The 72,089-nt window shown below is 42.7% G+C and overlaps 1 protein-coding gene across 2 annotated transcripts; it reads left to right on the top strand.

Moving 5' to 3' along the window:
* Window positions 1–45,888: 45,888 nt before the first annotated feature.
* SRD5A3 (steroid 5 alpha-reductase 3) lies at window positions 45,889–61,892 on the top strand (the record flags this gene model as incomplete). Of its 2 annotated transcripts, XM_080697120.1 has the most annotated exons (5): window positions 45,889–46,109; window positions 52,305–52,447; window positions 55,570–55,767; window positions 60,112–60,246; window positions 61,633–61,892. In XM_080697120.1, 5 exons carry the CDS (start codon window positions 45,889–45,891, stop codon window positions 61,890–61,892), a joined length of 957 nt encoding a protein of 318 aa, XP_080553246.1. The 2 variants fall into 2 exon arrangements, with proteins under 2 accessions (XP_080553246.1, XP_080553247.1); XM_080697121.1 differs by lacking the exon at window positions 60,112–60,246.
* Window positions 61,893–72,089: the final 10,197 nt, after the last annotated feature.

Below are 72,089 nucleotides of genomic sequence, written 5' to 3'. Positions count from 1 at the left end.
CTACCTCTGAGCTATACCACCAGACCTATTTTTTAATTTTTTTGTGTGGTACTGGGGTTCCTGGAAACCCTTCTACCTTGGGGCTACACTCCCAGACCTATTTTATAATTTTTTATTTGGAAACAGGGTCTCTTAAACCAGCGCGGCTGGCTTCGAACCTGTGCGATCCTCCTGTCTCCGCCTCCCAAGCGCGGGGAATACAAGCGTGCCACGCTCAGCTAATCTTTTTTTTTTTTTTTTTTTTTTGAAATAGGGTCTCACTGAGTTGCTAAGGGCCTCGTTAAGTAGCTGAGGCTGTCCATGAACTGCGACCCTCCGGTCTCCACTTCACAAATGCTGAGATTACAAGAGTGCGCCACCATGCCCAGCCTGTTTTCATCTTCTTTAATAATACCTTCTACTTAGATTTTTGTGTTATAATGAGTGGTGAAATCCCTCCACTGGATTCCTGGGCTCCCAGAAAGATATTCTAATACACGAATTGTTGTCAAAATTAGTGTGTGGGGCGGGACGTGGTGGCGCACGCTTGTAGTCCCCACGCTTGGGAGGCGGAGACAGGAGGATCACGCAGGTTCAAAGCCAGGCTCGCTGACTTAAGAGACCCTGTTTCCAAATTTTAAAAGTATAAAAATAGGTCTGGGAATGTATCCTGGAGGTAGAAGGGTTTCCAGGAACCCCACTACCACCAAAAAAAAAAAAAATTACTGTGTGGGAAAGGGGGGATGAGAGCTGAAAACTCCTATTCCTATCTTGTTTATATAACCTTAAAGCCTTCAAGTTTCAGAAAGAAGTTTGTTTTTGGTTTTTTTTGGTTTTTTTTTTTTTGCAGATCTGGGAATGGAACCCAGAGGCATTTGACCTCCAAGCTACACCCCCTGCCCAATTTTTTATTCTTTATTTTGAAACAGGGTCTCACTGAGTTACAAAGGGCCTCACCAAGTAGCTGAGGCTGTCCATGAACCGCGATCCTCCTGTCTCAGCCTCCCGAATGCTGGGATTACAAGCGTGCGCCATCACGCCTGGCCAGAAAGAAGATAATTTTAATGTAGAATTTGGTCAACCAAGTGAATACAAAAGAAATATAAAAATCATATTCACTTTTCTAATGATACATCAAAAGAAAAATACATGCCATTAAGAAGTTACATGAGGACATACTTCAGCAAGAAAGGGAACACAAAAGAAATGAAGGTTTAAATTTGTTTTTTAAGTTGAATATTAAGACATAACTATATTGAGAGGAAAAGAATCATGGCTAAGGTAAAGATGTAAGTGAACTAAATTGATGTTGACATCAATAAAAATTTTCTAAATTGGATAAGTTAAGAACTTTTCTACAAGAACATTTTCTAGGTTAAAACAGGTCCCTCAAAGAACCTGAAATAGAAACTGTCCAAAGTGATTTCTTCTGGGAACAGAATATTGAATATGAAGCAGTGGATGCAAAAAACCGTGTCTTTTTATCTTAAGCCCCTTGTTCTACTTTATTCATTTTTTTAGAATTAAAAAATTAAATTATTAATTTATTAAATTATTTTTGCATTAAATTAAGTCCTATTTTTACAGGATTTAAATGATGACTCAAATTATAAAATTACTTATCAATTTGTTGATAAATGGTTCAAGTACAAATTAATAAGTCATTCACTGCTCTCTAGAGTGAAGATATTATTACCAACATTGTGGGGGCCATTATGATCATGTATAAATCATAATCAACATGATGCTGGATACATCAGCAGCTCTCTGTGAATGGTAGCTATTGTTCCTGGAAGATAGAATACAGAGTCATTGGTTCCAATTCTTACTCCTGCCACTTAATTCAAGCTGTGCAGGTTTAGAAAATCTTATTTTCAGCTAGGCATAATTTCAGCATTTGGGAGGCTGAGACAATAGGACCATAGTTCGAGAACAGCCTCAGCTACTTAGTGAAGCCCTTTGCAACTCAATGAGAACCTGTTTCAAAACAAAAAAATAAAATAGCTCGGAGGTAGAATTCCCCTGGATTCCATTCCAGTACCACACAAAAAAAAAGTTATTTTCCTTATCTATAATTTGGGAATAATAGTAGCCCTGCCTTTAAATAAGTTAAAACATGTAAAATACTTATCACAATACCTGTTCTTAATAGGCACTTAAAACATGGTTGATATTATTATTCAATAAATATTTATTTTGATTATTTTATCTTAATATTTTCCTGACTAGATATGACAGGGCATAACCAGATTAATTCAGATTCACCAGAAAGTGCCTTCTTTCTACATTTTCTTACACCATATGTATTCTACTTCTTGGAACAATCACCAGACTTTTTTATATTCTATTTATCAGTGCTTTCTGCCCCAAGTTTAACCATGAACTAAAAAGAAAACTAAAAATCCTCTCCTGTGTACCCTCTGGGCCTCAGGGATTAGAAAGAAGGGGAGAAAGAAAGAAAAGAATTTATATTACTTCTGTTGTTAAGAATGTAAGTGGAAGACTAATTAATATTAAATGATTGTTCTAAAAATCCATTGGTATTTAGTAGGAAATACGGCTCTAATACATGTGATACAAGATATTTCATAAATAATAACATACAATGTATTAAGAGTCCATGATAAACTGGGCATAACTGTTCATACCTGTAATACCGGTTTTGGGAAGGCTGAGACAGGAGGATTACAGGTTCAAGGATAACCTCCGCAATTTAGCACGACTCTCAGCAACTTAGCAAGAACCTGTTTCAAAATAAAAATAAAAAGGGCTAGGTGGGGATGTACCTCAAAGTTAGAATGCCCAGGGTTTAATTCTTAGCACAGAGAGAGAGAGAGAGAGAGAGAGAGAGAGAGAGAGAGAGAGAGAGAGACCATGATAATATGCAACAGAAATCAATAACCATTTTTCCTTAGTTTCTAAACAGAATTTTTCCTGACTGCTCCAGAATGAGAAAGATTCATTCAATGTGAAAGAAACATGCATGTGATTACTAACCAGAGCAAGAGGAAAGAGACACTGACATTTCATGTGTGCACTGTGCCAGAGACTTAATTAACTCATTCAGTGCTTACAACAAACCTTAACAGACTTATGTTTGAGCGGTGAGATGAGACTCAGAGGCATCATATAACTTGTTCGAGTTCGGCAGCTGGTAAGGGCAGAGCAGAGATCTGAACTCATGGCTCCAAAGTCATTCCACCAGACCTCCCAGGATAACAAGACCTCCAACACCCCAAAGGTTCTCTGTCTGATCAGAGAGTCTGGAGACAAGGCTTTAATTCCTGGTTTGACCACAGAGTAATTTAGGCCAATTTACTCTTTTAAGGGTTTTACTGACTCCACTCAAAATATAACTGTACTTTGCATAGCATCATAAGAACCAGAAAGAATGAACTCATGTTTATAAAGTACTATGTAAGTCTAAATATACTTACTTTATTTTTAAAATATTCCTATATACAGATTAAAAAATTATACTCACAAAAAAGAGTTCTAGGATCCCAAATTAAGATCAAATTTCAACGTTTGCATTTCTTAACTAACCAGAAACCAAGTGATGTCTTTCCAAATGGCATAGATAATGTTTACTTAGGGCCTAGAAAATAAATGTCAATACTTGTGGTAGTTTCTGAGGATTTAACAGTGCTAGCCCCAAATAAATATATACCTAGGGGAAAGGTAATATGACCCAGGCCAGACAATAAATATTCACCAAAAATCCTCACATAGAAAACATGTGGGACTGTGAGTGTGCTGATGCAGAAGAAAGAAAGTAACTCGATGCTGATATTGGGTTGTGTTGGGACTTTTAACTCAGGGCTTGCCCGGCTGACGTTACTGTTCACCATTGTCTGAGAATTCGGTGTCAGGCAGAAAACCCACATGCTCAGAGAGGGATGGAATTGCACTCCACAATTCTAAGCTGTCCTTCCTTTTACTACAATACTAGTGGGGACTGGCTGCATGTATACAGATGCTACAACCACACACATTTCATTCAATATTCCTAGAAATATTAAATAAACCTATAAACTATAATTTACCTGTACATTCTCCTGCCAAATGAAGTCCAGTCCAATCTACCTGCAGTATATGCTCAGTTCTTGTCACAGTCCCTTTTTCTTCTGAGCCCTGATGTAGTAGTTAATTAATTTTATGTGTCAACTTGCCTTGGTCACTGCACCCAGACACTTGATCAAACATAATTCTACATGTTTCTGTGAAAGTATTTTTAAATGTAATTAATATTTTAATCAGTAGACTGAGTAAAGCATATTGCCTTCCAATCTGGACTTGATTCAGTCATTTTAAAACCTTAATATAAAAAGACTGCCGGGTGTGGTAGCTCACGCTTGTAATCCCAGCATTCAGGAGGCAGAAACTAGAAGATCACAGTTCTCAGACAGCCTCAGCTACTTAGCGAGGCCCTTCACAACTCATTGAGACCATGTTTCAAAAAATAAAAAAGACTAAAAAATAGGGCTGGGGGTTTAGCTCAGAGGTACAATTCCCCTTGGTTCCATCCCCAGTACTGCAAAGATAAATAAATAAAAATAAAATGACTGTCTTCCTTAGAAAGGGGGTCAATTCTGTCTGGGTTTTCTAGCATGCCGGCCCACCTAGCAGATATGGGACTTGCCAGCCTCCAAAATCATATGAGCCAGCTCCTTAAAATCAATCAATAAATCTTTCTCTCTCCCCCTCATATATATTATGTCCTATTTGTATATGCATATAAATACTTTCTGTATATGCATAAATCCTCAACTGATAATGGTTTGACTTATATTTTTGTGATGATACAAAAGCAATAGTGTTCAGTAGAAACTGTACTTTGAATTTTTATATTCAAAATATAAAATATTTATATATAATGCACCAACTGGTGCATTATAGTCTCACATCATAATGTAAATCATGTTGACAGTGACATGCATGCACAGATTACTTGGTGCCCCTACCCTATTCCTCTATATCCCCCCTACCCCATAGAGTACTGAATTTGACATTGGCATTTTTACATATGTACATAAAGCCAATGGTAGTTATTCCTTCATTGATCCTCACTCTTCCTCCTCCCCTTCCCCCCCTAAACCATCTTCCTGGCTCCACTAAGATTTCATCTCCATTATCTAAAGCTCTCTGGTATCCCAATTACTCACTAACTTCTTCATATTAGAAAAAACATATGGCCCCTCACTTTCTGTGACTGGCTAATCTCACTTAACATAATGTGCTCCAGGTTCTTTATTTTCCTGCAAGTGACATAATTTTGTTCTTTATTGATGAGTAGAATTTCATTTGTGTATTTCCCATTCATCTCTTGATGGAACCTGGGTTTGTTCCATAATTTGGCTATTGTGAATTCTGCTGCTATGACCATGGGTATGCATGTATTACTGTAGTTCTCTGATTTTAACCCCTTTGGGAAGATATCCAGGAAGATAGAGCCAGATTGCACGGTAGATCCATTCCCAGTTTTCTGAGGAATCTCTACACTGATCCCATAGAGGCTAACCTAATTGGTAATCCCACCAACAGTGTAGAGGAGTTCAAAGTCCTCCACATCCTCACCAACATTTATTGTTTTTTGACTTCTTGATAATTGCCATTCTGATTGAGATTAGATGGAATCTCACTGTAATTTTGCTGTGCATCTCCCCGATTATTAATGATGTTGAACATTTTTTCATATATTTGTTGGTCATTTGTATCCTCTTCTTTTGTAAAGTGTCTATTTAGTTCAATTGCCCATTCTTGATTGGGTTATTTTTTACTATAAAGCATTTTAGGTTTAAATATTCTAGATATTAGCCTTCTATCAGAGGGATAGCTGGCAAAGATCTTTTTCCATTCTGTAGGCTTTCTCTTTAGATTCTTGATGATTTCCTTTGATGCATAGAAGATTTTTAGTTTAATGCCATCCCATTGACTAATTCTTGTTTTAATTTTCCAAGCTATGGAGGTCTTGTTGAGGAAGTTTCTACCTGTACCTATATGTTGGAGTGTTAAACCTATTCCCTCCTCTAGTAGCTTCAAATTCTCTGGTCTAATTTTCAGGTCTTAGGTTAATCTTGAGTTGACTCCTGTGAAAGGTAAGAGGTAAGGATCTAGTTCTGCTTTTCTACAACTAGATAACCAGTTTTCCCAACACCATTCGTTGAAAAAGCTGTCTTTTTTCGAATATACGTGTTTGGCACCTGTGTTTAAATTTAGTTGGCTGTATGTGTGTGTACTTGTTTCTGTATCTTGTAGTCTGGTCCACTTTTCAAACAGCTAATACCACGCTGTTTTTATTATTATAGCTATGGAGTATAATTTGAAGTTTGAAATTGTGGTATCTCCTGGGGTAGTTCTTATTGCTCAGAATTGCATTTGCTATTCTAGGTCTTTTGTTTCTCCATAGATTTTGGCAGGTCATGTCGGTATTTTTTTGCTTAATTCTAGGAGTTATTTATTTCTCCCCTTATTTCTTCTCTGATCCAGTCCTCATTCAAGAGTATATCATTCAGTCTCCAGGTATTTATGAAATTTCATTTGGTCTTCCTGTTGTTGACTTCTACTTTTATTCCATTGTGATCTGAGAAGATGCAGGAAATTTTATTACGTTTTAAAAAATTTACTGGTTTTGTCTTGTGATCAAGAATAGGGTATATTTTGAAGAAGGTTCCATAAGCAGCTGAAAAGGATGTGTATTCAGTTGTTGTTCATTGAAATACTCTGTATATATCTATTAAGTCCATTTGGTTTATAGTGTTCTTGAGGTCTGAGGAGTCTTTACTCATCTTTTGCCTGAAAGATCAATCTAGTGTTGTGAGTGGTGTGTCGAAGTCTCCCAGTATTACTGTATTTGAGTCTATTTGAGACCTGATTTCCTGAAGAGTTTGTTTTATAAAATTGGGTGTACCCATTTGGGACATAAATGTTTACTGTCATTTTATCTTTTGTTGGATTGCTCCTTTTATTAGTAGGAAGTTGGGCCCATATTGGGAAAGAACCTCAAAATGTATTTGAAAATATATTTGGTATTAATGTGCTGTTATTGGGGAATGGCTTCAAAATGTATTTGAAAATAGCTTTGGTATTAGAACGCCAGAGCTTGGGTATGGGCAGGCATTCAGACAGGGAAGAGAACCTGCAGAGTTCCAGGTACCAAGGGTGATTAGCAAGAAAATAGAGGAAGCTCAGAGTCTTTTACATTTTAAAGATAAGCAAAATTCACCAACGATGTAGGGGAATGCCATAAGCCTTTAAGAGATCCCAGACTTTGATAATTAAAACATTTTGGGGTGGAACAAAAGGCTTGGGCTCTGTTCTGGAGACAGGGCAGGCCTACAGGAAGGAATCCTCACATCAAAAGACCTGCCCTGGAGAAGGGGTGGATCTAGTCAGGTCAGAAGGACCATGTATCTATAAAACTGTTCTGTATCCAAAAGACTTTGGTGACTTCTTTTCAAGTCATCCCACTATGTCACCCACTATGGCATAGTGCTTTAATCTAAGTTATGTTTCTATCTTTCCATCTTTCTAATAACAAAATTGCTTAAGCTTACAGCAAAAGAGTTTGGGCTATTCTTTTCTACAAATAGCTAAGAACAAGAACCCGTGGCTACATCTCACTGTTACAGTTTAGGAGCCCAACAGGGCCCTTGTAACAGTCTCTCGCTGTAACAGAACTGACTCATATTGTCTCTTTTTTTAGCCTAAAGTCTGTTTTGTCAGATATGAGTGTTGCTAGCTGTGCTTACTTTTGGTCTCTATTTGCATGGTATATCTTTTTCTATTCTTTGACCTTTAGCATATAGATATGTTTGGCTCTAAGGTGAGTTTCTTACAAGCAGCATACAGTTGGATTATGTTCTTTAATCCACATTGCCAGTATATTTAAATTGGAGAGTTTAGACCTTTGACATTCAGTGTTATTATCAAGATATGATTTTTGTTGCTTGTCATTTTGAGTTCTATTTTCTGTTTGATGTTGTCTTTCTTGCTCCTTTACTCAGTTACCCATCTGGTAGAGTATGCCTCTCCTCTGGTTCTGGAATTTGCTTATTTGTTCTTTTCTTTTTGTTTTATTTCTCTAAATATTTTCTCTATTGCTGGCTTGGTGGTCATGACTTCTTATAATTTCTGCTTGCCTTGGAATGTTTTTATTTCTCTATTAATTTTGAATTATATCTTTGCAGAATATAACAATGCTTGGGTAGAAGTCGTGTTCTTTTAGGGTCTGGAGTACATCCTACCAGCTCCTTCTGGCTTTCATGACCTGGGTTGAGAAGTCTGAAGTGATTCTAATTGTTTTTCCCCTGAATGTCACCCGTTTTTTGAGTGTTGTTGTTGTTGTTGTTGTTTTCTGCTTTTAAGAGTCTTTCCTTGATGACTATGTTAGTCATTTTGATTATTACATGGCATGAGAAAGTCCGTCTTTGATCTTCTCTTGTTGGTGTTCTGAATGTCTCCTGTATGTGAATGTCCAAGTCTTTTCTATGTTTGGGAAATTCTTTGATATTATTTCTCTGAAGAGGTTTCTGATACCCTTTGTTTGTGTTTCTAGGCCTTCTTCAATTCTTATTACCTGTAAGTTAGTTCTTTTTATAGTATCCCACTTCTTGGATGCGCAGGTGGTGTTGTATTGTCTTCTCTATAGTGTTGATTATGTTTTCAGTTTTGAATGAACTTTCAATAGTGACATTTTCCATGTGGTCTAGCTTGCTTGATGTAGTTTTTATTGCAGTCTTTAATTCACTTATTGACTCCTTCATTTTGTTCAAAGTCTCTTTTTTGGTTCTTACTTAAGGCCTCAATTTCCCTATTGATATTCTCTTTCATTTTATGTAGGCTTTCTTTGAGGCCTCTGATCATGTTGAAGATCAAAATTGGGAAGTCTCCTGCTGGCATTTCTAGCAGGTCCGTATTGGTGATCTCTCTTGTTGAGTTGAGGGAGTTTTCTGTTTCCTCACTTCTTCATTCTCATGTTTTTAAAGCTCTCAGGTTTGTATTTCTGTTATCTTGGCATCTTTTTTCTCTTTGTGTGTGAGTGCTGTGTCTATTTGTTATCCCTTTATAATAAGGTCTATGCTGGGGGTATATATTTGCCTCTACAAATCTGAGTTTGTCCCCAAAATTTGAGTACAAATTTGAGTTTGTCCCCAAAAGCCTCATTAACAAAACAGTTCTTAGTGTTGGCAAACAGGAGTCTCTGATTAGCTGTAGACCACTGCTATCCAGGCCCAAACTCCATAGGGCCAGGGACTATGATGTTCTGTTCAGAGCCAGAAGCTTACTAGTTGGAACTTAATGCTCCACAGACACCACTGCTGCTCTGCTCATTGTGAACCCATGAAACTGCAGAGCACTGACTTCTGACCTCTGTGGCCAATGGGCCTAAGTTCAGCGGGGCCAGTGATTGCTGTCTTCTGAGCTTGTGGCCTGGCTCGTTGAGCTTTGATGGTCCAGGGACACCACCACTGATCTGCTGGTTATGATCACATATAGCACTGTCAGTCACTGTTATGCACACATGCCAGGCACAAACTCTTTACTTTTGTTTTACTTATTCCTTCTGTGTTTACTGACCACTTGTTCTAGGCCTGACACTGGATTTGACATAAAACTAAGTAGAAAAGGGTCAAGTGAGTACAAAGAGAAGACTATGCCGTCTCGCTGCTCGGCCTTCAGTGCTTCTCAACCCTTGGATTGTGGATGGAACTTCTTAAGAGCTTTCCTCCTTTCCCTCCTCCCTCCCTCAAGCCATGCTTCATAGAAACACCAAACTGGTCAAATTGTCTCTCTCAGTAGCTAGAATAGAGTCCATGGCTGTTCTCAGAGAACCTATATTCTTTCATCTCTCACTGTAATTCTGCACAGTGGGCTTTCCAGTCATTTCCCTGGAACGCCGCACCACTCAAGGCTCCCCGCATCTAGCCCCTCACTCCAGTTACCTCTCTTTGACCTTCTCAGTCAGAAGTAAATGCTCTTTCCTCTCACAATTCTTTTTCTTGCTTTTAACACTCATGCTTCCCCTGGCTTGACCCCAAGCCATTTTCACTTCAGACAGGAACTATGCAGGTCTGAAGGAAAACTGGGGTAGGTCAGCCAATGATTTACTTACATGAGGGTGTGAGAAGCCTCCTGGTAGATGAATTCATCCTGATACAAGAGAGGACCAAGTCACACAATACTCTCCAAGGACAGTCAGCCGATGTCAGAGGAAGGGATCATGATAAGTGTAGCTTGGTGTCTGCCACTCAGCTTGTCCTTAACCAAGCTCACAGAAACACATGTCTGAATCATGTGTTCATCATTTGCATCCAACAAAACATGTCTTAATTACTGACTATGGACTCATGCTCTGTGCTAGGCATTGGGAATATAAGAATAAGCAAGACAGACCCATTCCCTGACCTTAAGGAGCTTAAAATCCAGTGAGAATTCTATCTAAAACATAGTAGTGTGTGCTTGTAATTATTTGGGAGGATGAGACAGGAAAATTTCAGGTTTGAGAACAGCTTCAACAAGTAGTAAGACTCTCATCAACCTAGTGAGATCCTGTTTCAAAATAAAAATAAAATAGGGTTGAGGGTGTATTTCAGAGGCAGAATGCCCCTGGGTTCAATCCCCAGTACAAAGAGAGAGAGAAGAGAGAGAGAGAGAGAGAGAGAGAGAGAGAGAGAGAGAGAGAGAGAGAGAGAGAGAGGCATCTAGTAGGAGTTCTAAAAAGAGTTGTAATTTATTTTTTATTTTTTTGGGTGTGTGGTACTGAGATTGAACCCAGGTGCATTCTACCTCCAAGATATACACCTATCCTTTTTAAATTCTTGAAACATGAGCTCATTAAATTTCTGAGGTTCTCACTAAGTTGCTGACCCTGGTTTTGAACCAGCAATTCTTTTGTCTCACCCTCCCAAGTACTAATAACAGGTTTGTGCCACCATGCTTTGCTGAGAGTTGCAATCTTAAAAGTAAGTGGATTCTGTTTCCTTTGCTTACCATTTGCTTTTTTATATGAATTTTTATTATTTAAAATTTTACAACTTCCAATTTGAAACAATTCCTATTAGACAAGGAGAACTCAATGTCACTCTACTCGGTGGTCTGTGTATGAGAGCATAACAGGATTAGGGGTAAAGGAGGCTGTTCCATCCTGATGTAAAATTTGAGAATAGTTGGGGCAAAAAAATGGTTTAGCCATGAGAGCACCACACTGAGCCAGCCAGAAAAAAAAAAACAGGAAATGGCACCCATTTCTACAAAGAGAGGACCCGGAGGACTAAAATCTATAGCAGGAGGAAAAAAAAAAAAAAACAGCAGCACCTGAGAAGGGGTGTGCCTGCAGGTTCTGCAGCTCTGGGTGTGTTGGGACCAATTTCTGCCTCAAGAGAATGTATTGGGGGAAAAGATGCATTTTTTAGATTTTTCATCCACAAATTTTTCTGTTCCTCTGAGGGCAGGCACTGTCTTAAGGTTTGTGGAATTAAATAAAGAACAAACCAAAAACAGGCATAGAACAAAGTGTTGTTGAATTAAAGTGAATATAAAAAAAATCTTTTCACTGAGTTAAAGTAGTCAGAATATGCAAATACATAAAAGATGAAATATAAAGAATCCTTAGGTGACTTTTTCCCTGTCGTTCACTCTTTTTGGTTCACTCTTCATTCCACTTTGGAGTCTTCAGTTAGAATTAAAGCAGAGTTTATTTGTTGCTGGTCATTTTACGTAAAAATAATGCATTCTGAGAATGAAAACAATGGGAAGCCTGATGAAGGACAGGGTCGGTGGAACATCAGTAGTGGGATGGAATTGAGCTACGTTATCTGAAAGTTCCAGAACAAGCTCTCCCCCTCCTTCTGTCTACTTCAAGTATAGCAAGCCCCCATCACCTGGACAGAGATGGGCACGGGAACAGAACAGTAAGGTGACTTTCTCATAGTCGCACAAGCCAGTTAGCTTCAATAATCCAGACTAGTGTCAGAACTAGCCTGATTTTCAGACAAAATGATTCGATTGTTAGTTGAGGAACCAAAGCCTCGCCCCCGCCCCCACCCCAAGTAGTTCATCTCGTCACCTGCCCTGACGTGCCGAAATGTGTCAGTGAAAGGGAAATAGTACCGAGAGCCACGCTGTCAACAAGGGGCTGCGCGTTCATTCTTCAATAGCTGTTTTCTGGGGAAGTAACAAAAGAAACATTAAATGATCATGCTAGAGGAGGTCAGTTTTTATTAGTTGCCTGCTCACACCATCCAGGGAAACCTGACACTGCAGGAAAAGCAGAGGGAGTCACAAGCATGAGCCCTGCTCACTACTGCTCAGCAGCTGGAGACCTATACCCTGCTTCGCTTTCTGAGCTTCTGTTTTCTCTTCAGTAAAAGAGAAGCAATACCGCCTTCCATGCCTGGCGTATGAAGCTGTTGTCAAGATAAATGAGTTCCTATTTTAAAAAATTCTAAGCAATGAAAGGAAATAAATGGAAGGTTTGAGGACTACTCGCTCCACTATATTACGCCAAAAAGTCTCACACACTTTGTTGCTGTATTTCTTCCTACCAGCTCCCCAACAGGCTGCTCCCTAGCTTAAACCCCACTCTCACCATCCTCCTCCCTCTGGCAGGATTCTCTTGTTACTCAGAGAGCTGCCCAGTACTGGGGGATCACTCGGCACAGGTCAAGAGCTGTAAGAATGAAAGTCGGACTACAGAAAGGAAGGCAGTGAGAGGGGAAAAGGCTTTGCTCTCATGACTCTGCCTATAAGGTCTCCATGAAGGTGAGTACAGCACTTTTTTAAAATGCTCAGACCTGTATGTGGTGTAATGAACTGGAGCTGGAGTACAAAGGGCAACCTTGACTAACTTCGAGACCTGCTCATCTGCAAAAGGAAGACTGTAATGACAACTACCTCACAGGCAGCTGTGGGGACTCAGTGAATGAACCTAGACAAAGTGCTTAGCATAACACCTGGAGATGTGAAGTGACACTAAGCACTGATGGTGGAGCTGATGTGATGGTACTTTTTACTCCACCTTCCACTGCACCAAAGACAAGAAACAGAAGAAAGCCGGGTGTGTTGGCACACGCTTGTAATCGCAGCATTCAGGAGGCTGAGACAGGAGGACCGTGGTTCAAGAACAGCCTCAGCTATTTAGTGAGGCCCTTTGCAACTCAGTGAGACCCTGTTTCAAAATAAAGAATAAAAAATGAAGCTGGGAGTGTAACTTGGAGATAGAATGTCCCTGGGTCCCATCCCCAGTACCGCAAAAAAAAAAAAAAAGAAGAAAGAGAAAGAAAGAGAGAGAGAGAGAGAAAGAAAGAGAGAGAGAGAAAGAAAGAAAGAAAGAAAGAAAGAAAGAAAGAAAGAAAGAAAGAAGGAAGGAGGAGGAGAGAAGAGAAGAGAAAGAAGAGAAGAGAAGGGAAGAGCCATAAGAGCAACACCCAGGGACAGGCTGCCCTTTGCTTCCTGCAGAAGGCACATTGAGGAAAACCAAGCTGCTTCAAGGTCAAGCCATGCACTGGTCTTTCAGTAGCAAATTGATACAGTACAAGTCCAGGTTATTAAAATAGGTTCACCTTTTAGATACAAATTTTGCACAACTTAGTTCAGATAGACTGAGAAGTCCTAGCAATTTCTACTATACCCCTGATAAACGGGAGAGCCCATTCTGGTGCACATACAAGCATGGGGCTCAGACGACTGTGGCACAGTGGCCAGACACTGGCCAGAGCCAAGGAAGAGAATGAGCCACTGCAGAATGGATTCCCCCACCTCCTTCCACTGAAGGAATTGCTGATTTCATAGGAAGGAGAGACCAGTTAATACCAGGCACAGGCTCTTCGCACACAATATCTGAGCCTTTGTTTATTAAGACATCTGCTTAGGCTAACTGTTCTTAATTCCACAGTTGGGGCTCATTGGTGAATTCTTTTCATCCATTCATCCATTCATTAGATATTTTTGGATTGCTGCAGATGCCCACACCCTGGAATGAGTCCAGAGCCAACACCTTAGTGGGAAAGAGGGAGGGGCAAGAACCCGCTACACTACTAACCCACCTCTACCTGAAGTAGAGGGTCTGCCCCAGTCGAGAGGGAAGAAGCAGGAGGGGAGACTATAAAGGACCTTTAAATTTTCTTAAAGAGTTTGTAGTGAGAGGTGCCTTCTTAAATGTTCCATTAGTGTTGTGTTACAAATACTCACACAAGATGAACCCCCAAAATCTCATTCAGATCACAGCACCCAGAATTAATCAAATGAAAGCTGTTCTTAAAAGTCACCATCCTCCTCCAGAAACTATTCCTTTTGAGGGTGGCCCTAAGGTCTATTCCTTCCTGCCAAAAACAGTATAGAGTCAAGCCATGGCTTCCCTGTGCTCCCAGAAAGGGGGAACCATATTCAGGTAAGCAACACTTTCATTTACCGTAACATGTTGAAGATTAAAGTCTTAAGACCAGCGATGCCCAAGGCCAGGGTTGTGCCATTCCACTATTAAAATCTCAGAGGCTAAGGAAGGAACTTGAGTCATTTCAGTGGTTAAAATAGACTATGCTGGATGGGGACCAGCCCTGCCCATTGTGATAGTCAGGGCACTGCTTTTCCTAGGTTTGAGGAATAACTTCAAATTTCATGCTAAAAAATGTTTATTTCCTAAAACACTCATGAGAAGGTTTTCTCAGTGGCAGCTACAGAGTTTCTAAAAAGAGTCTTAAAGGCAAACAAGCTGGAAGAATTGGTCACCAACTTTTATTTGCATAACTAGTATGCTTTATTCAGGTTGTATGTTTAGTCATAATGGCTTGGAGATTAAACAAAGGGGACTAAAATACTCCTAAACTAACCTTTTGTCATGTCATTACTGCCAACAACAAATGTGGTGCATCTCACTGAGGGTAATTAACCTATAAAACTGGTAAATATGACTGACAGGGAAATTAAGACCAAGCTACTAGAACTAGAAGAAATGTAACTATATCTAAATCATTGAATATATTGATCCCTTCTTCCTCCCACCCACCAGCCCTTTCTTTGGGCGAGGATAGTGCAGATTGAACCTAGGAGTGCACTACCTCTGAGCTACACCTCCAGCCCTTTTATTTTTTGTTTTGAAACAGGGTCTTGCCAAGTTGATGAGCATCTCACTAAGTTTATGAGGCTGACTTCAAACCTGTGATCCTCCTGCTCAGCTTCCCAATTACTGGGATTATAGGTGTATGCCACCACACCTGGTTTACCTTCTTCCCTTTCTATAAAAATAATCTCTGGATACCGGGCATGGTGGCACACACTTGTAATCCCCGCACTTGGGAGGCGGAGACAGGAGGATTGCGCAGGTTCGAAGCCAGCCGCGCTGGTTTAAGAGACCCTGTTTCCAAATAAAAATAATAATAATAATAATAATAATAATCTCTGCATGATAGAAAGAAATGAAAGAATAAAGGTCCTTATCTGTGGGTCTGACATGTAGTCTAAGCCAAAGGTGAGACATAATTTGAAGAGCACAGGGAGAGCTCATTTTAGTTGTCTCAATCCCCTAAATCCTACCCAAGGAATGGAAATTTCCACATCTTTTAATTTTCTAAGTGGATGATTAAATGCTGCTATGAAATGCGCACTTTATCTTGGAGGGGCGGCATGCTGAGTCACTTATAATAACAACCACTAGGATGACTTCATTGAGTTATCTGACTGGTCACTGGGCAGTTTCCGGGTTAAGAGGAAAGATGCTTTTGATCCTGGGGAGACAGCCAGAGGATGTCTGGAACACACACTCTGGGTGTGGGTCCAGGAAGATTCTAACAAGAACCTTACTACTTCCCCATGTTTCTGGGATTGGCCTGCTCTCATTGTTGGAGTGGTTTGGCCTGAGATCATGGGAATTATTCTGGCTACAGCTAATTGCATTATTGTGAGGTTCAGGCCATGTGAAGAAATTACATTGAGAGCCTGGGTAACACTCCCCAGCTATGTGAATTTGTATGTTTCACTTGAACTCTTGAAACCTCAACTTTTGTTTCTCTAAAGTGGAAACAGTAAGCCAGGCGTGGTGGCACACGCTTGCAATCCCCGCGCTTGGGAGGCGGAGACAGGAGGATCACGCAGGTTCGAAGCCAGCCACACTGGCTTAAGAGACCCTGTTTCCACATAAAAAAAAAATGTATAAAATAGGTCTGGGAGTGTAGCCCAGAGGTAGAAGGGCTTCCAAGAACCCCAGTACCACCATAAATAAATAAATAAATAAATAAATTTTTAAAAATAAAAAAATAAAGTGGAAACAATAATAAGCCTCAATTACCTCAGAGCCCCCGTGAAAGTATATTTATATTTGCTCTGCAAATATAAGAAAAATATCCCAAGGACCATGTTTGATCCAACAACCATGCCTCTTAATATTTACCAAAAGCACTGAAAGCTTCTGCCTGCACAAAGACCTGGACATAAATATTTAGAGCAACTTTATTTATAACTGCCAAGAGGTGGAAGCAACCAAGATGTCCTTCAGTGAGTAAACTCGTAAGCAAACTGTGGTACATCCATACAATGGAATATTGTTTGGTGATAAAATAAAAAAAGCTATTGAGCCATGGAAAGATAGAGAGGAACCTCAAATGCATACCACCAAGTGCAGGAAGCAAGCCTGCAAAGGCTGCGTGCAGATGATTCCAGCTGTATGACTATGGAAAAGGCAAAGCTGGGAAGAGGAGAAATACCAGCAGTTGTCAAGGGTTTAGAAAAAGGTAGAGATGGACAGGTGGAGCACAGAGTTCTGATGACCCTGCACTAGTAGACGCATACCCATTTGTCAAAACACAGACAATGCACAAGACAAACAGATGAGCCCCAATGTGAACACTCCACCAAATAAGCTCCACTCTGCATAATAACGTCCAAAGCTCTCCATGGGTTTCATTCTCTTTCTCTTCCTCACCACACCATCAGTCTGAAGAACACTTGCTCACTCTAAGATCCAGTCTAGTGCCCACCCCTTATGACAGCTTTCTAGACTATCCCTCATGTCCACCCTAGTTAGAAAAGGCCCCCATGACACCCCGGAGAGACCTGTGTCTGTCCTGGCCTTTCAGCCCCCCCTGAGCGGCCCTTCCCCTGGTGTCTCCGGAGCTTTCAGTGCTTGTTTAATGAAGAGGACATTATCGAAACAGAATTTGTGGGTAGATGAATGATACCAAAGAGTAGGCAAGAAAGACCAGGAGAAATTGTGGCCAAGCACTCAGTTTAGAGCAGAAACTGAATCTAGATAAGATGGAGGAGGGACAATGGGCCAGGCAAGTGCGACGTGCCCTCTCCAATCTCTCTGCTCCTGATCCCCACTACTTTTGATTTTCTCAATTTTTTTTTTCTCTTGTGGTTCTGGGGTTGAACCTAGCAATGTTCTACCACTAAGCTATATTCCCACCCCTTTTAATTTTTATTTTATTTTGAGACAGGGTCTTGCTAAGTTGCAAAGCTGGCCTCAAACCCGCAATCCTCTTGCCTTAGCCTCCCTCAGGTTGGGCTGACTGGTGCGAGCCACTGTGGCTAGCTCCAGGTTTACTTTCTGTATTAAAAGTCTGCTAAGACAGACAGAGCTGGTTGCTCCCCAATATCTGTTCTCTTCTTCTATCAAAATAGAACCTTTCATATTTTTCTGGATATGAGGATTTGTAGAATTAAAACTACATATCCACCAGGCATGATTGTGCATGCTTGTAATCCCAGGATTTGGGAGGCTGAGACAGGAGGATTGTGGTTCGAGGACAGCCTCAGCTTACTTAGTGAGGCCCTTTGCAACTCATTGAGACCCTGTTTCAAAATAAAGAATAAAAAACTCAGGCTGGAGGTGAGGTAGAATGCTCCTGGGTTCCATCCCTAGTACCAAAAAAACTACATCTCCCAGTCCTCCTTGCAGCTCAGTATGGCCCTGTGATGATATTCGAGGTAGTAAAACATGGATGAAATGTTGCATGCAGCTTCCTAAAGGACAGACAACTGCTTTTCTTCTTCCTCATTTTCCTCTTTCCACCAGTTCAGTGGGGAAGCCATCCTGCCTAGGTGGATGAGGACCAGATAAAAGGAGTTTGGGTCTCTGAAGCCACCACACTAGCTCTGGACTATCGTAACAGAATTGTTACATGAAATAAAAATAATAAACTACCTTATTAGTTGAAACTAATAGAATCTGGAGAGCTTCCAGGAGACAAAAGAAGTCACAAGTAAATCTATGATGGGATTTTCATCTTCCAGTTTTTCAACTGTCTTCAAGAAATACTATTTAGCCGGGCGTGGTGGCACACGCTTGTAATCCCCACACTTGGGAGGCGGAGACAGGAGGATCGCGCAGGTTCGAAGCCAGCCGCGCTGGCGTAAGAGACCCTGTTTCAAAAATATAAAATAGGTCTGGGAGTGTAGCCCGGAGGTAGAAGGGCTTCCAGGAACCCCAGTACCACCAAAAAAAAAAAAAAAAGAAATACTATTTATCCACTACAAAGATCCCCAGTACTCCACATAAACAGTGTTTCTGAAAGTGGAGTTGCCTAAAATATGCTAATAAAACCACTGGTTTGGGTGCTAAGAAAACAACAAATCCAAACTTGTTCATGATGATGTTCACTTCTAATAGTTAAAAATTAAAGATATACTCAATATCCAATAATATAAGAAATGTCAAGTAATTGAGTATATCCCATGTTGGATGTGATGTAGCTGTTAAAATGGACATATTTAAAGACTATGTAATATGGGAAAATATTGCAATGAAAAGAGAAAAAAGTAGTACATAAAGTTGAAACAGAGTATGAGTTCAAGTGTGCAAAAATGATTAGCATTAGAAAACAATAGTCATGGCCAGGTATCATACAGTAAGCACTTACTGAATACAAGGCATTGTGCTAGGCACATTACATACATTTTTCATTTCATCTTTCAGAACCTTATAATGCAAATACAATTATTATCTCAATTTTTTGACATTTAAAAAATTGCACTTGTGCGATTGCACAGTAGTGCAACCACTTTGGAAAACAATATAGAAGCTCCACAGAAGAATGGGAACAAACTTACCATATGATCCAGCAATACCACTTCTGAGTGTCTAACCAAAAGAATGGAAACCAAACTGTCAAACTAATACATATATATCTATGTTCATAGCTGCACAATTTACCATTACCAAACTATGGAGCCAACCAAGATGTCCATCAACAGATGAATGAATTACAAAATTATGGGCTATGTACACAATGGAATTTTACTTGGCCACAAAGAAGAGCAAAATTACATCATTTACAGGGAAATGGATGGAACTGGAGAACATTATGCAAAGTGAGATTAGTCAACCACAAAAAATAAGGAATTGGATGTTCTCTCTAATGTGTGAAAGCTAGGGAGAAAACTGGTCATAGGAGGAACTCGAGATGAAGGAGAAACCATAGATGAGCAAATAAGGTGACCTAGCTGAAGGAGCTGGGAGGGAGGGGGAATAAAAAATATTTCCAAATGTACAGGATGTATGTATATTCACAAACATATCAATCACTACGCCAAACATGAGAAGGAGGGAGGGAGGAGTGAATGGGGCAGGAATGGGGTAAGGGCTAATTGGGTGACCTGTGCATATATGCCTCCATTATCTTGTACTCCATTAAGATGTACGACTACAATGCACCAATTAAAAAAAAATTTTAATGTTGGGGCTTGAACCCAAGCATGGTAAGGCAATTGCTATAACACTGAGCTACTGCGGCTCAAGACTTTTTTTTTTTTTTTTTTTTTGAGACAGGATGTTTCTTAGATACCCAGGCTGGCCTCAAACTTGTCATCCTCCTCCCTCAACATCCAGAGTTGCTAGAATTATAATTGTGTACCACTACACCCAGTTTATTGCCTCTGTTTATTAATGAGAAGACAGATTTGAGACTAAACAGTTTTGCCTAATTTCCACAAAACAACTCGGATAGATGTATCTGACACCCAAGCCCAGGCTTACTGTGCTATGCTGCCTTCAAACTTTCTCATGAGGTTTCCGAATTAATTTTTTTTGCTGAATATTTAAATAAATTTATTAAAAAGATAGAAATACAGAAAATAGAAATACAGCCCCATACCAGAGTGGCATGGAGGGGTGACTCAAATGAATACACCCCAAATGATTTTTTAAAAATCTTTCTACTTTAAAGTTTCTAACTTTCCTAAAAGTACTAATACATCATCTTTCTAACTAAAAATATACATACAAAACATACATATCTAATGTTTTGTGGTCTGGGGATTCGACCCAGAGGCATTCTACACCCTGAGCTATACTCCTAGCCCTTTTATTGTTTATGTTGAAACAGGGTCTCACTACGTTGCTGATGCTAGCCTCAAACCTGTGATCCTCCTATCTTAACCTCCCAAAGACTGGGATTACAGGCATGCACCACCATGTCCAGATAAAACTTTATTTTTTTAAGAAGAAATGAGTGTCCCCACTCAAATGACATGTTTTGCTTTTTCCTAAGATGAAAGCATTCAAGTGGCCGAGCAGAGCCTCAAAGATGAGCTCCTATAAGTGAGCTAAACTGAGCGGGATTAGACTTCTCCACTTGCTTCATCCGCCTTTCAACACAGTTCCATCATTTGAGACATTGTAAATCAGCAACACTTAACCTTTAGGGGGTCATGATTCCCCTGAGGATCTATTGAAAGCAATGGACCTCCTTCCCAGGACAGTGTGGGAAGCACAATCATCCGCATACCCACACACACTACACACAATTTGTGTAAGTTTCAGAACAGATGCAACCATGTCCATTGATGGTCCCAGGCAAAAGGCCCCTGATAAGGCCGGGCGTGGCGGCGCACGCTTGTAATCCCCATGCTTGGGAGGCGGAGACAGGAGTATCGCGCAGGTTCGAAGCCAGCCGCTCTGGCTTAAGAGACCCTGTTTCCAAATAAAAATATAAAATAGGTCTGGGAGTGTAGCCCAGAGGTAGAAGGGCTTCCAGAAATCCCAGTACCACCAAAAAAAAAAAAAGGCCCCTGATATAAGGTATAGGAAGCCAGCCTTTTTATTTACATTTTAATATACTTTTATTGGTGCCTTGTTGAAGTGCAGTGTGATGGGGACAAACATGCACAGGGCACTTGGTGAGCTTCCCCCAAACCCCTCCCTTCTTTGTACATGATATTGACATTGGCACCGACGGTTCTGTACTTATACATAGCATCAACTGAAGTGTTTTCTTCATCATTTCTCCCTTCTCTCCCAGAATTCCCTCCCCTAAACCCTTTCCATTGCTCCACTGGGGTGTCTCCTCCTTCATCTGAGTCCCTCTTGTATCCTTTTAAAGTAATGTAAGAAGTCAACTTTCATCTGATGTGTTGAAGCTCAGCTACATCTCTGGCATCTCTGTTGACGCGACATACCATAGAGACAACGTTGTTTGCTGAGATTCCTGACCCTCAGAGGGATATGCTCTACTGTCTTTGCTGGTGGGAAGATGGATTCCAGAAGATTTATCCACATTCTTCACTGATTCCTTGATGGTCAGCAGTGTCTAGGGGTGATCAGAGGGAAAGCAATAGGCCTCCGTGCCTATGAACTGGTGAAGAGAGTCTGAAAACAATGCCGGGGGCAGCTCCCTGGGGTGTATCCCTTTACAGCATCATCTCAGTCGGCCCCTCCCAGCCCTATGGAGATGGGACCTTTAGCCTTATTTTACATATGACCCAGTTTTCCACTCTAAGCTCCATCTACAAAAGCAGGCTCCATTTTGGCTAAACCCCAAACTTTACACAAATTCATCCCCTTCGCCATTGCAATGAGAAATCAAATTGGTTCAGTCAAATGTGCCATTTTTTTTTAGCCTGGCGTGGTGGGGCACCCTTGTAATCCCAGCATTTGGGAGTCTGAGACAGGAGGATCATGGTTCACAGCCAGCCTCAGCTACTTACTGAGGCTCTCTGCAACTCAGTGAGTCCCTGTTTCAAAATAAAGAATTAAAAAAATAAGTCTAGGAGTGTTGCTTGGAGGTAGAATGTCCCTGGCTTCCATCCCCAGTACCACAAAAGAAAATATTTCTTTTTTAAAAATGTCATTTTTCTACATGTATTGAATATTCATGGAATCCCATAAAAATATCATCATGAACAAATCCCAATTAGAACTCTCACAGGGCTCCCCACCAGCTCTTCATCAGGTCCCCTCTGCTCCCCACTGCCGTCTCCTCATAGCGCACAGGGTGGCTTTCTTCTGCACTGGATAAGCAGAAGTCTTGTTAAAGCAGCTCATCCACAAAGCTGACGTACCAGGCACCTGTGGATTGTGGTTTGGATTTGATCTTGTTTCTTTATCTTGTCACCCACCATCCACTTCCCTTTCTTATAGTATCAGCTCTCTTTTCTTGGGGAAGCCACTCCCTCCCTGTTCCCAGACCATGAATGAGCTTTTAGCACAAGAGTGAGAGGAATGACCAGCTCATGACCTAACATGTAGCATATAATAAGGCGCATGCACAAGACATAATTTTATATCATAGTTATTAGAGCCCAGGGATAGTGGCACATGCCTCCAATCCCAGTACTTGGGAAGCGGAGACAGGAGGATTGCAGGTTCGAGGCCAGCCTCAGAAACTTAGCAAGACCCACAGCAGTTTAGTGAGATCTTATTTCAAAAATAAAAAGAGCTGGAGGTGATCCTGGAGGTAGAATGCCCCTGGCTTCCACTCTCAGTACCAAATTATATATCTATATATCAGTTATATATAATAGTTATTGTTTCACTCACATTCATGTGCTTGAATTCATATGCTTTGGTATACTACTGTATATACATGGTACTACCTATATAGTTTTGAGACGTTCTGCTTGTAAGGCAAGTCTGTTAGTATCTAAAGCTCTTTAAAGCTCTATGGCACATACCTATAATACCAGTACTTGGGATGTTGAGACAAGAGGATTACAGGTATGAGACCAGCCTCAACAACTTAGTAAGACCCTTTGCAGCTTAATAGGAACCTGCTTCAAAATTTAAAATAAAAAAAAATACAAAAGGCTGGGGGCTGTAGCTCAGAGGTAAGAATGTCCCTGGTTTCAATCCCCAGTACCAAAATAAATAAATAGCCGGGCGTGGTGGCGCACGCTTGTAATCCCCGCGCTTGGGAAGCGGAGACAGGAGGATCGCACAGGTTCGAAGCCAACCTCGCTGGCTTAAGAGACCCTGTGTCAAAAAATATATATATAATAGGTCTGGGAGTGTAGTTCGGAGGTAGAAGGGTTTCCAGGAACCCCAGTACCACCAAAAAAAAAAAAATAAGTAAATAATAAATAAGTGAAAATAAATAAATAAAAAGAAAGGTCTGATCTCTCATAAAACATAAGACCAGCATTTATATAGCACTATACAGTTTTAAATGTCTAATGTTTACACAATAATATACAGTATAAAACTTTATTTTAATCCTCATATTAAAGTTTCAAGGAATCAAATTGAGTGGTTGGGTATGAACCCCAGTCGGAAGCTAACACGATGTGACTGCGTCAAGGGGTCCCCTCAAGATCAGCTGGACTACAGCAGACCCTGGGCTTCTGCACACTGGCTTCTGGCTCCGGGTGGTGGGGAGAGTGGAGGAAGGCGAGAGGCAGCTGAGCTGTGCTCTCCCCACCTGCGGGCGCTCAGGGCCCAGGAACAGCCAGCTTCAGGCACGGTGCCCGCTCACAGGGCACTTTCCAGAGCATCGAGAGCCCCTGGGATTGAGGTGTCCCTGCATCGTGGTGAGAGGGTGTGTGAGAACAGGGCAACTTCAGGGTCCAGTGTCCCCCAGCCACAGGACTTTGTGAGAGGTGCCTCCGTACCAGCCACGCCGCAGCCCTCCCCACAGCTCCATGACTTGGGCAGGCCGCCACGGATGTCCAACTTCGCCACCCTGAGCCTCTTGCCTTCTCTTGCTTCTCTCTTTCTAATTCTTTCCTCCTTTCTCCTCTCTCGTTTCTGTCTCCTTACACCCACAGCTTTTTCTTCTTTTCTTTCCTTTTTTTTTTTTTTTTTTTTTGTGGTGCGGGGGATTGAATATGGGGGCATTCTACCTCTGAGCTACACTCAGTCCTTTTTTTTTCTTTTTCTTTTGTGGTATCGAGGGTGAAACCCAGTGGCATGATACCTCTGAGCTACATCCCCAGCCCTATATTTTTATTCTTTATTTTGAAACAGGGTCTCCATGAGTTCCAAAGGGCCTCATTAAGTAACTAAAGCTATCCAAGAACCTTGATCCTCCTGTCTCAGCCTCCCAAATGCTGGGATTACAGGCATGGGCCACCACGCCCAGCTTCCCTTTACACCCACATCTACTCTAGGGCAGCCATTCAAGGGCCATAGCCAGGGATGACCTCCAGGTGACCAGATAACATTTTCCCTAGCATGCTCACCCCTCACCTAAAATATGGAGCCTTCTAAAGGCTATTATCCCACCATGAGCATCTCCGACTAGAACATACAGTCCTCCCTCAAGAGCACAGCCAAAATTATAGACAAAATAAGAACCTTTACCAGCCTACCCAAAAGCTAGCTCCTAACCTGTATCATCGACCTCTGTTCTTTTTTTTATTTGAAACATTCATTTCTTTTCTTACTTTTCATATTTAAAGCTCAGTCTAACATTGTTTCAAACCCAGGGCCTTGGGCTCTTGGCAAAGATTTATATTTTGAGTACGCATGTGGTAAAACAAATATATTTATATAAATGGCAATGTATGCTCTTCTACCTCTAAATATTATGCCACACTGAAGATTATTGCTTAATTATATGGTTGATGTTCTGATTGAGTGGACACCAGCCAAGGGACCACTGCTCCAGGCCAAGCAATTCAACCACATGATGGCACTTTGAAATATCAGCTGATACTAGAAAATAAGTATTGTTCAAATATGTTAAGTGAAATAAGCCAACCACAGAAGGGCAACATCATGATTCTATTTCTGTGAAATATCTAAAACAATGAAATTCAGAGAAGCAGAGAGTAGATTGGTGATTGTCAAGGGCGGGTGGGGAGAGGGAAGTTGGGAATGGCCAGTCAAGAGTTGTAAAGTTTCAGTTAAGCCGCATAAATAAGCTCTAGAGATCTGTGCAACACTGTGCCTGTAGTTAACAGTACTGTAATTTATACTTTAAAATGTGTTAAGAGGGTAGATCTTATGTTAAATGTTCTTACCACAATAAAATAAAATACTGCCTGGAATCGCAGACCCAGTTCCAAAGGCAGAGAACTTCAGCGAACACTTGCTATAAAATAGCATGAGACCATCTGCTCTGAAGCAAACCATTTCAATCCCTGCTGAATGTCCAGAGTCAATTAAACAAGCTTCGGATCCGAAACGGAAATAAGTAGTAACCAACAGACAGCTTTCACAATAGAACTGAAATAATTCAAAACCTTTCATTTGACATTCCTCCAAACCAATTGTGGAAAATTACATGGCCTTGTGTATTTATTTTAGCCATGATAAACAATATTCTTTTGTGCTTATGAGAAAAAAACTTTCTCCAAGAATATGATGTGCAAAATTAATAGCCAGTTAATGCTCCCTCTGGCTGTACTGAGGAGTAGGAAGCAAGAAGGTACCTTTGTCTTCTTTGCCTGGGTGACCTAGAAGCTCAAATAACTAGAGCTAGACCCTGGGCAGCACAGGCTCATATGTAATCTGGGGCCACTGCTCCCCGCCAGCCAATCTGGCCCTCGCAGCTAGCCTTTCCCCAGCAGCCAAGGCAGTTGTGAGCTTCCCAATGCCAACTGTAAAAGGGTTCACCTTCTTTCCAGCTGGGGTTTCTGTGCCTCATGCAAATTATGGGGTGTGCCTGAGCATGCTCTGAGACTACTATGAAGTTATCCTGTCCCTCCAATAATTTAAGAGGCTTGTCTTCTCTGAGGGCACACAGCACCTCGGCATCTGAAATCCCATTCAGCCGCCATAGCCTCCCAGGTTAATGAAGCAAATGAGTTTTTATTTTTTGTTTGTTTGTTTGTTTGTTTTTGTTTTGGTGGTACTGGGGTTCCTGGAAGCACTTCTACCTCCGGGCTACACTCCCAGACCTATTTTATATTTTTGTAACAGGGTCTCTTACGCCAGCGTGGCTGGCTTCGAACCTGCGCGATCCTCCTGTCTCCGCCTCCCAAGCGCGGGGATTACAAGCGTGCGCCACCACGCCCGGCACAGCAAATGAATTTTTAGATTTAAGCAGTTAGACAAATATGAGATATTTTGTTTGTTTGTTTGTTTGTTTGTTTGTTTGTTTGTTTTGTGGGTCTGGGGATGGAACCCAGGGGCATTCTACTTCCAAGCTACACACCCTGCCCTATTTTTTTTTTTTTTTTTTTTTTTTTTTTTGCAGTACTGGGGTTCCTGGAAGCCCTTCTACCTCCAGGCTACACTCCCAGACCTATTTTATATTTTTATTTGGAAACAGGGTCTCTTAAGCCAGCAAGGCTGGCTTCGAACAAGCACGATCCTCCTGTCTCCGCCTCCCAAGCGCGAGGACTACAATTATGTGCCACCCGGCCCTATTTTTTATTCTTTATTTTGAAACAGGGTCTCACTAAGTTGCAGAGGGCCTCACTAAGTAGCTGAGGCTGTTCGCAAACCACGATCCTCCGATCTCAGCCTCCCAAATGCTGGGATTACAAGTGTGCACCACCACGCCTGGCTTTGAGATGTTTCCAAGTAAGCAAAGCACAAATACACTCATAAACAAAATGATAAAGTAAATAAGAAAAATGACCTTCTGAGTGGTTACAAAATGGGTATTTTAGACCTTTGTAAAATCTGGAAAGAAGGCAGATGTGCCTGTACTTGAAAAATTGTTTCTTCAAAAACATCTATATTCATCTTAACAATGGTTGCCTCTGAGTGGGAAATAATTTTCTATTTCTTTTAACTTCTTTCAACTTTTCAAGTACTTTTATAACCACAAAGCATGGAAGTAGTTTAAAATTCCACAGTGCAGGTCCCCATCTTTTAAAATGAGCGACGTATGAGGCATAAAATACAATACCTACAAATACGAAAACAAAGGGAAAGTGCGTGTGATCATTTTACAGTATCTCTGAAGAACTTCTAAACCTTCCCAGTATTTCAGGACTGTACCATGGAAAGACGTGCTATGAGACTCTCCAAAGCAGGACCCAAGCCCTGGGGAGGTGCGCTTGTGGTGCTCTGTACCTTACTGAAGTTCCAGAACCTTCTTCAACCTAGGAGTGCCGGGATAGAGCAGGTCTGACAAGGGGACTCCCCACTGTTTATAATGAGGACAAAAGGACTTCCTAAGGACTTTGTATGTGTGTGTTGGTTGAACCCAGGGCACTCTGTCTCTGAGCTACACCCCCAGCCCTTTTTATTTTGGGACAGGGTCTCATTAAGTGACTGAGGCTGGCCTCAAACCTGTGATCTTCCTGTCTCGGCCTCCCAAGTACTGGGATTATACATCCTCCCACCCCTGCTGCCTCCATCCCATCAGATTGGAAAAACATTTAGTGTTCGAGACTCTCAGATATTAGTGAGGGTTCGAGGAAATGGGTTCTCTTGCACAATGCTGACAGGAGCGGAAATCAGTATACTACTCGGGAAGGCAATATGGATCACACTGTTAATTCACTAAACACACACACACACACACACACACACACACACTCCCTTTCACCTTGTCAAGTGTGGGGTTGATTTTTCCAAGAATAATGCAAACCATGTTTTTTAATCAGTCTGTACTGTCACGAAATCACAAAGAAAGATTATGAAAATTACAACGTATATGACTGACAGTTTGATGAAATGAGAAAATCCCAAGTGATTATGGTAAGAGATCTTTAGCTAAACTGTCTTTTGAGAACAGGGGTTAAATGGAGAGTGGGAGCCAATCAATGAATTTCATTATATCCAGATTCACAATGCACATACCCTTAAGAAGCATGTATGTGTATAAGATTGCTCATGGATAGGGAAGGAGGTGTAGCTCAGTGCTTGTGTAGATCGTGGGTTCAATCTTCAGCACCACAAAAAATAAAATTTAAAAACCCCAAACACCACCAAGTGTGGCAGAACACTTGTGGAACCCCAGTACTTGGGAGACTGAGACAGGAGGATCACAGGTTCAAGGCCTACCTTGGCAACTTAGCAATATCCTGTTTCAAAACAAAAAAATAATATAGGCCGAGCATGGTGGCAATTCCTGTAATCCCAGTACTTGGCAAGCTGAGAGAGGAGGATCATGGGTTCCAGGACAGCCTCAGCAAGTATTAAGACTCAACCTAGTGAGAACATTTCAAAATAAAAATAAAATAGGGCTGGGGGCATAGTTCAAAGGTAGAATAACCCCAGGGTCAATTCCAAGTATCAAAAATAAATTATATTAAATAATATAGGGCAGAGATTATAGCTCAGAGGTAGAATATCCTGAGTTCAATTCTCAGTATCACACACACACACAAAAAAAAAACACTGCTTATTGGAGCATTATTTGCAATAGAAACCACCTAAAAGTCCACCAATAGGGAATGCTTAAATTCCAATAGATTCACTCTATACAACAGTTTAAAAAAAAAAAAAAAGGGAGGCCAGATACATATGTCCAGGTATACGAATATCTCTAATCCAATAATAATTTTATTTTTGTGGTACTGGGAATGGAACCAGGGGCATTCTACCTCCGAGCTACATCGCTGGTCCTATTTTTTATTCTTTTATTTTTTGAAACAGGGTCTCACTGAATTGGAAGGGCCTTGCTAAGTAGCTGAAGCTGTCTGCCAACTGTGATCCTCCGGTCTCTGCCCCAAGAATGCTGGGATTACAAGCATGCACCACCGCACACGGCCTTAATCCAATAATAAGTTTTTTAATTAAAAAAATTAAAAACTATAGAATGGTAAGTATAATTAATGCCATTTGTATAAAAATTAAATATATTGTTTATCTGTATTGTGGTGCTGGGTATGAAACCCAGGGACATTCTACCTTCAAGCTACACCCCCAGTCCTATTCTTTTAGTCTTTATTTTGAAACAAGTCTCACTAAATTGTAGAAGGCCTCATGAAGTAGCTGAGGCTGACTGCAAATCTTGATCCTCCTGTCTCAGGCCCCCAAGTACTGGGATTACAAACATCTGCCACCATACCCAGCTAAAATATACGTATTGTTATAGTTTAGCTCTGGGATGTCCCCCAGTGTGCTGAAGGTGTGGTTCTAATGCAGCAGCATATAGAGGTGGGGCTTGGGCAGGGACTGGATCATGATAGCTCTGACCTCATCAGTGAATCAGTCCATCGAGAACTCATCGTTTGAATGGGCTATAGAAGGCGGTGGAGACTGTGGGCAAGGGGTAGGGGAGCATGGTTGGAAGGTCATTGGTGGCATGCCTTTAAAGGCTATAGCTTTTCCTTGGCCTCATCCTATCTCTCTTCTTCTCTCTCTTCTCTCTCTCTCTCTCTTCTCTCTTCTCTCTTCTCTCTTCTCTCTCTCTCTCCCTCTCCCTCTCCCTCTCCCTCTCTCTCTCCGCTCCCTGACTACCGTGAGCTGAGAAGCTCTCCTCTGCCATATCTTTCTGTCATGATACTCTAGATACTACTCTGCCTCATCTCCGTCCCAGAGCAATGGAGCTCACCAACCATGAACTAAAACCTCTGAAACCATGAGCCAAAGTAAACCTCTCCCCCTTTAAGTTGTTTGAATATTTTAGTCCCAGTGACAAAAAGCTGAGAAGCACATATACTTGTCTTGCTACAGGTAAACATTTATAAATTAATTTCAGAGTACAAGAAAAACACATCCCAAAGCAATAACAATAGTTACTTCTGGGGAAGAGACTATATCAGTTATAGCATCCAAATTCTTTTAACTTTTATAGCAAATACATATTTGTGTATTTCCCATGCAGTTAGCACTTTTAATAGAAAAGACTAACATTTTCTTAAAACCAAGAAGCCCTTAGGGAAAGAGACACAAACCCACATGGGCTTTCAACTCTTGCCCATTGTGTTTTAATTCTCTCTTAAATTTCCTTTGGTTCTTTAGCAAAGACAGCTTCAAGCCTCAAGGAGAAGAAGGAAGGAAAGAGGAAGAGAAGGAATGGGGAGAGGAGGAGGAGGAAGGTAGGGAGGTGAAGGAGAGCCATGCTAATCCCTGCCTACACCCTATGAGAAAAAAATGGCCTGCCTAGGGCTTAACATGTGTGGTGACCTTGCTCCTGAGTTTCTTTTCTGAGCCCACAAGCGAGCTGAGGTAGGTTGTCTTGCATAGTGTGAGGTACATGCTAGAGAGTCAGGGAACGGGACTCTAGTGAGGGTACTGGGAGCCGAGGCCCTAAGGGCAGGTGCTGGCTGTTCTTCTGCATTGGAATATGATTAATTCCATCTGCTGGAGGTTGACCAAGGCCTCCCATCTGTCCTGTAACACAGAAAGGAGAGATTTCATCGGCAAACCTGGGCCTGAGATCTGCAGAAGTCCAGAGAAGTAAGACCCATCCGTTCCGTGGGTTATTGTTATCATTAGATTCTGACGTCACTGCACTTGACAGTTCACAAAGCACCTTCCTTTCCATTACCTAATGTGATTCTCAAAACAACTTTGTTGGGTTATCGAGGCAGATAACATGTGTATTTCCAGAGGAGGTAATTAAGGTTGAGAAGTAAAGGAACTTGCCAGGGCCACTTAGGAATGGAGCAGAGATTTAATCAGTTTCCTGTGGTTACAAAGCCTGTGCTCCTTCCACTGCACCTCTGACCCTGGCCTATTGGTCACTCCAGGGTCTGAGCAAACATGGGCAGGCGGGGTGGGCCTGGGACAGGAGGGAGCATGCGGGTGGACCTGAAGGATAATTATTTCTTTTCTTTCTCTTTCTTCCCTTCTTTCTTTTTCTTTCTTCCTTCCTTCCTTTCTTTCTTTCTTTCTTTTTTTTTTTTTTTTGGTACATGTGTGCAGTATTAGGGATTAAACTCAAGTACATTCAACCTCTAAGCTACACTCTCAGCAATTTAAGCTTTTTTATTTTGAAACAGTGTCTCAATAAATTGCTGAGGTTGGCCTTGTACCTGCCATCCTCCTGTCTCAGCCTCCACAGTACTGGGACTACAGGCATGTGCCACCAGGCCCTGCTCAGAATAATCAATTCTTGATTCCCCACACGTTTAAACATGTCACAGTCTACTCTGTGCCTAGTCCATAGAAAAGACACCAAATATTAACTTTATGAGAAAGTTCTATCTGGATTCAACCTTGTATATAATCCCAAACTACCATGCCTGAATGGCCTTCCCCGATGAGTTAATATATCATTCATGTCAGGCCATTAATGAAGTTCTCTCTCTCTCTCTCTCTCTCTCTCTCTCTCTCTCTCTCTCTCTCTCCTCTCCCTCTCCCTCTCCCTCTCCCTCTCCCTCTCCCTCTCCCTCTCTCTCTCTCTCTCTCTCTCTCTTCACTACTCCTTTTCCAAACACATGACCCAGAGAAACTGTTATTTCTTAAAGTTCCTCTGAGTCCTGGGAGAATATTCTGAGATCATGTTCTACCCAAGAATCTATTAAAATGGATTTTCCTTCTTCCTTTGTGCAAAGTGAACCGTGATCTCTCAGCCTAGGTGGCTTTGCCCCTGGCCAACAACAAATGAGGGGATGTGATAAGGAAAATTTATTTGGGCTTATTTTTAAGAGCCTAGTGGAAAATATTCAAGATATACATGTTCTCAGATGGAGTCATGCATGCTTAAGGAAAAGAAGGAGGAGGAAGAAAGTAACTGAAAGAAAGGAATCACTTTTATATCAGGGAATGTTGTCAGTTCTTAACAACATATTTTTTCCACCTGTGAACCTTAAGCAATGTGTCCAAATCGGGACCTATAAAAGTCAGCCTGGAGTTACATTTCCGTAGTGTCTTTTGCTTCGATAACATGCTAAAGTCATTATAAATCCTTTGTCTGAAAGATGGAAAGGAAAGACAAATTTCTCATCCAGGCAATTTGGATAAAAAAGGGAGCCAAATACTACAGCGTCTTCATAAGCCCTTTTCCAATGAGATTGCTAAGAAAACGGACTTTCACTGCCAAAGCAAAGAAAGAACTGAGGCCATTTACTGTAGAATTCAGATGCACATAGCCCAAATTCATCAAGATACTGAGATTCTGGTGGTTGATGGAGTCGATTTTCTTTGCCTGGGGAGTAGCCTCATAGCCTCACCTTTCACCTTCATTTGTCACTTGATATCAAGTTCCTCTAAAAACCAAAGTAAGCAGGTGCAGAAGTAGTTATTGGGATTCCTATACTATTGTCCTCCATAATTAATATTTATTTATCATTAACCATGTGCTAGACATTTTGCATATCTCAACTCACTTAATTCCTACAACATATCCTCAGAAAATAAAAATTATATCAACCCTGATTTCCAGTTGAGGAAACCAAACATCCAAGATAGATTCAGTATGCTGCCCAAGATAACAGAAGCAGTGGGTGGCAAAAGAAAGGACTTGAGTCAAGTTCTAACACACACACACACACACACACACACACACACACACACACAGAGTTTTGTATTCTATGAATCAAAATTGAGGCATATAAAAACTGCTGGGAGCTGGGCATGGTGGCCCATGCTTGTGATCCCAGTACTTGGGAGGCTGAGACATGAGAATTATAGGTTTGCAACCAGTCTCAGCTACTTAGTGAGGCCCTCCACAACTTAGTGAGACCCTGTTTCAATATAAATAAAAGTATAGCTTGTAGGTAGAATTCCCCAGGGATGAATCCCCAGTAACTAAAAGAAAAAAAAAACCTGCTGGGATCTGGTGCCATGGTGCACCCCTGTACTGCCAGGACTTGGAAAGTTGAGACAGGAGGATCATAGGTTCCAGGCCAGCCATAGCAATTTAGGAGGTATAGCTCAGAGGTAGAATGCCCCTGGGTTCAATCCTCACACACACACACACACACACACACACACACACACTCACACTCACACACACACACTACTGGGAAATCCACGTGTGATAAAATATGTGAATGTTTTCACAATAGTTATAGAAGACGACTTTGTAAAACAATGAATTGTCATGAAATCTTGTTGAGAGTTCAAGCTATACAACCACAAGAGATTCGTTCTGTTTTTGTAGACGTTGAAATCGAGTTTAGGTGACTCAGCTTAGAAAGCCATTAATTCAATGAGAACTAAGACCAAAGGGAGCTGAACTCTGTATGTCTTACCATTGTAAAAGACATCTTTGCCTCATCGTAGACATTGTAGATTGTAGTTTTTGTAAACTATTTTATCGGCTAATTAGCAAATTCAGCTTAAAGTACAGAGGAAGAGCTTCCTAGTGTGAAAAATAAGAGAAAGAACTTTAGGATAAAATAAAATAGACTGCGTGTAAATTTATGCTCCATCTCTTAATGGCCAGGACAAGTTAGTTCATCTTTGGAGAATACATTTCCTCATTTGAAATATGGAGATAATAAAAGTTATCTACTTCACTGGTTTGCTGTGTTGATGACTTATTTCATTTAAATCACTTGTTCACATTATCCAACATATTTTAGTTATCACTAAAGGCTCACTCAGACAAAATAAATAATATCAAGTTTCTTAAAAATTGGATATTGGCCATACTTTCTTAAACCTAAGTTTGAGTATTAAACATTATTCTTCCAGAGTATGTAATCTCTCAGATATAGCATGCTGGAGTATAGATAAAATTACAGAGTTGAAATTGAGGTTAACTTTCATATTTATTACTTCTCTCTCTCTCTCTTTTTTTTTTAAAGGGTCTCATTAAGTTGCTGAAGGTCTTCGCTGGCCCCGATCCTTCTGTCTCAGCCTCCCAAGTGCTAGGATTACAGGTGTGTGCCACCACACCAAGCCCAATACTTCTCTTTCAGAAAATCCCACATATTAAACCACCAGAGAGCCGGGCGTGGTGGCACACACTTGTGATCCCCATCTTGGGAGGCAGAGACAGGAGGATCACACAGGTTCGAAGCCAGCCGCGCTGGTTTAAGAGACCCTGTTTCCAAATAAAAATATAAAATAGGTCTGGGAGTGTAGACCAGAGGTAGAAGGGTTACCAGGAACCCCAGTACAACCAAAACAAAAATAATAATAAAATAAAACGAACCACCAGAGAAAATCACCAGCCATCTTGTACTAGATAAAAATTAAGAAGGAATATTTTTCTCCCCTTCATAAAAAAGTCACAGTTATTTAAATCTGATGTAGAATAGTCAGCAATCTTCCTATTAAATAGCTGTTCAGAAACATGTCTAAACATATTGTATAAATAGAAATCAATCTTATATGACTCTCCCAGGAAGAATGGAAAGCAATGACTTTATTCCTTCTCTAATTTACTCTAGCATAATTAATAATAATATGATTAAGACTTAATTACTGAACAAGGTTACAGAGCAGAAAATATACTTACTCCTAGTAAGTTCTGAAATGAACAAAAACTATGAAATGAGTGCTAAAGAAAGGAGTAAATATGTCAATAAGGAAGCCTTTTGCACAACTCTCAACCATGGAAAAAACATGTTTGCAGGAACAAAGCACAGCACGTTAGCACCACCTGGGAGGCGGAAATACTTGACACATAAGGTAACCGTCAATCATGAGAGAAGTCATTAGCAGCAGAGGAGAACAGAGAAGCTCTAGCCTGGTGTGGTCCTACGTGAGAACACACGTGCGCTGTTTACCCCTTCATCTCCTACAGTAAGAACAAAATAAGACTGCTACTTCACTGGCAAAAAGAACATACTACTTAAATATACAAGAAAATACAATGTCCTTAGGGAGTGTGTGTGTGTGTGTGTGTACTTGTATACTGGGTATTGAACCCAGGGGCATTCTACCTTCAAGCTACAACTTCAGCCCTATTTTAGTTGTTGTTGTTGTTGTTGTTGTTGTTGTTGTTGTTGTTGTTTTGAAACAGGGTCTTGCTAGATTGTTAAGATTCTCACTAAATTGCTGAGACTGGTCTTAAACCTGTGCTATAGAGCAATAGTGTGACTTGTCAGAACTGAGATGTACCATGAGAATAAAATACAGACCAGAGTTAGAGACTTTAAAAAGTGGGAAATAAAGCCAGGTGTGGGGGCGCCCACTTGTAATGCCCGCGCTTGGGAGGCGGAGACAGGAGGATGGCGCAGGTTCGAAGCCAGCCTTGCTGGCTTAAGACACCCTGTTTCCAAATAAAAATATAAAATGGGTCTGGGAGTGTAGCCCGGAGATAGAAGGGTTTCCAGGAACCACAGTACCACCAAAAAAAAAGTGGAAAAAATAATGTAAAATATCTCATTCACGTTATGTTGATGACATGTTAAAATGACTAATTCTGATTTTTTTGAAAATTTTTTTGAAAAAAAAATTTTTGAAAATTCTACCTCTGAACTACAGAGGTAGAATTATTATTTTTAATTATTATTTTAATTTATTATTATTTTGAAACAGGGTCTCACCTTGAAACCCATGATCCTTCTCATATCAACCTCCCAAGCAGACTACAGGCATGCACCATCGTGCCTTGCTCACATTTTATTTTTTTCAATAATGCTGATCTCACTAGGATGAGGCCAGTGCCTGGAAGCCAATTATAAATGCAGTATTCCAGGTTCTATCTGCAGCCTACTGGATCCGAATTTGCATTTTCACAATGTCAACACGTGACTCGTGTATGAGTTTGAGACTGGCCAACGTAATCCTACCTCCTTTTATACAGATGAGCAAACTGAGTCCCAGAGTGGCAGCATGGCTTGTTCCTGGTTAACTTGCTGGTTCCTCTAGAGCCTGGTTCCCTGATGGTCTTGAAAATACTGAATACCCCACCCCACACTGCCTTATCCTGATGACCCTTTCATCTCTTACAGTAAAAATAAAATAAGATTGCTACTTCACTGGCAAAAAAAAAAAAAATATTACTTAAATATACAAGAAAATATAATGCCGAGAGAGAGAGAGAGAGAGAGAGAGAGAGAGCGCTTTACAGTGGATATTGAATTTAGGGGCATTCTACCGTCAAGCTACAACTCCAGTCCTATTTTATTTTTTGTTTTGAAACAGGGTCTTGCTAGATTGTTGAGATTCTCACTAAATTGCTGAGGCTGGTCTTAAACCTGCAATACTCAGCCTCTCAAATACTGGGATTACAGGCATGTGTCACCCGCCTGTCCCTTAGGATATTCATTACAGAATTCTAGGGTGTTTTTCAGCATTTGTACAAGTCAGTCAGTAGTCTGTGTAATAAGCCAGTGCCTTCGGAGCTGTTTGTAAGCCATGACTACAAATAACATAACATATTTCAACCAAGAAAAAAAGCCAGAGTCTGAAATCAATAATGTGCATTCCAATCACTGGGTCAGCCAAAACAATTTTTAAAAGGCTGGTTTCTTGACATTAAGTAGGAAAGGGCAGAGGAATTGCAGCTTTATAATGGGGCTCTTTACAGGCGAGCCCTTGCTTATCCTTTGAATGCCCAGCTCCTCACAATCCATTCAGGACACACAAGGCTTTGAATAAATATTTGTTGGAGGAAAAGATTCATTTTGCTGATTAGGTACTAGGCCTCCGGAAACGGCCCCTTCTTTACATTGTCTGATAACAATGTAAAGAAAATTCAGGAAAATACTATAACTAAACTTAGTAGTGCTTTTAGGCCCAATCCCTTCTTAACTAAGCAGATTGTTAAAAGAAAGTTCAAAAGACACAATCCCTGGATTGTGGCATTAGAAAGATGATGTTTCCATGAAAATAAAATAATATTGGCAGGTAATTTCAAGGAACAAAAGAAGTCGAAAATATTGTCATTCATTTTGAGGATGATTTTTAAGGCATCAATAAAACCTAAATCAATTTTTAGTGCACAATGTATATGACCCAGAAGTTTTCTCTCACAAAAGATCACGTTTTTGTGTGCCAAATGGAAAACGTAGATTTAACTTAGGAAATGAATTTCTGCATTATATGGACTGATATACTAAGGAGAATAGGAAGCACATTCGTGGGTGATTTTTTAAAATGATGTAAGTCATATAGGAAGGAAAGTTTAACTCCCACTCTCTTCCTCTCCATTGTTCCATTTCCTCATGTTTTATCCATTACTCATGTCATGTTTTGCCATTAACCTAAATAAAATAATGAGATTTCAATCCTGCTTGCTATATACAGTAATGATCCGAACACTGTCACATATAATTATTGAAATGGTAATAATAAGAAAATAATAGACAAAAATGTTAATGTATATACCATTAATTTGGAATGAAGAGGCACATAAAATGCATATGGCAGAATGTAATGAGTGATGTGGATTTTATATAGGGTCTCACTCCCACCCCCTCTGCTGCTGCTGCTGCTGCTGCGGCTGCTGCTGCTGCGGCTGCTGCTGCTGCGGCTGCTGCTGGGGATTGAACCCAGGGACATTCTACCTCCAGGCTACACCCCCAACCCTATTTTTTTATTCTCTATTTTAAAACAGAGTCTAAGTTGCAGAGGGCCTAAGTAGTTGAGGCTGGCCAAGAACCTGTGATCCTCCTGTCTCAGCTTCCCAAGTACTGGGATTCCAAGCATGCCTCCACCTTGCCTGGCTACAGTATCTCTTTTAAGGTGTCTTTTAAGGTGTTTTCAAAAGAACAAGAGAGGAACCCATGGAAGATATATGAGGAATAGCACCCTGCTCCACTGGGACAGTTCAAAGGCTCCAGGGCAGGTGCGTGCTTAGCAGGCGGAGCACCACAGTCAGGTACTGTGCGCAGAGGGCACACAAGCACAGTAGGAAGGTGACATCAGAGAGGTAGGTGGTAGGGACCAGACCAGATGAACCATGTACACCACTGAGAAACTTAGGGTTTGCTCTAAGAGGGAATGCCACTGGAGGGGTTAGCAGATTCATCCATGACCTGAGTTCAACTTTGTTGGAAATAGACCTTCAGGGACCAAGATGGGAGGAAGAGAGAAATTAGAAGATTATTATAATCATCCCAGCAGGAGATGATGGTGGCTTAGACCAAGATGATAGTGGTGGTGATAATAAAATGGTAAGCTTTTTTTTTTTTCTTTTTTGCAGTACTGGGGATGAAACCCAGGGGCATTGTACCTCCAATCTACACCCCAGCCCTATTTCTTATTCTTTATTTTTGAAACAGGGTCTCACTAAGTTGCAGAAGGTCTCACTAAGTAACCGAGGCTGACCACAAACCACAATCCCCCTATCTCAGCCTCCCAAATGCTGGGATTACAAGCATGTGCCACCATGCCTGGCTATCAATTTTAAATATATTTTGATGGTAAAACTCATAGGACTTGTAGGTGGAATGGAGATGGTATGTGAGAAGGTAAGAGGGGACTTCAAGCTTTTAAAGCAATTTGAGGAATTTCAATTCCAGTTTCTGGGGAAACAGACATAAGTATATTTGGGCAGGAAAAGAGAAGGATCAGAGATTTAAGAAACCAATTTCAAATGGCCCTATAAACTGGGCATGGTGGTGCACACCTGAAATCCCAGTATTTGAGAGGCTGAGACAGGAGGATTGTAGGTTTGAGAACAACCTCAGCAAGTACTGAGACTTTTATCAATCTAGCAAGACCCTGTTTCAAAATAAAATTAGGAGTAGGGTGTAGCTCAGAGGTAGAATGCACCTGGTTCAATCCCCAGTACCACAATCAATCAATCAATTGATAAATAAAGGTTTTTTAGTATTCAGAGGTTTTTTTTTTTTTTGATAGATGAGAAGAGACCTCAAGGGAGAGTCGAAGCAGGGATCCTTGGCATTATTTCTGTCCCTGAGACTACATGAGATCACCAAAGGAATGGTGTAGATGGAGCCAAAACTGTTCTCAGAGAGGAGTCTTAGAAGATCCAACATTGAAAAGGGCTGGTTGTTGTTTAACTGTTTAGATGTTTAATATTCTTGGACCCCAACTAAAAGGTCAACTCCTTGAAGCCACAGCCCAACACTTTGTAGTCCTCTCTAGGCATTTTGTCCCTGGGGGGAACTCAGTAAATATTTGGTGGATGGATGGCTTGGATGATGAATGGATGGATGGATGGATGGATGGATGGATGGATGGACGAATGTACCAGGCAATGTCCAGCAAAGTCTATAAATGAAAAAGTAGTGTAGGAAGACTGTACCTAGTACCTTTCTCCAGTGTCTCTCACTTACAGTGTCCCTCCACCTGCTTAAGGAATTAATTTAGGAAAAGAAACTGAGAATGTAAGGGTCAGAAAATTCTGAGCTCTTACTTTTCCAAGGAGCACCTGGAGTTCTAAGTAAGATGGCCATTTGGGAGCTGGAAGAGGGACAAGGAAGTAGTGAATTATCCTCCCACAGACAGTATGTTATTGTATCATCTTTTAAGACTGGTTTCTTTCACTTTGTGTGTGTGAGTGTGAGTGAGTGTGTGTGTGTGTGTGTGTGTGTGTGTGTGTGTGTGTGTGTGTGTTACTGGGGCTGGAACCCAGGGGCTTTTCTACCTCCGGGCTATACTCCAAGACCTATTTTATACTTTATTTGGAAACAGCATCTCACTAAGTTGCTGAGAGCCTCACTCAGTAACTGAGGCTGGCTTCAAACCTATGCAATCCTCCTGTCTCAGCCTCCCAAGCACGGGGATTACAAGCGTGGGCCACCATGCCCAGCTCTCACTTATGTTTTCAAGGAGCAGGTTTGAGGCCAGCCTTCGCAACTTAGTGAGACTTAGCAAATTAGTGAGACTCTGTTTTAAAATAAAAAGGGCTGAGAAATAGCTTGGAGGTAGAATACCTCTGGGTTCGATCCCCAATACCAAAATAAATAAATAAATAATATCAGTATATATAATAAGTAAATAAATAAATATGAAGATTCATGGTGTCAATCAATTTGGAAAATTTATCAGATATTATTTTTTTAAACTTTACCTGTTACATGTTGTTTGTTTTCTTTTCCTCGGCATCCTAGAGATAGGTTTTCTATCTCTGTGGCTTGCACGCATTCTCTCTCTCTCTCTCTCTCTCTCTCTCTCTCTCTCTCTCTCTCTCTCTTCTCTGTACATTTGTGTTCTTTCTGGTCACTATTTGTGCTATTTCTTTTCTTTCTTTCTTTTTTTTTTTTTTTTTTTGGTGGTACTGGGGTGGAACCCAGAGGCTTTCTACCTCCGGGATATACTCCCAGATCTATTTTATATTTTATTTGTAAAGTGGGTCTCACTAAGTTGCTGGGAGCCTCACTAAGTAGCTGCGGCTGGTTTTGAACCTGTGCAATACTCCTGTCTCAGCCTCCCAAGCGCAGGGATTACAAGCATGCACCACCATGCCCACCACACTGTTTGTGCAATTTCTGGTCATAATTTATGCTAACTCCCAGGTTACTAGCTCTCTTTCTTATTACCTCTCTCTCTCTCTCTCTCTCTCTCTCTCTCTCTCTTGCAGTACTGGGTGTGGAACCTAGGAGAGCATTCTACCTCAGAGCTACACCTCCAGCATGATTTTTTTATTTTTTTTATTTTTATTTTTTATTTTATTTTTTTTTTTTTTGGTGGTGGTACTGGGGATGAAACCCAGGGGCCTTCTACCTCTGGGCTACATTCCCAGACCTATTTTATATTTTTTATTTGGAAACAAGGTCTCTTTGAACCTGCGTGATCCTCCTGTCTCAGCCTCCCAAGTGCGGGGATTACAAGCGTGCGCCACCACGCCCGGCTTTTTTATTCTTTATTTTGAAACAGGGTCTCACTGAGTTGCAGAGGGCCTCACTAAGTAGCTGAGGCTGATGGCAAACCGTGATCCGTGATCCTCCGGTCTCAGTCTCCCGAATGCTGGGATTACAAGTGTATGCCACCACGCCTGGCTCTCTTGTTATCTCTAATTGGATATTTAATCGCTTTTTTCTTTACTAGAAGTTCTATTTGGCTTTATAAAGCTTTCTAATCTTGTCCTAATTGTGCACTTTCCTGGGGTTTTTATTCTGTCAATTGTGCCTGGCCATTTTCTGTTGCTGCACTGTAGTCACACATCTTCACGGGGCCCAGGATGCGCACATCTCTCACTAGCCCTTCCCCAGTTCCCACCCATTCCCTCCTCCTCCCTCCTCATGTTTGGCTTAGCGATTGACTTTGATATGTTTGTGAATGTGCATCATGTGACCCCGATCATTTTGAACCTCTCCATTTTATACTCTTTCAGACTTTCATTCGAACATCTCAGTCTCGCAGTGTTGATTATATGCCTGGGTTTTGTCACTCCTAGAAGATCGTTCTCCTGTGAGTTCTGTACTATTTTAGGAAGTCGTCTTTACTGTGAGTTCTTTTTCTCTTACAATCTCTTCCAAGTGGTTTGGCATTTGCTTGTGAGGGGCAGAAGCATCAAAAGCTTGGAAAATTTTTTGGCTTTTTTTTTTTTTTTCACCTGAGAAAGACAGACAAAGATAGAACTGGTAGCAATAAACCAGTACAGTAAGTTATTCTGGACAGAACCAGTACAATAAAGAATATTAAAGACTCTGTTACTCTTTTTGCCTGCACATATAAACCCAATTATCCTGGAACTTTTTGATAGCCGTAGCTGTGCTTAGAAAGAGAGGACCAGCCCGGCCCTCCACACAAGGGCTCAGGATCGCTCAGACGTCAAGTGAGTGCTCAAACCCAAGCCTTGGGTTGGCAGCTCCCACACAGAGCCCGCCTCATTCTCCCTCATCAGTTCACCTCATCTTCCTTGTGTCTGGGGCTGGGGGAAGAGAAATACTCCACCAACAACTTTCCCAAATTTTTGCCTAAATCAAAACTCTTGAACCCAAACCAAGCCCCATTGTGACATTTCTCCCCAGCTCCACCGACGGGGCATCCTGTGTCTTCTAACTCAAACAGGAGCAATCATGGGGTTAACCGCAGCAGGAAAAATGTCAGGCAATACTCTCTATAGAATCCCACCACATTGTATTTTGTTACATTTGAGAGGCAAAACTGGTAAGATTTAGTGTTATCTAAGGTGGGAAAAGAAGTGCATACATCTTTTCATGTGACCTTTTCCCTAATTTTCCTGTTTATTAATCCTTCCCAACTCCTAACTGCCCCCTGCTTGACAGACAAAAAAAAAAGTGGGAAAGTTCTCTAACGACTATGATTCATAAAACACTGCAGCCAATAGTGGTGCATGCCTGTAACCCCAGTATTTGGGAGACTAAGACAAGTGTGAGCCACCACGCCCGGCTTCACATTAGGTCTTTAGTCGTCCTGGAACTAATTTTTATGAATGGACTAGGAAAGAGATCCCATGTCTTTCTATCTCTCTCCGTATCTTTGAAGGTTCACTCTTTTGTACTAGCCCCATTTATCATGAAGTTCATTCTTTCCTCACCAATAAATCACACAATCTCAAACTCAGGTCAGATATTTATATCCCCGGGGTCTGTTTCTGACTCTCCATTGTGTTCTGTTGTCTTATTTATTTGTCCATCTCTGTTTCTGTACCAGGTTGATGCAATCACTACCTTCCGTGTCAGATGTAACATTTCTTAAAGCAGATCTTCCAACCTTTTTTTTTTTAATTTGCCTTGGCCAAATTTGGCCCTTCCTACTTTCATATAAATTTTAGAATCAGTTTAAGTTTCACAAAAAGTTGGGTTTGATTGGTATTATATTTACTTCATAAATCAGTTTGAGAATTGTCATCACACCCATACTTAGTCTTCCAGTTTGCAAGCTTAGTATGTCCCTCTTTTAAATACATTTTCTTTAGTATAAGTAATGTTTTATTATGTTCTTCGAAGAAGTCGTATGCATATTTTATTAGATTTATCCTTGTACACAAGATATTTTATGCCATTATATCTTTAAAACATTTATTTTCTGTTTGTTGCTGGGAAATTGAAATAATCCATATTTATTGATCTTTTTCTCCAGCAACCTCAACAAACCCTTCTATTAGTCCTAACAGCTTATCTATAGACTCTATTTGAGTTTCATATCATCTTCAAAACAGGGACAATTTTGTTTCTAACTTTACAGCCCTTACAACTTTTATTTCTTTTGCTTATTTATTAAGTTGGCTAGGGCCTTCAGGAAAGCCATGAGGCTAATGGTGATTGAATACAAATATCCAATATTCATAGTCATATTCAATATTTATATTTCGAAGGCAGAGCCAACAAGATATGCTGACAGATTGTACTTAGGCTATGGGACAAAGGCATTAAGATTGCTTCCAAGCCTTAGGCCTAAACAACCGAAAGCCCAGGCAGGGCCTGTGGCTCCGTGAACATACAGCGCTACTGAGTAAACGAAGAAAGACTAAACGTTGACTGGGGCTTACCAGCAGTAACTCACTCCAGCAGGGATTTTAACATTTAAGTGCTCTCCACTGGGTTTGACTGATGGCTTCCTATTCAGCCACTGCCCTCTACAGGAAGCCTCTCTAGGCAGAAACTGTACATCTGATTAAACTCCAAACCAAAACAACATGGGATAATGTTTGTCCTCCAATCTCAATCTCAGTTGTTTCCACTGTGTGAAAACACACACAAACACACACACACACACACACACACACACACACACACACACTCTCACATCTTGTTTTGCATCTTTCCCCCAGGTCAGATGACCATAAGAGAACCTCATATACAGGTAATTTTACAAGTGACTTGTGTAGAAAGATGCCATAGAAAGGCCAGCTGCTTCTCTCTGGAATTAACCAAAGAACAATAAAAATACAAAGACGGGTAACTCTTGTAGTTTGGATCCTGGGCCACACAGAAAAACTTCATTGTTCTAGCTAGAAAGCCCATTTGACCATCTCTCGTGGTCCTTGCACAAAGAAGCAAAACTCTAAAGATTTCTATATTTGTCACTCAAAGAATATGCCACCCAACTCTCTGATGTAGCTCGGAGGTAGAATGCCCCTGAGCTCCATTCCCAGTAACACACACACACACACACACACACACACACACACACACACACACAGAGAGTAAGATCCAAATAGGAAGAAGCTTACAAAATAGTACCTGCCATATAGCAGACATAGAATAGTATTTTTGGAATTAACATTTTAAAGGATTTTTAAGTACCTAAAAGGTAACTTTTTATTTATAGTAACAGAAAAAGCAATAGTGCTTAAAACTGCTGAGTCAAGAAACAGCATTGTCACTACATAGAGGTAAATATCAGAAGACACAGCTGATGGAGTTTACAAACTTTGCCTCCAAGGACTGGAACGGGAGGGATTTTAAAAAGGCCACCTGGAGCTGGGTGTGGTGTCACATGCCTGTGATCCCAGTAGTTCAGAGGTAGAAGGCCCCTGGGTCCAATCTCCAGTAACACACACACACACACACACACACACACACACACACACACACACACCATCTGCAGCACCTTCTGTGAGGTAGGAGGAGGTGAGCAGGGAGGCTTGAGACAGGTGAGACCAGGGACCCCAAGATAACAATTAAAATTAAGGATTGAAATTGGTCGAAAGACTTTGGTTCCCCGAGACCCAATTCTGAGCAATCATAAAAGAGCCGATGGGGAACCTCAATAAGGTTTAAAAGCCCACATCCGGAGAGCTTCAGCAGATACTGTCTTTTGGGGACCCCCAACCCCAGTGTGCAGGGGAGAAATCCACTGGACAAGAACCCTATAAAAAGAGAACATTTCCCCTTTCAGAACCTTATAAGAGGAGACAACCCTGTTTCAGTGGGAAGGGATCTGCTGTGCTTCAAATACAATTGCTTCCTCCCTACATCCTCTCTACATGTTTTTACTATGTGAATTTTGATGACTTTTTTTTTTTTTTTTGCAGTGCCAAGAATTGAACCCACGGGCATTCTACCTCTGAGCTACGTCCCTAGCCCTATTTTTTTTTTTTATTCTTTATTTTGAAACAGGGTCTTACTAAGTTGCAGAGAGCCTTGCTAAGTATCTGAGGATCACTATGAACCTGGGATCCTCCTGTCTCAGCCTCCCAAGTACTGGGATTACAAACCAGCTCCGCTTGAATGCTTTCACTTTGCATCTTTACATTATACACTTTCCCTCTTCCTAATACAATTATTCATTTTTGTGTATGATCTGCCTTCTTTCTCCAAATGTATACATTCATTTTAATATAGTTGTTTGCAATACTATATATCTCACAGTTGGCTCTTAGTGGAGGGGCAGAGAAGGATGGTACTGGGGAGTGAACCCAGGTTTTTTCTACCTCTAAGATTCACTCCCAGCCCTTTTTATTTTTATTATTTTGCCACAGGGTCTCACTAAATTATCCTGCGCTTGCCTTGCTCAAATCTGCAGTCCTCCCGTCTCAGCCTCCCAAGTATGAATGCACCACCACGCCTGGCATAGTTGGTTTAAAAAAAAAAAAAGTAACATACTGTTTTAGTTAGCATACACAAATTTCTGTGTTTCTAGTCTACATAATAAGCACACTGATCACTGTATGATATTTTAACATGTTAAAGTGCCATACTTAACTGAACACACCAAAGTGGAACATTTAAGAGACATGTTAATTTTCCCTTTGGAAATAATGGCGGGATGGAGGCTTGCAGTCGCGTGGTCCTGTTTCCCGCTGAATCACTCTGGAGTCCCATCTAGGAATCTCCGTGTCGGACTAATGAACTGCTAGTGACCAGCTGCAGCGCGCGCGACCGCGCCCGAAGCGCGCGCGCCCAGGCCCAGGGCGTGGCGAGCCGGGGAGGGGCGTGCCCGGGCGTGGCGAGCCCGCTGAGGGGCGTGTCCGGGGCGTGGCGAGTCCGCCGAGGGGCGTGGCCTGGTCAGAGCGGAGGCCCATTCTGGGGGGCGTGGTCTGGTCGAGATGGGGCGGGGCGGTCCCGGGGAGGGCGTTACCAGCGCGTCCCCGCCCCCGCGCGCGTCACCGACGTCCGGCCGGCGAAGGTGGCGGCCGCTGCTCGGGGGCGCGGCGGCGCAGCCTGCGGAACCCGGCCATGCGGACCATGTCTCCCTGGGCGTGGGCCGAGCTCCGGGCGCAGGAGCCGCTGCGCGCGCTGTGGCTGGCGCTGGCCGCCGCCTTCCTGCTGGCCCTGCTGCTGCAGCTCGCGCCGTCCGGCCTGCTCCCGGGCTGCGCGCTCTTCCAGGACCTGATCCGCTACGGGAAAACCAAGCTAGGGGCGCCCCCGCGCCCGGCCGTTTGCCGCGCCTTTGATGTCCCCAAGAGGTAACCGCTGCTGCCGGGGCGCGGGCAGCCGGCAGGGGGCAGCAGAGGCGGGCCGCGCCCGCGTGGGGTCCCGGGCTCAGGGTCCCGGCGTCGGGCGCCCTGCAGCGTCGCGGCGGCCCTGGGAACCTGAACTTGCGGCCGGCGGGACCTTTCTCCTGGGGACGAAAGTAACACATTCGAGTTTAGGCCTTGCTGCGTGCAAACCGGTTCCCTTGTCCCGAATTCTCCTCTTTCCCCTTCCCTACATTCTAGAGGCTCAGCCTGACCCCAGGTCGCAGGAATTCCGAGGAAATGAGGGCAAGCCAGCCCTGGTCACCTCTGTTTCTCCCATTCCTCTTTCTCTGACCCCTCGCAGTCACATCAATGCTGCCTCCCTTGGCTGCACCTGGGGAGGCGGCCCAAGATGCCGTGTTTGGGGCTGATCCCATCCTGAAGCCCCATTTGACTTCAAACAGATTTCATAACCAAGTTCAACGATAGCTTAAATTGTCGGGCATTAATAGAATTCATTCCAAAATTGTGAGAGCTGCCATGATTTCTTTTTGTTTTCCATTTTGATTTCAGAACAATGGGAAGGTGGGAAGAGTTATCCAAACACTGGTACAGAGGTAGAAATAGAGCAGTGTTTATTCAAGTCTCTGAGATGTATCTAAAACTGGCATTTAGAAATTAATATGAAGAAATGTGATACTGTTGCTGATGGACTAAACATGTAGGTTATCTTTAAAACACCCATAGGCAGTGAGTGCCCCAAATCAGTAGACAGCAAAGGGCTAAGCATCAGGGCTCCTGAAATATGGTGACCCACTGCTTTGAACTGTTGGAGAAAGATCTAGCAGAGAGGAGAAGGCTACCTCATTCTGAAAAATAGTAAGGGTATGAGGCCCTGGGAAGAGGTAGTATGTAAGACAGTGGTGTGATTGCAGTATGTCTTTTTCTACTTTGTGGCAACTTACTTTATGCAGTTTGGAAAAGGTATTTGTGTCCCTGGATTAAAGGGCACACTTGAAATCATTGCCTGGACTTAACTATGTCTCAAGTACTCCGGCTCTTACTACCTAAGTCTGTCGTTGTATGATGGCCAAGAGACCTGGGGCCTTTCCTGTATTCATTCCTATAACAATGGGTATTTATTGGGTTTCTTGTAATTTCTACCATATTGTGAAATAATTTATGCCATTTTCTTCTTCCAGAATTGTAAAGTAGAATCTGCCATGATGTTCTGGGGGGGGGGGGGTCTTTTTCCCTTAATTTAAACATCTTTTTTTTTTAGACTGGAGAAGGTACAAAAAGTCCAGGCCAACAATAAAAGGCACATTTATTAGGACCAAAAAAAAAAGCATTTGCAATAAAACTGGCAATGTCTCAAAAATGTGTGTGAGTATATGTGTTCCTGGGGATTGAACCCAGGGCCATTCTACCTCTAAGCTACATCCCCAGCCTTTTTTTCTTTCTTTTTCTTTTTCTTTTCTTTTATTGCAGTACTAGGGATGGAACTCAGGGGAATCTACCTCTGAGTGACACCCCCAGCCCTATTTTTTATTCATTATTTTGAAAAAGAGTCTCACTGAGTTGCAAAGGACCTCACTAAGTAGCAGAGGCTGGCTGCAAACCTTGATCCTCCCGTCTCAGCATCCTGAAAGGTGGTATTACAAGCATGTACCACCACACCCAGCTCCTTGTTTTATTTTATTATTTTTTTTATTTTGAAACAGGATCTCACTAAGTTGCTGAGACTGGATGAAACCTATGATCCTTCTGTCTCATCTGTCATTGCACAAGGCCTAAGTTGCTGAGACTGGATGAAAACCTGTGATCCTTCTGTCTCATCTGTCAAGTACTGGGATTATAGGCATGTATCACCACACCTGGCTTTTACTCTCCTCTTAAATTTTGTGTTCCTTTTTATGAAAAGAGGAATAATTAGAGTTGGGTGGAGTTGAGAATCTACAGCCTCCTTTATACTTCTCTGTATTTTCCAAAGTATCTTCATTGACAACATGCTTATCACTTTTATAGTGAGAAAAAAAAAGTGTGCTAACGGCCAGGGTGCACTTAGGAGAGTTTACTAGCCTGTTAATAGTAACTACCTTTGACTCAGTGCCTACCTGTATATGCTAACCACCACATATAATATATGCCTTTCCACAATTTAATCCTCATCGTGGTCCTGCAAGGGAGATGTCATTGTCATTATTCCCATTCACACATGTTCAGACTAGGCTTAGAAGAGGTCATTTGCCCCAAGGGGCAGTGCTTAGTAAGTAGCCTGGGAGGTACTTGAACCCCACCTATGGAAATTTAAATCCCAAGCTCACAACTTCTGGTGTGCCTCGGGGAAGATCTCACACATGCGAAGCTGAGTCATGTGGGAGAGATCCAGCAAGAGTGGACTTGTCTTCAATGGTGGCATTTAGTGATATCTTGGTTAAACCAAATTTGAAACTGTTATTTAAATATTTTCCCCTTGTGCAAAATTTAGTAGCACTCTTAACACTAAGGTAAGCCTGTAATTTTCTATACTTACAAATAGGTAGCTGTAAATCATAATTCTGTACAAAAGGTGGTACTTAGGTAATTTAGTTTGCAATTTTTTTTTCTCCCAAGAATAAAACCTTAAATCAGTCCTTGGAATGTTTGTTTCCATTGCTCCTTTCTGGCAGACATTTTTGTTTTGTTTTGTTTTAATTAAGGGTGACTATTGTTTTTTGTTTGTTTGTTTTCCCTTGGTTCTTAGAGTTTCCAGAAAGTCTGAATAAATAGATGACCCAGAAGATGACCCAGTGATACTTTTCCATAGAATATATGGAAGCAGCGGGCCTGGTGGCGCACGCTTGCAATCCCCGCGCTTGGGAGGCTGAGACAGGAGGATCACACAGGTTCGAAGCCAGCCTTAGCTACTTAGTGAGGCTCTCAGCAACTTAGTGAGACCCTGTTCCCAAATAAAATATAAAATTGGTCTTGGAGTATTTCCCGGAAGTAGAAAGTCTCTGGGTTCTACCCCCAGTACCACCAAAAAAAAAAAAAAAATATATATATATATATATATATATATATATATATATATATACACACACACACACACACACTTCTGTTTTCTAAAATGTCTAAATGGTTCCAAATGATATTGAAGTATTGTAATTGAATTGGACTCTGGAGGCAAAGAGAGCTACCCAGGCCTTCACTAGAGCTCAGGAGACCTTAACTGGGTTCAGGAGATCTGTGGATAGAATGTAGGGCACACTTGAATTAGAAGCAAGTCACATCTGTATTTTCACCAATCTCTATCTGAAATTCAGCATTTCCTTAGTTATACATGTAGTCAACAAACTACAGTTGAATTAGCAGTGTCTGCAACTTTGTGATAGTTTTTTTTTATATTACATTGAAAAATACTGAGCCAGGCGTGGTGGCGTATGCTTGTAATATCAGTGCTTTGGGAGGTTGAGACAGGAGAATTGCAGGTTCAAAGCCACCTCAGCAACTTAGTGAGACCCTCTGCAACTTAGGCCTTGTTTCCAAATTAAAGAATAAAATGTGGCTGGGCATGATGGTGCACACTTGTAATCCCAGCATTGGGGAGACTGAGACAGGAGGATCGTGGTTCCCAGTTAGCCTCAGCTACTTAGCGACATACTTTGCAACTCAGTGAAACCCTGTTTCAATAATAAAAAGGCAAAAAAAAAAAAAAAAAAATAGGGCTGGGGGTGTAGCTCGGAGGTACAGTGTCAATGGGTTCTGTCCTGGTACCGCAAAGAAAAAAAGAAAATACCAAAGATACTTCAAAACATTATTTTTTTTATCACCATGAGAACACAGTTGCTGTCTGCAGTAGTATCTCGTTAACTTGATATGTAAGAAATACACATATCACTACATTATAAATTGATTTGTAGTAATTATATCACCTGTATGTCAGTACAATTGATTTATTTTGTACTCTTGATACAATTTATGCTTGTCGTGATAATTAGGGAAGGACCTATAGGAGCCAGGTGTGGTAGCGCATGTCTGTAATCCCAGCATTTGGGAGGCTGAGACAAGAAGATCATGGACAGCCTTGGCTCCTACTTAGTGAAGCCCTTTGCAACTCAGTGAGACCCTGTTTCAAAAGAAAGGATAAAAAATAGGGCTGGGGGTATAGCTCAGAGAAAGAATGCCTCTGGGTTCCATCCCCAGTACCACAAAAAAAAAAAAAAAAAAAAAAAAAGAAAGAAAGAAAGGAAGGAAGGAAGGAAGGAAAGACCTCTAGCTTTTGCTAGACTTGTGAAGGATTCCATGGCAGAGAAATGATTAAAAAAAAAAAGGAAAAGAAAAAGAAAACAAAAGCCTGATCTGGGCTATAAACTTACCAGGTGTTTATATTTGTCTTATTTGTTTGTTACCATATTCAAGCTCAGTGTCTAGCAGCTAATGAGGCCCTCTCTCCATCAGTATGTTCAGAATAAAGGACAAGAAAGGGGTTGGAGGTTCAAATGGTTGGTGGACCAACTTGATTTCTTTCTGAAAGTAACTTTGGATGAACTACTTACCTTTTCCATCACTTATTAAGCCAGTGTTTATAGGGTACCAGCTGTGTGCTCCAGTGCTCCTTTTCTAGACTCTTTGGAGCTTGAATGCAGACAGAAAATATTTAAACAAATCTTGTAAGACCAGCAGGATAGTTTCAGGTGGTTATAAGTGTGTTAGAGGAGATGCAGCAGGGTTATTTGATTATTAGCATGACTGGTGGGGTGGACTACGACCTAGAAACCATGGGAGGGATGGACAGAGAACAGGTCACCCAGGCCTCACAGGTCACAGTTTTTCAATCTGCATTTTGAAGACAGTGAGTTTTTTAGATTTGCATTTTGAGGCTTGAGGTCAGTCTTTAAAATAAGCAAGGGATATGATTTGCTATGGTGATAGAAGATATTCCTTATAATAGAAAAGAAACAAGGAAAGCAAAAGAAAATGTGGGAATAAAAAAAAGGACAATATCCCTCTGAATCAAAACCACTGGGGCTCAGGCAGAGCATAGCTAGATGTGGCTTGATAACGTGTACAGAACACACTGTAGCGATTTCCTTGACTTTGGGCTTGGTGTAAATTGCTTATGTATATAGCAGGGCCAGGAAAGCAGGTTCAGGCAAGCCTAGACTGCACAGATAAGAACACCACCATGCGATCCGAACTCGATCACTGAGGCTGAGTGGAGCCCAATGCCGCCACTTCCTATGTGAACCTTGAGCTTGGTTTTCTCCCCCACTGCAGGAAGATAGCAAAATAAACTCTGTAGGAGTATCTTGAAGATGAAATTCAGTAAAAAGCCAGGTGTGGCACACACACTTGTAATCCCAGTACTTGGGAGGCTGAGACAGGAGGATTGCATAGGCTTGAAGCCAGCCTCAGCTACTTAGGCCCTCAGCAACTTAGTGAGACCCTCTCCGAATAAAATAGAAAATAGCTCTGGGAGTGTAGCCCAGAGGTAGAAAGCCCCTGAGTTCCACCCCCAGCACCACAAAAAAAAAAAAAGTAGGAAAAGTATAGATAAGAGAATCTCAAAAGAACCTGTGGGAACTTTGCCATGTCAGGTGCCTGTCCTCTTTCACATTAAATTAATGTTGCCATTTCATCTTACTGGTTTTGTGGTTTTATTTGTATTTAGTTGGTAAATGTATTCATTGTGAAATAAGCTCTATAGTTGTCTAAGCATTGTAACCATAAGGCATTTATATCGAGTTTTATCGACTACAATATTTGGCATAATAAAGTTCATTTAGGTCAACCCAGTTCAGAAAACGCCGAGTCGTGAGACCTTTCACATTTCTTCTAGCCCTGAGTCTAATTGTGCAAATCTTGTGCAACGGTTGTGTGGCTGTAAGTGCAGTAATGCTCAGGATTCAGAACTTTTTTGGACACAATCTGGATTCTCTTTCAAGGCACTTGGAAAAGTGCCTTGGAACATGGGCCCAGTCTTGCTACCTAGAGATAAGAGAGATGGCTAACTAACCCTCAAAGTTACCAGGGTCAGTTGTGTTCTTGTGAGCTTCAGAAAGTCTTTTTTTCTACCAGTTAACTGACCCTGTCATTTGAAAGGAAATTTTAAAAATCAGGATTATAATTATATTTTGACATGAGGGGATGAAGAATACTTCCTAGACAAAGGCTAATGCGTCTTCCCCAGTGGTTGCCTAACTCGTTTTTCTTCTGCAGGTATTTCTCCCATTTCTATGTCATCTCAGTGCTGTGGAATGGCTTCCTGCTCTGGTTCCTCGTTCAATCCCTGTTCCTGGGATCACCTCTTCCACACTGGCTTCACGGGTTGCTCAGGATTCTTGGGGCAGCACAATTCCAAGGTGAGGACTGCCCGAGCTCATTCCAGCACCACATCCTGTCCCTGCTGGCTTGAGAGTCAGGCTGTTTCTTGCCTCTCAGATGCCTCCCCTGCAGGGCCTTGGGCGTGGAGGGAAGGGGCTAAAAGATTTGCAAGATTTGTGGCGGGAAGGCCACAAGATTTGTGTCCTCACTGAAGTCCTGGCAGAGCCCAGAACTAGCATTCCAAATTTTTTTTTTTTAAGTGGTACTGGGGTTCCTGGAAACCCCTCTACCTCCGGGCTATACTCCCAGACCTATTTTATACTTTTTTTTTATTTGGAAACAGGATCTCTTAAGCCAGCAAGGCTGGCTTCAAACCTGCACAATCCTCCTGTCTCCACCTCCCAAGCGCGGTGATTACAAGCGTGAGCCACCACGCCCGGCTAGCATTCCAAATCTGGATGTTCCCGAGTGCTGTGCTTTGAACAGTATCCCCTCAGCTACTTTTAGGCTATTGATAAATTTATGGAGAAGTCTTTACACATGAGGCAGCAGCTTTGAGGATCCCTCAGGTTTGCCTAGCGACATTTACCATGGATCGAGTTCCAGCTGAGATCATATCTCAGAACTCCCAGAAATTTGAAAAAAAATTACTTTTTCATAAATGCGTACGTAAAAAGGTTCTTTATATTGAGAGGCTTCAGTTATACAATAAAAACTGCCTGTAAGCAGTGGCCAAATGATTACAAAATCACCTTCAAGTTTGCCACACTGAGCAGCAGATAAAAGATATGTAGAACAGATTTTAAAGTAAGGAATTGGCATTGGGTGTGGTGACACACACCACCCAGCTCCAATTCCTCTTAAGTACTCCAGAGGCTGAGACAGGAGGATCCCAGGTTTGAGTCCAGCCTCAGTAACTTAGAAAGACTGTGTGTGTGTGTGTGTGTGTGTGTGTGTGTGTGTGTGTGTGTGTGTGTGTGTGGTACTGGGGTTCCTGGAAACCCTTCTACCTCTGGGTTACACTCCCAGACCCATTTTTATACCTTTTTTTTTTTTAAACAGGGTCTCTTAAGCCAGCACAGCTGGCTTTGAACCTGTGCAATCCTCCTGTTTCTGTCTCCCAAGCGCAGGGATTACAAGCATGTGCCACCACACCTGGCAGAAAGAAAGACTTTATTTTTTTTTTCATTAAAAATTAGAAGCTGGGTATGATGGTGCATGCTTGTAATTCCAGCATTTTGGAGTCTGAGACAGGAGGATCATAGGTTCTCAGCCAGCCCCAGCTACTTAGTGAGGCCCTTTGCAAGTCTGTGAGACCCTGTTTCAAAAAATAAAGAATAAAAAATAGGGCTTGGGGTGTAGCTTGGAGGTAGAACGCCCCTGGAATTCATCCCTAGTACCACACAAAAAAATTAAAAATTAAAAAAAGAAGTATGGGGGTTATAGCCCAGATATAGAATGCCCCAGGGTTCAATCCCCAGCACCAGAAAATGTGTATAATAATAAGTTGCAGCTCGGTGTGATGGTATATACTCATGGTCCCAGCTACTCTGGAGGCTGAGGCAGGAGAATCACTTGAGTCCAGGAGTTCAAGACCAGCCTTGGCAATGTGACCATCTTAAAAAAAAAAAAAAAAAAAAGCCAGGTGTGGTGGCACAGAACTTTAATCCCAGTATTTGGGAGGTTGAAACAGGAGGATTGCGGATTTGGGGGCCAGCCTCAGCAGTTAGTGAGACCCTTAGCAACTTAGACCCTGTTTCAAAATAGAATGGGGTACAACTCAGAATACAATGCCCCTGGGTTCAGTCCCCAGTACCAATAAAGTAAGTAAGTAAATGGGGTCAGGAGCATAGCTCAGAAATAGAATACCTCTGGATTTAATCTCTAATATCACCACCAAAAAATAGGAATTGGAAGGTGAACGCCATGAAGTGGCCTCAGATAAGGCCCCACAGAGGGTGAAGGGCAGGATCAGAAACAAATCGTTCTCTGTCTTTGTCTCTGTCCTTTGTTTCAAAGCAGCCAAACCACCAGCTCCCTCGGAACAGTTCTCTTCTGTGTAACCAGAGGGACTTGTTGCAGAAGAGAAACCCCGTCCCCATCCTCTGGGGAGGCGATACCTCGGCCAGTCCCACTTCCCTCACTGTAACCTCAGGGCTTTATCTGCTCACTGTAGGGTGCCCTGGGATTTTGGTATTTGGAGGGTTGGTTTTGAGGAGTTTTATTTGGCTGTTTGTTTTAACCTGTCCCTAAAGGGCTAAAAACTAGGTTTAATGTTTTTAATCACAAAAAAGAGCAAAGCTACCCTATGCTGACAGAAGTCAGGACTGGGATGGGTAGAAGGAGGGGGTGGTGCGTGAAGGGTTACACAGTAACTATAGTGTCAAAGGGGGATCAACACCCATCTTCTGACTTGGCTCCACCGTGTCTCTTCTAGGCTCCTTGGGTGCCCCTGTCAAGGGGTCTGTGTGTTCAGAACTCAGGGCCTGCCGCTCTCTGGTTCCCAGCACCAACAGCCAGATGTAAATGATCAGGAAAAGTTGCCAGGTGGCCTCTGAACAATCCCACCTGGTTGTATTCCCAGGGTCACAGACACACAGAGGCGATGGAGACAAACAGAAAGAGTTAAGCACTACTTTCCATATTAAAAAAGAAAAACGAGAAGGGCTAGCAATGTTAGCACAGTGGTAGAGGGCTTGCCTTGCATGCATGAGGCCCTGGTTTGATTCTAGCACTGAAGAAAGAAAATTATACTTTTAGGGGACAGTGAGCTTTGAGATCTAGTTTCCTGCCTGCCTCCCATCCTTCTATCCCCAAAGTCTGAAGAACACCAGGAAACAACTTAGTAGATTTTTACTGAGTAAACCAACCCATCCTATTCATACAGCCGTTGCCCAGTTCAAAAACAAGAACATAACCAGCTAAGTCAGAAGATGGGTGTTTATCCCCCTTTGACACTATAGTTACTGTGTAACCTTGAACCAAATTCTCTGATTTCATTTACCCTGGGTCCTCATTACTATAAAGGTGTTAGATGAGATCATTTTTGAGCCCTTTTATAGCTTTGATCCTATTTAATGCTTTGTTTAACAATGGGAAAAACAAAACTTTGGTTTACTCCTGAAAGAGGGAGGCTGACGTTTTGCGCTCTGGATGGTAGGGGGTGAGCTGGCGCTGTCCGCGTTCCTGGTGCTGGTGTCCCTGTGGCTGCACAGCCTGCGGAGACTCTTCGAGTGCCTCTACGTCAGTGTGTTCTCCAACGCCATGATCCACGTCGTGCAGTACTGTTTTGGCCTTGTCTACTATATCCTTGTCGGCCTCACTGTGCTGAGCCAGGTGCCCATGGACGGCAGGAACGGTGAGCACTTTCCACTATGCCAGGAGCTGTTCCATCACAGGCCCAACGGGGATACCCCTGAGGGAGGTGTGCCACAGAGCACCCCAAGAAGTTCAGAAGTGGGAGCCAGCCCAGCCCACTTTGCATTTCAGGAGTTTAAACTCTGATGGGAGATTTTGAAAGTCAACATGTCCAGGGGTGCATATATACATTACAAGCACATATATGTGTATCTATAGGTTGGTATCTAAAGTTTCAGCAGCTATGGCTAATATATACATAATATATAACATACACATATATGTTATATATATACCATATATATATTATATGTTATATGGTGTATATGGCATACATATATACATGCCGTATATGTCAGTAGCTATAGCTAATATATAGAGATCAGCAGCTATGACTATATATGTGCCATATGTTAGCTGTATATATTATCATCATAATCACCATATATTAGCTATATATATTATTATATCACACATCTTAGCCATAGCTGCTGAAACCTGAAAGTCGCTAACCTAAGCAGTTGTGCGTGCCATCAGGGGAGACAGTAAACCGCAGAGCATTCGTGAGGCTCGGTGTAAGGCTGACAGAATGGGGCATGGAGTTCCGGGAAGGGACTGAAGTTAGCAGCAAAGCCACATGGGCTTAGCCTGAGGAGAGGGAGGGAGTGCCAAGCATGGAACAGGAAGCAGGACAGATGGACAGCAGGAGAAACGGGCAGCAAAGGAAGGGGCCTCCTGAAGCCGTGGTCCTAGGGTGCGGGCGGGAGGGAAGGGCCAGTTGTGGTGCCCTGAGAAGAGAGGGCTGGAGCCGTCCTGTGGAGGCTCCAGTGATGGCGCCCTGTGACCCAGCTGCGCTTTCTGAGGGAAGAGGCTGCATAGTACTGTGGGTGGAGATTGCCTTAATGTTTCTACACCCTCTCAAGCCAGGAAGAAGGAAGCAAACACCCTTGCTTGTGAGACGGAAGCGTGGTTTTCTGTTTTATGTAGAAGCTGGGGACAACTTGACATATGTGACTGTTGTTTTTGTAGATGACAGTCAAGTCACATACATGGATTATAAAGAATTCGAGTCATTTTGGGTGAGTGAAAGGGCTGTTAGTGTTGAGGTTAGCCTGATTGTGTGGCCGTAATGTCCTTCAGCCCAGGCACTGTGGCTCTTGAGACCATCTTCTCTAAGCCCTAGGCTCCGTGTTTTCTAAAGCTGCCCTGTCCATCCTCTCAACTGCGGCCCCCAGCTTATTATTCCCAAGGTTTAGTGAGTGAGCCTTCCCCTTGGGCCTGACGTCCATATCAGTCAGGATCCAAAAGGTCCTCTGTTGCTGTAACCCAGCCTCTGTGGCTATAGCAGCAATTGGAAAGTGGGGCCATTGACCCTGCCTCAATTCATGACTCACTCAGCTGCCTCCCCTCAGCCAGCGCCTCTCCATCTGGTTTGTCTGACCCACAGTCAGTTCTTCCTCCAGGTCTTCTGGCTGCAGCGTCACGTCTTCAGCCAGTGCTGTGGTGTGAGCTGTCATTTGGCTTTCCACACAGCAGCTTTCCAGAGCTCTCTGGTAACCCGCTAGCTTTCAGTCTGCTGGCTTCTGTTGGCGTGACGCCTCTTGTGGAGTCTCCTCCGTGGCTGGGGCCCAGCTTCCACCTTCCATCCCAGGACAGTCAAGGAAAGGCAGCCGAGCACCCACAGAGATCTCCTTCCAAGCACCCTGTTCTGCGGTCACTTCCTGTTTTACCTGCTTCTCCTGCAAGAGGCCATCTGGGGCTACTTGGGATCATGTGAGGACAGCTGGCTTCAGTAATTCATTGAGAGTTAACACACTGAGCACTTGCCAGCCTCTCCTGGGCGTGGAGTCCGCTGGGCCTGTCAGCCTCATAGACCCTCTCTGAGCCTCAGAGCCTATGTCTGTAATTAGGGGCACAGGCTGATTCCCCAGGGTCCTCGTGGAATCAAGAAAGGCTATAAACCAGAATAGGATCTCCCTCAGGATTGGGGTCTCGCCTGACATACTGCTTTATCTTTTGTGCCTACAGAAGTATCAGGCTTAGTAGATAGTAAATAACTAATGAATAAATGAATAATTAACTACTGCACAGATTAGACCCTTAGCAGATAGGAGCCTTCCACCTGCCTCTCCTTCCCTGCAGTAGAATTCCAGCCTTGCCCTTACGGATGTTTGTTCCCTCATAGGCAATCTCTGCATTTAGAGGAGGGGCCTCAGTGCAGATCTGAACTCCCTTCCAATTCACTTTCACATCTCATCCCAGAGTCACTTGCTCTTGGAGCTTGTCAGACCTCAAACTGTGTTTTTCCTATTATTGTTGTTGTTGTTGTTTTTGCGGTACTAGGGGTAGAACCCAGGGGCATTCTACCTTCGAGCTACACCCCCAGCCCTATTTTTTATTCTTTATTTTCGAAACAGGGTCTCACTAAGTTGCAGAGGGCCTCACTAAGTAGTAGCTGAGGCTGTCCCTGAACCACGATCATCTGGTCTCAGCCTCCTGAATGCTGGGATTACAAGTGTGCGCCACAACGCCCAGCTCTATGTTGTTTATTTTTAACTTAAACATATAACCTTTTAGTAAATGGCTAAACCTAATGAATTTTTGGAGGGGGGGGTGGGTTTTTTGTTTTTCTTTTGGTGGTACTGAGATTCCTGGAAACCCTTCTGGCTTTTTTTTTTTTTTTTTTTTTTTGTGGTACTGGGGTTCCTGGAAGCCCTTCTACCTCCGGGCTACACTCCCAGACCTATTTTTACATTTTTATTTTATTTATTTATTTATTTATTTATTTATTTATTTATTTTTGGTGGTACTGGGGTTCCTGGAAGCCCTTCTACCTCCGGGCTACACTCCCAGACCTATTTTTACATTTTTTATTTGGAAACAGGGTCTCCTAAGCCAGCACCCGTGGCTGGCTTCGAACCTGCGCGATCCTCCTGTCTCTGCCTCCCAAGCGCGGGGATTACAAGCGTGCGCCACCACGCCCGGCTACATTTTTATATTTGGAAACAGGGTCTCCTAAGCCAACGCACGCGGCTGGCTTCGAACCTGCGTGATCCTCCTGTCTCTGCCTCCCAAGCGCGGGGATTACAAGCGTGCGCCACCACGCCCGGCAACCCTTCTGGCTTTGAACCTGTGCTATCCTCCTGTCTCCGCCTCCCAAGCGCAGGGATTACAAGCATGCGCCACCATGCCCAGCTAAACCTAATGAATGTTTTAAGAAAGAAAAAAAAAAAACTGTAGTACACCACAGGGTGCAGTGGTGTACACCTGTAATCCCAGTACTTGGGAGGATGAGAGGAGAATCACAGGTTCAAGGCCAACCTCAGCAACTTAGTGAGACCCTCACCAACAGTAGTGAGACCCTGCCTCAAAATAAAATAAGACTTTGGGGTGTAGCTCAGAAGTAAAGTGCCCCTGGGTTCAATTTCCATTACCCACCGCAAAAAAAAAAAAAAAAAAAAAAAGACTATAGTACATCAGTGATGTAGAACAAGTTTTTAACAGGAATTGACATGGGTCGAATCTGGTGGATTCTCTGTAGTCATTAACTATCCTCAGCTGATTCTCACTTATTGACACCCAGATGTGATAGCATGATCCTTGGCACTTTTATTTGAATCAGCCTTTTAGAGACTCCTTCCTGTCCCAGAGCCCCAGGCTTTTGTCCATTATCAATGGACAATTTTGTGTCTTTAGTCCAGACTGACCAGAAACTGCCGTAAAGGCCCTTTCTTTGCTTGTCCGATACCAATGGCTTGCTCTGCGTGTCCTTTCGTGGCCTGCCCTCTTCCCTTCTTCCTGGCAGCCAAAGGAGAAAGAGGAATATAATACTTTGGGTGTTTCTGCTCTTAACAGGATCTCTCTCGGACTCAGTTCTCTCTGATACAGAAAGGGAGATACATGGTGGTGTTCACCTTGCAGTTTAGATTTCCCCCCTGGTGAGAAGTCCCCCTTGTAAGCCTTCACCTCCAGCTCGAGCCAGGCCACTCAGGGTGTCCCTGCAAGGGCTCAGCATGGTGACCCAGTGAGAGATTTCTTTAGGAAGTCTTTGCCTGACAGTAAATGTAAGCAAGACTTAAATGCAGGGCTTAGCAAAGTGGTCTCGCTGCCCCAGGTAGCTCACAGGAGAGGGCACAGAACTGAGCTGTGCCCAGCGCATCGAAGAAGGAGCCAGAGAATATGTCAATGTGGGCTTCTCTGCTTGCAGCCACAGGGTTCCCCATGGCCACAGAGCCTGTCTCCCCTGTGCAGGGGAAATTAGGTCAGGATAATATAATCTTTTAATTTCAGGAGCTTCTGAAGTTTTGCAGAGTTGGCTGTGATAAGATCATTCTTGTTTCCATAGTCTATGTAATAGGGAAAAACCTGCTGATGCAGGCGCGGTGGTTCCACATCCTTGGGATGATGATGTTCGTCTGGTCCTCTGCTCATCAGTATAAGTGCCACGTCATCCTGGGCAACCTCAGGAAAAACAAAGCAGGTGAGAGCCCCATCAGAGCCGCTGCCTGTGGACTTAACTGAGAAGTGAGTTCTGCGGGCTCCTTCCTTCTTTTCCTCCCACCCTAGCTAGTCAATCAGTCTGAATCACGTATGTGTTTTTGACAAGACACCTCTGGAGGCTTGATCTGTGAAACGGAGGCCTCAGCCTGAAGATCTGTGAGTGCTTGTTGTGCCCACACTTTGGGGACTGTGCTGCACAGCAGATCCACGTGCAAGGGCTCGTATTACTGTGGAGTTAGTATCATCCCAGCCAAAGCAAAATGACTTGACCTTCTGGTTAGCTTGTGTTGACTTATCATATGTATAGGTTTCATGAAGCTACTTGAAATATTAAAAAATAGAATAGTACTATGTAATATGTATCAGTTATAGCCAGGTGAGGTGGCATACATCTATAATCCCAGGACTTGGGAGGCTGAGACAGGAGGATGACAGGTTCAAGGACAGCATCAGCAAGTACTGAAACTCTCAGTAATCTAGTGAGACCCTGTTTCAAAAGAAAAATTTTAAAAAGGACTTGGGATATAGCTCAGAGGTAGAATGACCCTGGGGTTTAATCCCCAATACCAAGAAATAATGATAGTAACATTTATCAGTTACAGAGAAGATTAGCATGGCCCCTATGCAAGGATGACATACAAATTTGTGAAGCATTCTGTATTTTTAAGAAATATGTATTTATCAGTGCTTATTTTGCATGAGGCCCCATTCTAAGTGCTTTATGTCTAGCTTCACAATACCACGTGAGAGGAGTACATTCTAATTCAAGCCTTGTACAGACGAGGAAACTGAGGCACAATGGAATTTAAGCAGCTTCTCTGGAGTTCCAAAGCTAGTAAGTGGAGAGCCAGGGTTTGAGCATGGGCAGCCGACTCCTATCTGAGCCCTTAAGGACTGGCACAGACGGCTCCTGGAGGAACCTGCTTTCCTTTGTGCTTATAAATAGTTACTACTAGTATAACCTGAGCACATGACCTTGCAAGACATAGGAAGTGATAACGAAAGCATGACAGGGTGCTGATTTACACACAGGTGTGTGATACTCTTTTCTAAATAAGTTTCTTTTACCTCTTTATTTATTTACTTATTTTATGGTACTAGGGATCGAACTCAGGTGTATTCTACCTCTGAGCTACACTCCCAGCCCTGTTTTTAATCTTTATTTTGAAGCCGGGTCTCACGAGGTTGATAAGTGTCTCACTACTTGCTGTGAGCCTCCTGTCCCAGTCCCAAGTCCTGGGATTACTAGCATGCGCCACCTTCCCCGGCATAAATAAGTGTTTCTGTAGATGATTTGGGCAGCTAAATGGTGAGGCTTCCCTGTCGTAACTTCACATGCTCATGAGACTGTCCCTTACCGTTTCAGGAGTCGTCATTCACTGCAACCACAGGATCCCTTTCGGAGACTGGTTTGAATACGTTTCTTCTCCAAACTACTTAGCAGAGCTGATGATCTACATTTCCATGGCTGTCACCTTTGGCTTCCACAATGTAACTTGGTGGCTAGTGGTGACATACGTCTTCTTTAGCCAGGCCCTGTGTGCTTTCCTCAGCCACAAATTCTACAAAAGCAAGTTTGTCTCCTACCCAAAGCATAGGAAAGCTTTCCTGCCATTTTTGTTTTAAGGTAACTATGGTCGTGAAGAGACCTGGAGTCAGACAACAAAGTGCAGTCCCTGCAGAAGCTTTTGAAATTCTCTGGCCCCGGTTCACACCAGGAAATCTTCAGCCTATCAGTGGGGCAGGGGCAGCATCCCTCAAGCAGATGTCTTCAGAGTGTCTGCAAAGAAAAGTGCTTCTGGCAGACCTAGGCTTGCTGTATCTGCTTTCCACCATGTTTTATAAAGCCCATGGACTGGTACAAAGTGAACAAGACCTCTCCAAGCTTCTCAACAAGCACATACCCAAGTCCAAACAGCTGTGCACAGGCATGCACGTGTGCATGCACACATACACACACACACACACACACACACACACACACACACACACACACACATTGTCTGTGGCTGGGAAATCTGTTAGAAATCAGTGAGCCAAATTAAACAGTAAAAGATACATAGTAAGTGCTCGATAAATATTTTTTAAATTTCAATTACAGCAAAATACCTTTGAAAGTAACATTAATATGTAATTTTCAAACCAACAATTTCAAAAATAATGAGTGTTGGAGTCATTGCTTTCACATATCACCACAGAGACTATGGCTACCAGTTATGTAGCCAGCAGTAGCCAGCAGTAGCCATTTCCAGCCATGTCCCCCTCGAGTCTTACAGAAAGCTTGAAAACCTAACATTTAAAACCTTTTTTATTTGCTTCTTTTTTGACATTTCTTTCAAGGAAGAACTTCAAAAACGAAAACAATGGAAAATAAAATATTTGTATTTTTATGCATAAAAAGCCTCCTTGAATTGACATGTGCTTGATCCAGTAGTACTAAGCCTTCTTCATTCATCGGTAGTTATTCAAATGGTAATGATGAAGCTGGGTATGGTGGTGGTGCACACTTGTAATCCCAGTACTTGGGAGGCTGAGACAGGAGGATTGCAGGTTTGAGCTTAGCTTTAGCAAGTAGTAAGACTCGAACCTAGCAAGACCCTGATTCAAACTAAAAATTAAAAAATAGGGCTGGAGGTGCAGCTCAGCGGTAGAATGTCCCTGGGTTCAATATGTAGTAGCATGCACGTGCATACACACACACACACACACACACACACACACACACACACACTGTATTGATGTTTGCCAGACACACACACACACACACACACACACACTGTATTGATGTTTGCCAGAGTGGATTTTAGCTACTAGAATGAATCCAAAGATATCTGCAAATAACATTTACACTTAAAATAGCTTATATTATAGAAAATATTCATAGCTGGGTATGGTAGCACATGCTTGTATTCCCTGTACTTAGGAAGCTGAGACAGGAGGATCTCATATTCAAGGACAGCCTCAGCAACTTAGCAAGACCTTGTTTCAAAATAAAGGATAAAATAGGGCTGGGGTTGTAGCTCAGAGGTAGAATACTGTGTTCAATGCCAGTACCACAAAAAAAGGAAGAAAGAAAATGCTCATGATTAGGTCAAAGGGAAATCAATGCATGGTGTGAAAGAAAAATCACAACTTTGAAAATAATACTATAGCCTGAGCAACAGTAAAAATTGTGCATTCATATGGCATTATATCATCTGGCTTACTGGCGGGATATCGACTTACTCCTTTTATGCAGAAGTCATGTTATAGTCCACTCGGGTAAAGTTTTCCAAGGGGTAAACCTCATTATTAACCAGACATATCACCTGCACAGCCTAAGACTAGGTTGTCGTCCTCCGTCCCTGGACTAAGTGGCAAATGGAGGCTGTTGAACTGAGTCTTTTATTTTCTTTTGTAACTACCTTTTTTAAAAATTTTTAAATTGATGTATTGTAGTCATACATTTTTGTGTGTGTGGTACTGGGGATAGAATCCAGGGGCATTCTAACTCCAAGCTATACTCCTAGACCTTTATTTTAGTCCTTATTTTTTGAAACATTGTCACTGAGTTGCAAAGGGCCTCACTAAGTAGCTGAGACTATCTGCGAACTGCAATCCTTTGGTCTCAGCCTCTCAAGTGCTGGGATTACAAGTGTGCACCACAACGCCCAGCTGTAGTCATCAACCTTAATGGAATAAAGAATGGTGGAGGCATCCATGCACACATCACCCAATTAACCCTTACCCAATTCCTGCCCCATTCCCTCTCCCTCCCTCCTCGTGTTTGGCTTAGTGATTGTCTTTGATATGTTTGTTAATGTACATCATGTGCATTAGAGGATTTCCCTCTTCCCCCCTCCCATCCCCTCAGTTAGGTCACCTTATTTATTCATCTATATTATCTCCTTTGTCTAGAGTCCTCCTATGACCAAGACAAGGATGTTCGCTGAGTCTTTAACGTGTGTGTGTGTGTGTGTGTGTGTGTTCAAGTATTGAACCCAGTGGCATTCTACATCTACACCCCTTTTTGGTTTTTTATTTTGAAGCAGGGTCTCACCAAGTAGCTGAGGCTGGCCGTGAACCTGCAATCATCCTGTCTCAGCCTCCCAAGTACTGGGGTTATAAGCGTTCATCACCAAGCCCAGCTAATTTGCCCTTAAATGCATGCCTAGTAAAACCTGTCCTGAATTTCTTACATTCTGACATAGTATTATCTCTCCCATCAATCAAATACCACAGGGTCAATCATAGCTCATTCTGTACAAATAAATGACATTTCAGTTATCAATTAGAATTTACCGTCCTCAGGGCCAAGACTGAGAAACAAAACTGTTTCTACATTGAAAATGTAAAGTGTAGCCGGGCGTGGTGGCGCACGCTTGCAATCCCCGCACTTGGGAGGCTGAGACGAGATCGCACAGTTTCGAAGCCAGCCTCAGCTACTTAGTGAGGCTCTCAGCAACTTAGATCCTGTTTCCAAATAAAATATAAAATAGGTCTGGGAGTATAGCCCAGAGGTAGAAAGCCCCTGGGTTCTACCCCCAGTACCACCAAAAAAAAAAAGTAAAGTGTATAGCAGTTTGGTCTTATTTTCCACACAAATGACATGCATATTTTAAATTAAATATCGAGGGAAAAGTTGTACTTTGCCTTAACATGCAACTTGACACCTAGGTTAGACTAAAGATTTGGCCCGTGTTCTAGAATAGTCTTGTACTTTGAGGTAAAATGATGACTATCCCCCATGAAGGGCTCCGCCAGGCTGTGAAGGCTTTCCTGCTTCCCGCTCCCATCCTTGCTGCCCAGGCACTCTGTTTCCTGTCTCCTAATTTCCCTTTTCCTTTTATGCCCAAATATTGCATTTCTAGGTGAAGACCAAAAAAAAAAAAAAAAAAAAAAAAAAAAAAACCAACCAACCAAACAAAGGATATAGTGATAGTGATGTCTTCAAAGAGGGTTCAGACAAAGAAGCATAAAGCCCATGGTGAAACCTTATCTGATGAAGAGTAATTGAGCATTGTTTGGGGCTGGGGATGTGGCCCAGTGGCAGAGCACCTGCTTAGCATGCACAAGGCCCTGGGTTCCATCCCTAGCACTGCAAAAAATAAAAAGAAATTGTGCTGTACCTAAGTCCAGAATCAGCACTGTGTCTTCTGCTCATGAAAAGAATCCCACCTGCCTAAGGGGAAAACATCACAGATTTGCAAGTTCTCCCCAAGGACGATCCAGAAGCAGCTTAGAGGTGGGTGAAGGGTCTTGACTTCCCTCTTGGCACAACTGAATAGCCTCATTCTTGGCTGCCATCAAGTTAGGGGAAATGATACTGAATGGCCTCCGAACAGCATTTCCTGGGTTAATTCCAACTGTAAAAACTATGCTGAAGGTAGGTTTTGTTTTTGATAAGTCTCCAAGTTGTAGCACAACCTACAAACTGACATTGACATACAGGGAGCATGGATTTTGTCCCCACAAAGCTGTATTCTGTATTAATATTTTTAATTCAATGAATTGCGATTGCTAGAATTTCTTAAAAAAAAAACAAAACTGCAGCTGGGCCAGGTGTGGTGGTACACAATTGTAATCCTAGCGTTCGAGAGGTGGAGACTGGAGGATCAGGGTTTGTGGACAGCCTCAGCTACTTAGAGAGTCCCTTCACAACTCAATGAGACCCTGTTTCAAAACTAAAGGACTGCTGGGCATGGTGGCGCACGCTTGTAATCCCCGCACTTGGGAGGCAAAGACAGGAGGATCGCGCAGGTTCGAAGCCAGCTTCGCTGGCTTAAGAGACCCTGTTTCCAAATAAAAAAATATAAAATAGGTCTGGGAGTGTAGCCTGGAGATAGAAGGGTTCCATCCCTAGTACCAAAAATAAATAAATAAATAAATAAATAAATAAATAATTGGGCTAGGGGTTGTAGCTCAGAGGTACAATGCCCCTGGGTTCCACCCCCAGTACCACACCAAAAAAACCCTGCAGCTTTTTTTTATATGCAGGATACTCAGTTTAGGGGGTTTAAACATGTGTATAAGTGAAGGCATCTGAGAATTAACCACTGATGTGCAATGTATCACATTAAAGAAGACCTTCAAGCCAGCTGCGGTGGCCCACGCTTGTAATCTCAGCATTTGGGAGGATGAGACAGGAGGATCATGTTTTGCAGACAGCCTCAGCTACCTAGGCCCTTTGCAATTCAGTGAGATACTGTTTCAAAATAAAAAAAAAAAAAAATAGGGCTAGGGGTATAGCTCAGAGGTAGAATGCCCCTGGGTTCCATCCTTAGTACCAAAAAAAAAAAAAAAAAAAAAGAAAGAAAGAAAGAAAGAAAGAAAGAAAAAAAAAGAAAAGACCTTCAAATAGCAATAGAGCAAGAATAATTTTTTTTTACTCCTTCAACCTAAGTGGTTTCTGCCATTTCTTTTCCACTATTTATCATAAAATTGTTCAGTTGGTTTTTATAAATAGGTTAGTGTAACCAAAGATTTGTCCAATAAATGGACAAAACACAATGGAAGTGTCCATTGCCCATAAATGGTATATATGGCACAGAAGTCATCATTTTTCTCCAATAGCAAAGCTCTCCTAGAGACCCATGTCTCGGTCGGGGCAGAGGGAAGCAAAATTATCCATATGAAAGCTGTATTATAAATATCTACATAATTGAGACGGTGTAATTTTAGGACCCTTTCTTCAAAAAGACTCCAAACACTTGAAGTACTTGGAGGACACCATTCCACAAGGCATTTCTTATCAGGACAGACTTCCCCCAAATCCAGCCCCCAGGATAAGTGAAGAGAGGCCTCACTCTAGAACGTTCTCACAACAGCGGGACAGGAGCTTCCGTGGACACAGAAGGCGGCTGGGGATGGGTCTGCAGCTGAGTGAGCAGAGCTCAGGCTGGAGCTCAGCCCCGCTTGCTCCCTTAGTTGCTGTCCTTTGTACAGTGTGCAAACCACACCACCTTCCATAGAGACCCTGCTCATCACACTGCCTGCCTGTCTGCCGACTCTTCACTCTAGAAACAAAGCAAGACTTGATTTCCTGCAATCGCCTTATTGAGGGAGCACATAAGAATATACTAGAAGGAAGATGGACACACCATAAGCAAACACCTGGCCTCTCACATGCAGGAAAGAAAGGGTAAGGTCCTCAGGTAAGGGACCCTCAAACGATAAAAAGTCCACATGGCTGCCAGCTCCTGTCTGTGCAGCTCACGGCTCTAAAGCTTCAGGTAGGCCAGTCATCCTCCCCACTGGAGCCTCCGACGTATTGATCTCATTCCGTTTTTACTGTCCTGCCTGTAAGTCTTCTCTCATAACCTAACCTTAATGAAATTCAAAGTAAATCATCATCACACCTCATGTGTGAAACCCAACGCTCCGGCCGTGTGTGCACCCACGCACTTTGTGCCTGCAGAGTTCAGTCCGTTCACAGCTTGCTTTAAACTCATGACCACTCACTTCAGTGGCTGTTAGGCTGTGGTATACATACTATAAAAATTCCCTAGTCCTTTCACTCCACCACTCCCCTGACTACATCTCCTCTGTCCCCAGAACAGTGAAGCTACTGGAAGATAACTTCCCCGAGTTCTCTGTGTTGTGTTACTACCTTGCTGTGTGACTATTTTGGAAGGATACATTTTCAAAAAGGATGTAAAACCATGACTTGTGTGCTTATAAAAAGAACATGTGCCATTGATAATGGAATAAGATGTTAGAACAGGATAAAAGAAGGACCCTAGCCAGACATGGTAGCACACACCTGTATTCCCAGGACTTGGGAGACTGAGATGGGAGGATCACAGGTTTGAGGTCAGACTCAGAAACTTAGCAAACCCCTGTTTCTTTTTGGTTTTGGTGTTTGGGGATTTTTGTTGTGGTTTTTTTTTGTTGTTGTTGTTGTTTTTTGTTGTTGTTGTTTTTTTTTGTTTTTTTTTTTTTTGGTGGTGGTACTGGGGTTCCTGGAAGCCCATCTATCTCTGGGCTACACTCACAGACTTATTTTATTTTTGGAAACAGGGTCTCCTAAGCCAGCGCGGCTGGCTTTGAACCTGCGCAATCCTCCTGTCTCTGCCTCCCAAGCGCGGGGATTACAAGCGTGCGCCACCACACCCGGCCGATTTTTGTTGTTTTAAGTTTTGTTGTTTTGGTACTAGGGATGGACCTCAGAGACACTCTACTGCTAAACTACATCCTCATCTCAGCTCTATTTTATTTTTTATTTTTAATCAGATCTTGCTAAGTTGCTGAAGCTATCCTCAAACCTGAGATCCTCCTGTCTTGGTTTCCCAAGTACTGGAATTACAGGCATGTGCCACCACATCCAGCCAAGACCCCATTTCAAAATAAAAAGTAAAAGACCTGCGAGTATAGCTTGGAAATAGAATATCCCTGAGTTCAACCCACAGTAGAAGAAAAGGCAGGAGGAAGAGGAGAAGGAGGAGGAGGAGGGAGAGGAGGAGGAGGGAGAGGAGGAGGAGGAAGGGGAAGAAGAGGAAGCAGAGGAGAAAAAAGAAGACAGATAGATACATGGACAGGCATGCCAAAAATGAGTCTGATAAATAGATACAGAACTAGCTTCTGCAATGCATGAAGAGAATCATTGTGCCTCCACTAGACAAAACTCATCTGTAAGTCTTTGGAAAAGATTTATTTGTAACCTATCAGTTGTCTACAACTAACAGTTATGAAATAGTTCAAAGACAATGAGAGATAAAGAGCAAGCGTATAGTAGACAGCCCATTCTTTGCAATTTTTCAGCTATGTCATCAATTTTTTGCCTTCTGAGAAATATTACCCGCAGGAGACAAATATCTTTCCAACCCTATTTCCCTCACCAGATACCACCTGATTTCTCTGGTTCCTGGGTAGCAAAACTCCTAGAAAGATTTATGTTTTCTTACTAATTTGAGTTCTTTCAATCCCACTTTTTTTTTTTTTTTTTGGTACTACTGAGCCCAGGGGCATTCTGCCTCCAAGATACACCCCCAGCCCTATTTTCTTTTTATTTTGAAATAGGGGTCTTGTTAAGTTGCGGAGGGCCTCACTAAGTAGCTGGGGCTGACCGCGAACCTGCGATCCTCCTATCTCAGCCTCCCAAGTCCTGGGCTCCCAAGGGTGCCCACCACACCTGGCTCTCTCTCTCTCTGTCCCACTTCTAAACCCACTCCAGTCACTTCTTTCAGCCCTCAGACCTAGAGTCTCAAATGAAAGTGACTCTGTCTTGTGAAAAATGTGTCATTTTGCAGGTCTCGTTGCTGACCAGAAATTTCCAAATCTTACTCAAATCCCTGCTTTACCTAAATGTTCCCATTGTTTTGCCTAATATGTGCCTGACAAGCCCCTTGCTTATCATGTCACTCTGCTTACAGAAAAATTAGCATTGTCCTGCTGAACCTAGCTCTAACAACCCAAATAACTCCCCTTAACAGCCCCCCCTAGCAATGGCTAACCACTGCTTCCCCCTTCTCCAGAGACTCTCCCCTTACACAACCTACATAAGCTTCTAGTCTGAAAGTGAACACAGGCTCCAACCTCTTCTGGAGACCCCTTCTGCAAGTTTTATCCCAATGAAGCCTGTTCTGCCATTGAGCCATCTCCCATCTCCTCCCCTCCCCACACATAACCTTTCAAGAATCTCACTGAACCTGCTCTTGGAAAGGTCACTGACCACCACGCACCACGCTCCAAAATCCAACAGTCGCTCCTCAGCGTGCACAGCGGCGGCAGGCAGCAGCTGGTCACTTCTACCACTCATACGCTTCACACTTGACGCTTTTCTTTAATTCCGACACATCACACACTCGGTCTCCTCCCACCTCCCTGGCTCCTCTGCCCATCCCTTCTCTGTTTCCTCACTGGGTGTTGGAGTGCCCCCATCTTCAGTTTGGTTTCCACATTTCTCTACACATGGTGATCTCATCTAGTCTCCTGGCTTTAAATATTCTTTTTATGCTGGAAACTCCTAAGTTTACATTCCCAGCCCAGATTCCATTCCTAAACTGTGGACCCATCTATCCTAGTACCTACTTAACATGTGTGTGTGTGCGTACATGTGTGTGTGTTTGTGCGCGCACGCACATGTGTACACGGTACTGAAGATTGAACCCAGGGGCATTCTACTTCTGAGCTCAATCCCAGCTCTTCTTTTTGTTTTGAAAGAGGTTCCCACTAGGTTGCTGAGAGTTTCACTACATTGCTGAAGCGGTCCTTTAACCTGCAATCCTCCTGTCTCAGGATTCCAAGTACTGGGATTACAGGCATGCAGCATGCACCACCACACCTGGCTCTGTTTAACATCTTTTTTTTTTTTTTTTTTGAGGGGCTGGGGATGGAACCCAGGGGCATCTGACCTCCAAGCCCTATTTTTTATTCTTTATTTTGAAACTGAGTCTCACTAAGTTGCAGAGGGCCTCACTAAGTAGCTGAGGCCATCCATAAACTGTGATCCTCCTGTCTCAGCCTCCCGAATGCTGGGATTACAAGTGTGCGCCACCACGCCCAGCTCTGCTTAACATCTTAATATGATGTAAACTAGATATCTCAAGTGGGACACGATTAAAAGTAAATTCCTTATTTTCCTCACCCCTCATCTGATGAACCTACAGTTTTCCCATTTTTTCACTTACTCAGACCAAACACCATGGTCTCTCCAACAGCTCTTCTCTTTCTCTGACATTCCACAAACTTTCAATGGCTTCATCTCCAAAATATTTCCAGAATCCATCCCCGCTGTTGTTGCTGTCCTAACCACCGTCCCACCGTGGGCTACCATAATTTCTTGCCTAGATTACTGCAGCAGTGATTGGTCCCCCCACTCTTCCTTTGATTCACAGCAGATTCTCAACGCAAGCCAGGATAATCTTTCAAAACCATAAACAAGGGGGCCCGGGTCGCGGGACCCTGGGCCCCAGGCCGAACTGCGCGTAGCACGCCAGACCCCTGGAGAAACCGGGCCCAGTAAGAAGCTGGGTTCTGGGCAGGGGTCACGCGCGGGGCACGCCAGATGGGGCCCGGGTCGCGGGACTCTGGGCCCCAGGCCGAACTGCGAGTAGCACGCCAGACCCCTGGAGAAACCAGGCCCAGTAAGACTCTGGGTTCTGGGCGGGGGTCGCGCATGGCGCACAAAAGCCGGGGCCCGGGTCGCGGGACCCTGGGCCCCAGGCCGAACTGCGCGTAGCACGCCAGACCCCTGGAGAAACCGGGCCCAGTAAGAAGCTGGGTTCTAGGCAGGGGTCGCGCGCGGGGCATGCCAGATGGGGCCCGGGTCGCGGGACTCTGGGTCCCGGCCGAACTGCGCGTAGCACGCCAGACCCCTGGAGAAACCGGGCCCAGTAAGATGCTGGGTTCTGGGCAGGGGTCGCGCGCGGGGCACACCAGCTGGGGCCCAGGTCGCGGGACTCTGGGCCCCAGGCCGAACTGCGAGTAGCACGCCAGACCCCTGGAGAAACCGGTCCCAGAACAGAAAAAGATAAAGAAAAATATCGGAGAGGAGGTAAGAAAGCCGTTATGGATGCCAGGACATTGGAGATGCAGACAAAACTTATCTAAATGCACTGGAACTTATGGAAAAATTTGGCGTGAAAGAGGACTGCTATTTCTCTATATTGTTAAGAATCTCAGACATCACATATAAGGAGAGAGTTTAATGGAGACCAAGGAGAAATGCGGTGTTGAAAGAGCTCCGCGATGGTGGTGGAGACTTGTATTCAGGAGAAGCAGAAACCGGATCTTACCAACTTGATTTTTTTGGAGAAATTACACCAAATGTCGAATGCTACCATCACGCATGCTTAGGAACACTGGACAACATTCAGAGTGGAAAAAGAGCCTGGGAAGGATTTG

The sequence above is a fragment of the Muscardinus avellanarius genome, assembly GCF_963383645.1.
Source record: "Muscardinus avellanarius genome assembly, chromosome: 6".
NCBI classification, from domain to species: domain Eukaryota; kingdom Metazoa; phylum Chordata; class Mammalia; order Rodentia; family Gliridae; genus Muscardinus; species Muscardinus avellanarius.
The sequence above is the reverse complement of the archived record's forward strand: the minus strand, read 5'-3'. Positions and strand labels throughout refer to the sequence as shown.